At 36.7% G+C, this 67535-nt stretch overlaps 12 protein-coding genes across 17 annotated transcripts in view; 4 read left to right on the top strand and 8 right to left on the bottom strand.

Annotated features, from left to right (window-relative positions):
- The window catches only part of LOC133852087 (solute carrier family 40 member 3, chloroplastic), an 8229-nt gene extending 2330 nt beyond the window's left edge, over positions 1-5899 (bottom strand). Inside the window, exons 1-12 of the mRNA XM_062288759.1 lie at positions 5381-5899; positions 4613-4826; positions 4430-4493; positions 3453-3577; positions 3279-3368; positions 2987-3163; positions 2812-2886; positions 2531-2632; positions 2339-2456; positions 2110-2256; positions 536-642; positions 341-454 (exon numbers count right to left, since the gene is read on the bottom strand). Coding sequence (XP_062144743.1) covers positions 341-454; positions 536-642; positions 2110-2256; positions 2339-2456; positions 2531-2632; positions 2812-2886; positions 2987-3163; positions 3279-3368; positions 3453-3577; positions 4430-4493; positions 4613-4826; positions 5381-5532 — 1485 coding nt within the window. The 5' untranslated portion in view covers positions 5533-5899. The remainder of the gene's footprint in view (positions 1-340; positions 455-535; positions 643-2109; positions 2257-2338; positions 2457-2530; positions 2633-2811; positions 2887-2986; positions 3164-3278; positions 3369-3452; positions 3578-4429; positions 4494-4612; positions 4827-5380) is intronic.
- A 4374-nt stretch (positions 5900-10273) lies between these two features.
- On the bottom strand, positions 10274-10837 carry LOC133852671 (uncharacterized). Its single transcript, XM_062289436.1, has one exon. It carries the CDS (start codon positions 10835-10837, stop codon positions 10274-10276), a length of 564 nt encoding a protein of 187 aa, XP_062145420.1.
- Positions 10838-12487: 1650 nt separating this feature from the next.
- LOC133852182 (galactinol synthase 2-like) lies at positions 12488-14113 on the bottom strand. Of its 2 annotated transcripts, none has more exons than XM_062288881.1 (4): positions 13661-14113; positions 13253-13573; positions 13055-13162; positions 12488-12922 (listed from the first exon to the last, which is right to left on the bottom strand). In XM_062288881.1, the coding sequence occupies exons 1-4, from the start codon at positions 13988-13990 to the stop codon at positions 12689-12691; spliced, it is 993 nt and encodes a 330-aa protein (XP_062144865.1). In that variant the 5' UTR covers positions 13991-14113; the 3' UTR covers positions 12488-12688. The 2 variants fall into 2 exon arrangements, with proteins under 2 accessions (XP_062144865.1, XP_062144863.1); XM_062288879.1 differs by having other exon boundaries at positions 13028-13162; positions 13661-14112.
- Positions 14114-19849: 5736 nt separating this feature from the next.
- Positions 19850-21602, bottom strand: LOC133852213 (galactinol synthase 2-like). Its single transcript, XM_062288915.1, has 4 exons — positions 21072-21602; positions 20664-20984; positions 20439-20573; positions 19850-20315 (listed from the first exon to the last, which is right to left on the bottom strand). Exons 1-4 carry the CDS (start codon positions 21405-21407, stop codon positions 20082-20084), a joined length of 1026 nt encoding a protein of 341 aa, XP_062144899.1. The 5' UTR covers positions 21408-21602; the 3' UTR covers positions 19850-20081.
- Positions 21603-26263: 4661 nt separating this feature from the next.
- On the bottom strand, positions 26264-30960 carry LOC133852744 (chloroplast stem-loop binding protein of 41 kDa b, chloroplastic). The gene is made up of 10 exons (XM_062289493.1): positions 30777-30960; positions 30001-30135; positions 29723-29809; positions 29492-29582; positions 29300-29354; positions 28769-28829; positions 27405-27626; positions 26991-27107; positions 26762-26851; positions 26264-26601 (listed from the first exon to the last, which is right to left on the bottom strand). Exons 1-10 carry the CDS (start codon positions 30876-30878, stop codon positions 26425-26427), a joined length of 1137 nt encoding a protein of 378 aa, XP_062145477.1. The 5' UTR covers positions 30879-30960; the 3' UTR covers positions 26264-26424.
- Positions 30961-34007: 3047 nt separating this feature from the next.
- On the top strand, positions 34008-38101 carry LOC133852672 (uncharacterized). Its single transcript, XM_062289437.1, has 2 exons — positions 34008-37361; positions 37448-38101. Exons 1-2 carry the CDS (start codon positions 34008-34010, stop codon positions 38099-38101), a joined length of 4008 nt encoding a protein of 1335 aa, XP_062145421.1.
- Positions 38102-38321: 220 nt separating this feature from the next.
- Positions 38322-42361, top strand: LOC133850978 (Golgi apparatus membrane protein-like protein ECHIDNA). Its single transcript, XM_062287258.1, has 6 exons — positions 38322-38472; positions 39377-39433; positions 39550-39753; positions 39911-39970; positions 40290-40416; positions 41898-42361. The coding sequence occupies exons 1-6, from the start codon at positions 38458-38460 to the stop codon at positions 41984-41986; spliced, it is 552 nt and encodes a 183-aa protein (XP_062143242.1). The 5' UTR covers positions 38322-38457; the 3' UTR covers positions 41987-42361.
- A 582-nt stretch (positions 42362-42943) lies between these two features.
- Positions 42944-47826, top strand: LOC133883075 (AP-3 complex subunit mu). Of its 2 annotated transcripts, none has more exons than XM_062322273.1 (9): positions 42944-43025; positions 43165-43315; positions 43560-43659; positions 44349-44459; positions 44557-44646; positions 45298-45545; positions 46267-46476; positions 46712-46919; positions 47239-47826. In XM_062322273.1, exons 2-9 carry the CDS (start codon positions 43281-43283, stop codon positions 47482-47484), a joined length of 1248 nt encoding a protein of 415 aa, XP_062178257.1. In that variant the 5' UTR covers positions 42944-43025; positions 43165-43280; the 3' UTR covers positions 47485-47826. The 2 variants fall into 2 exon arrangements, with proteins under 2 accessions (XP_062178257.1, XP_062178258.1); XM_062322274.1 differs by having other exon boundaries at positions 42953-43062.
- A 1951-nt stretch (positions 47827-49777) lies between these two features.
- On the bottom strand, positions 49778-56130 carry LOC133851398 (psbP domain-containing protein 1, chloroplastic). 4 transcript variants are annotated; one of them, XM_062287806.1, is made up of 3 exons: positions 55912-56130; positions 50558-50976; positions 49778-50120 (listed from the first exon to the last, which is right to left on the bottom strand). In XM_062287806.1, the coding sequence occupies exons 1-3, from the start codon at positions 56030-56032 to the stop codon at positions 49899-49901; spliced, it is 762 nt and encodes a 253-aa protein (XP_062143790.1). In that variant the 5' UTR covers positions 56033-56130; the 3' UTR covers positions 49778-49898. The 4 variants fall into 4 exon arrangements, with proteins under 4 accessions (XP_062143790.1, XP_062143789.1, XP_062143788.1 ...); XM_062287805.1 differs by lacking the exon at positions 55912-56130 and adding an exon at positions 55484-55754; XM_062287804.1 differs by lacking the exon at positions 55912-56130 and adding an exon at positions 55484-55754 and having other exon boundaries at positions 50558-50985.
- LOC133851395 (pentatricopeptide repeat-containing protein At1g08070, chloroplastic-like) lies at positions 53034-56177 on the top strand. The gene has a single exon (XM_062287801.1). It carries the CDS (start codon positions 53049-53051, stop codon positions 55440-55442), a length of 2394 nt encoding a protein of 797 aa, XP_062143785.1. The 5' UTR covers positions 53034-53048; the 3' UTR covers positions 55443-56177.
- On the bottom strand, positions 56166-59080 carry LOC133851396 (putative pentatricopeptide repeat-containing protein At1g56570). Its single transcript, XM_062287802.1, has 2 exons — positions 58281-59080; positions 56166-57900 (listed from the first exon to the last, which is right to left on the bottom strand). Exons 1-2 carry the CDS (start codon positions 58890-58892, stop codon positions 56689-56691), a joined length of 1824 nt encoding a protein of 607 aa, XP_062143786.1. The 5' UTR covers positions 58893-59080; the 3' UTR covers positions 56166-56688.
- Positions 59081-61033: 1953 nt separating this feature from the next.
- On the bottom strand, positions 61034-65548 carry LOC133851403 (alkaline/neutral invertase A, mitochondrial). Its single transcript, XM_062287816.1, has 6 exons — positions 64667-65548; positions 63951-64110; positions 63562-63773; positions 62409-62902; positions 62262-62310; positions 61034-61740 (listed from the first exon to the last, which is right to left on the bottom strand). Exons 1-6 carry the CDS (start codon positions 65396-65398, stop codon positions 61414-61416), a joined length of 1974 nt encoding a protein of 657 aa, XP_062143800.1. The 5' UTR covers positions 65399-65548; the 3' UTR covers positions 61034-61413.
- Positions 65549-67535: the final 1987 nt, after the last annotated feature.

The following is a 67535-nucleotide window of genomic DNA, read 5'->3' on the forward strand; positions in this document are numbered from 1 at the left end:
TTCAGCAGCTTAAATGACTTCAATGAATTCTGTTCTATTCCAAACCTGCATAGGATCTTATAAGCATTTCTACTATTAAGATTACTATATCTAATAAATTTTCACCGGGTCCTCAGAATCTGATCTACTTCATTTGTCCCATCAGCTACATTTCTAATCTGATTGTATTTACTGCTACTTATATATGTCCTAATTTGATCTACACCTGTATCTAGGATAAACCCTAACCTTGTGCTGCATCAAAAAGTCTTTATCTTTATATGCTTTTGCACTATCATTACCTCTGAACTCAATCATTGAATCTAATGGGAAAACAAAGAAAGTTAAAAATGATTCTTACAATCAAAGATAAAAAGAAAAGAAGGGAACTATTCCGGGCAACAGAACCACTCCAATATGCAGCAAGAGCTATGGTGAGAAGTGAAGCCTGAAATAACAATCCAATTGCTCCAGCCTGGTGAAGGAAATCAAAAGATTTAGACCTAAGCAGGAACCTTTTAGAATATCAGAAACACAAAAAGCAAACAGATGCAACCTTTAAAATGCCAAATCGCCTGACTAAGTCCGCAGATATAAATGTTGCTGCAACACCCATAAAAGCGCATAATCCACTAAACAGCCCTATAATTGATGGATTTAAGCCTGTTAACAAACCCACATCAAAGTTAGACAGGAACTTTGGAGAGAAACCAGAGAAAAAGACATTATAAAGCAAAGGTCAGAGAAATATAGATTACAAAAGGAAAAGGGCAGGTGTAGTGCATGCTATGAATTCCTTCTTCCTAGTATTAGATTACACGGCACATATTCAAGCAATCAAGACAACCCAATCTATCAAATAAAATGTCAAAGAGAGCAAGCAATAAGACAACCAAAAACTGAGAAAGTGATTTATAAGTTATGAAATTCTATGTATGAATTTCTTCAATAATTACTCAAAGGGATTACCCTTGAAGTTTATGTTATTTTTAGTTTAACATCCTAGAATTCTACTCCATGAAAAAGAAAAGAGCTCCACAGAGTTCAAGTAGTGACATTCCATTCCCCTTACTTGGCCTACCATTGCGTAAAATGAAAAATTTCCATCGTATAATTTATGACTCTTTTGACACTGCTATAAAGAGTCATTTCTTCCTTTTTCTGCTTTCTTTCAAGCTAAAACTCTACCACACATTTTTTTTTAAGTCATAAACTCATCCAAACTACAAGCAGAATTAACATTTTACAAAACAATGTTAGATAGAGGCACCTAGATAATAACTAGGAGCTAAGTATCCACATAAGCCATTCAAACAATAGCATCAGGCACACATGATTTTTTCGTAAGCCTTCTCAGTGCAGACTGGCAAAGGTAGGCAAAATGCAACTATTTCAAACTATAGGGTGCTCTTAAAAGCCAAAAGAAAGAAAAAGAAAAAGGTCCATTAACTGGTGATAGCTCCAAGCACCTCTAGTATGTGTTGTATTATTCTACTAAATATGGTCTGACATTCAACATAGATGTGAACATTCCCTTAGGACTTGGTGCTAAATTTTTAACAGTCTAATCTTGTAATGACCCAAGCAAAGCGCTAGCCACATTTATGCTATTACTCCAAAATGACTAGTCAAATTAAAACTTTCTTAGAATCACTTATAAAGCACGGTCTCACCCAGTAAAGAACTAATGTGAGACTTAGTATTCATGAGTGTTTTTATAAGTCACCTACTCTATGTAAACTGCTTATCTTCCCAATGTGGAACTAAGGTATTACAATCCCCCCCCCCACCTTTAAATCCCTGACATCCTCGTCAAGGTCACATCATGTAGTGCTCTAGTGCCATATGGCGTTACTAGGTTCCTCTGATATCATCTGTAACGACCCAAAGAAAGCAATACCCACATCTGCACCATCACTCTAAAATGATTAGTCAATTTGAAGAGGATTACTTATAAAGCTCAGCCGCCCTTAGTAAGAAACCAATGTTGGACTTAGTACCCATGGGTTTTTTTTTTTTTTTTTAAACCACACACTCTATGTGGGCTGCTCATTTTTCCAATGTGGGACTATTGTGTTACAAATCCCTCGGAGAAATTGCAAGTCAATAGACCAAAAAGTTTTGAAGTACCATGCTGTGTTAAGTATGCTGTCATCAAACTGCCTGGAGTGAGAACAACGTTGAAGTAGAGGAGCACATAGGCCAGGCTTGCAGGAAGAACTGGCTGCTGCATATATTCCTTCCACCCATGTTTAATAGCTTCCAGACTTATATCCACTGGTTTTCCAGATGGTAGAATTAGTAGGTATAACATGAAAAAACTACCCTTCTAAACGTTTATATAATCAACGTATTTTACCTATATTGTCATCATCAGGCAAAGGTTCCCCAGTGGATATTTTGCAATAGGTTTGTGAAGTTTTAGTGCGATCAAGAACACCGGTAGAGAGCTTGTTGGTTAACCATGTGAGAACAACCTGAGGAATGGAATCCAAAAATGAAGAAGGCTTCCAACTAAGAATCATAGGCGGACAGGCAGAAAAGAAATTACCACAACGGGCAATGACCATAACATCAAACTGGCAGCAAACTTCAAGCAAGTCACCGGGTCAAACTTTGAGAGAAGAACACCAAATAGGGATGTTCCAACTATCTGCAATTATAGAATAATAATATGTCCCCTAAAGTCAAGTTATATAAATGATATCTATAGGTTTACTGTTTGCACTTTATAATGCCTGCACTCCACAGAAATGGGTAACTATTATACCATAACCATGCATATGTAAGTCAATTGCTAGAAAATTAAATGATAATAAAATTAGCAAATACCTCACATAAGAGATCGATTCTACTTAGAATAGCATTAGCTTTCGCAAGTGCAATTGGCCTATTTATTCCTGCCAACTGTACAAACAAGAAAAATAATTAGGAAATACTCGTCCCAGTTGCAAAGCATAACCGTCAGTACATATGAAGGAACAAGGAAAGTATAGAAAGGCACTACCAGCACGACCCAATCACGCTCCATAGCAACCCCTGTTGCGACTCCAAATAGCCTTTCAACAGCCCCGGCTAATACCAGCACAATGAACCAAGGACGGAGAAGCATGGACGATGCAGAAGAATGAGGAACGGTATGGGCATAAATTATCATTGATGCAGATAATAATTGTGCAGTTGCCTGACAAAACCAGGAGAACAAGAGAACAGATTCTTAAAAGAAAGAAAGAAAGAAATAAGAAAGAGATAGTCCACCACCCTGCTCAAATATATGACAATTGAAAGAAAAAAAATACCTGCACAACATTCAGACAAATATATGCCGGTACTCTGGGAAAGTTATCCAAAAATTTTCCAACCAAAGGGCCCCCACCAATTATTGCAAGCTGTTCAACATGAAGCTCATTAGAAAATACATCCTTCCAAACCCATTGCATATGCTTTATTTATCTTTTCAAAATTACAGCAACCTTAGCGAAGAATCCTATGACGGCCACCGGTAGAAGACTCGGATGTAGCAATGCAATAGCAGAAGGCCAAGCAAAGTTCCAAAGTTGTTCCACTAAATTTCCAGCAACACAACTGGCATAAAGAGCTGAAAAATGAAACCCTTAGGTTAGGAACTGCTTCACACAATCCAACACATGTCTGTATTTTAAATGACACATCAAGGCACCACCTATAACACCCCGGTCCCATATTGGGAAGATGGGTAGCTCACATAGAGGGTGAGTGGTTTATAAGAGATGCTCATGGGTGCTAAGTCCTATATTGCTTACTTATTATGTGAAACTAATCTTTATAAGTAACTCTAGGAAAGCTCCAACTTGACTAGTCCTTTTGGGATAATAGGACAGATGTGATTAACATTTTTCCCTGGGTCGTTAAACCACCAAGCAACAATAATCTTGGCTAATCTATTGCCACTTCATCCGAAATGAATGGAAACCACATATCCATATGAACACACTCCATTTAGTGAAACATATCATCAATATAAGGATATAGTAGTCTGAAAGAGTACAGAAGCAAGGACAATAATGTATGTTACTAGAGGAACAATTGACCCATAGATAATAAGCCAAGGTAAATAAACTAGCTTTCTATACTGCTACTGAGATGTACAGAGGCCAGTGCAGGAATTGGACTAGCTGAAAGTCTTCACAGATCAGAGAAGAGTCCCCACCCATATAGAGAAAAATCTGGCTATCTCAAACACTCATACTTCATGTCTCACATAAGCTAATAAAAAACCATGATTTCACAGATATACTAAATCATCTTTCTACGACTAACAATTATTACATCAAAACTGGTTTCAAGCTTAGAAATCCATAACAGTGGACCCTAATACTTAATGCATATGGAGGGTCTCTAAATCATACAACTTTATAGGAATGTCACACATCTTTCAAGCCATCACATGCTGCAAGGTGGAGGCTCTCACCATATAATCCTGCTGGATGGGCTGGAGTAGCTGCGAGGGCATTTTGCTCGTCCTCTGATAAAACCTACAAATTTAATAATAGACTGATGAGCGAACAATAAGTTGAGACTCGAGAATGACATAAACTTGAAAGATATTAAAATATGGCAACAAAAAAATGTTACAGTCCACAAGGAAACATACAGGCAATTTCGTCAATAGACTGTCTACATAAGTCTCTTCAGTCAGCAAATTCAATGATTCAGTCTCAAGAATTTCGGATTTGAGATGAACAATCGGGACTGAACAGTTAGATTCAACTGCTGAAAAATCTTCTAGGAGCTCATCTTCCGTGGCAACCTGGTTGAACTGTAGGTCCGTGTTTGTTATTGAACACCTTGAAACTAAATTGTCAAACCTGCAACCAAATGAAAAAGAAAAAAGAATTTTGTTTTCCCATTTCGTTATGTTTCTATTTCCTGCAAATTACACAGCTCCCTAAGCTGAATGGTTGTGTTAGACCCACTAAATAAAATGACCTAGAAATCACGAACGTAACAAGATTGACAAATTTTTTCTCGTTTACGACATTTTCAGCAAACAAACCGCGCAGGAAACAAATTTGTAATGTTTCCAATTCCCCTAAATATAATTCAACTCAACTAAGTTAATCAGTGATATTACACGCATTTATGATTTCTGTACAAGTCAAAAAAAAAAATCAAAACTCAAAACTTTCTCCACATTTCCAAAATTTTCTCAGCAACCAAACAGAGCAGAAAAAAAGTCTATATTGTTCTCGTTTACCATACATAATAACTCAGCTCAAGTAAACAAGTTCTATTAGACCCATTAGAGTAAATGTCCCAAAAATACGAAACAATAAGAAAAATCCAAACTTTTTTCTCGTTTCCCACACATTTTTCTCTGAAACCAAAGATAGCAGAAACCAAATAATAGGCTTAGGCTCACCTGCAGGAACTGTGAGGGTGAAAATTCAACCTTCTGGGAGAAGCGAAGCGATGGCGAACTCGAGAAGGCGGCGCCGATAGAGAAACTTGGCGAAGCGAAAATTTGAAGAAACCAAAAGGGGGTGAGTGGGTATTGGTGAACATAGCAGCCATGGTTGCTTCTTCAAGTACTCTGGCTTGAAGGAGGACCAAATGGGTTCCTTCCCCCTCATGCAGACTCAAAAAATAAGAATTTTTGAGCAGTGGGTATCGTCACTCAGCGTCTCATCAGAAATGGGTTCTCAGAATTCACAGGCAACAACCAAAAATAGAAAGATAACAGAATTCTTTTAATTTTTGGGTTTGGTTTCAGAGGTCTATCCGTTTGCTGGTGGTTTAAGAGTGTTTTGGTGTCAGAAGTGAATCCTAGTCTGTGAGTCCGCCCCCAGGCGGAAAGTTCAAGCGTGCGTGGAGGACTTTGTGTGGTTTTAAGTTTAGTTTTGGATGAGCGAGTTACGTTTTCTTTTTTCTTTTCTTGTGATTTTAATCTTTTTTTTGTGTTTTCTTTTTCTTTTTTCTGGTGGCTTTGGGTAGTTTACAAATTTTGTCAGTCAGATTGTGCCAAGTTGCATTGTAGAATAATAGAATTCCAGTAGGAACTGAAGGAAGTTAGTCATGAACAATAGTTCTGTTAGGAACAGGGCCCAACTAAGGATGAATTTGTTCGGAAATAAATAAATGTGGAGGGGAGGGAGTTCGTCCCCCACTTGTACTACCATTTTCTTGCTGGGTAGATAGAGGAGTTCGTCTCCCACTTGTACTTCTATTTAAAGTAATTAATATAGATAAATGATTCCTACATTCATTTCTCACAACAATCCCACAACAAGCTGATGTGGCTTGTAATATTTTATTATTTTTTTTCTTTTCTTTTGTTTTCTTTTTGTAAAAAAATAATAAAATATTACCAGCCACATCAACTTGTTGTGGGGTTGTTGTGAGAAATGAGTGTAGAGATCATTTCTCATTAATATATGTTGGAAATAATTTCATCCGGCCAGACAAGCCCATTTAAAAAATCATGAGCATTCATGCCAATATCAATCCACAGAGAATTGTGGGCTCTAAACCAAGACAGTAACTCTTGGGTAGACTTATTCTGAAAGATAGACATCCAAACGAGTCACCCCTGAACACTATTTTCGAGGTCGACATGATAGGCGGCTCATTCGGATTGAATCACAGGAATGGACACATTTGGAGACCAAAATTCAACTTCTCAAGTCAAAGCTCGGGACAAGCATGTCACGTGAACTTAAGTATCGATCTCATCATAGTAGATGTCAAGGATGTTCATTCATTGATCCACAAAATGAATGATACAATCGAGTCTCAATCCTTGAAATTTCATAACTATGTCTCATCCTATGAAATCCGGATTAAGACCCTACTCCAAGCTAAATTGTGGTAGGAGTCACAATTCGATCAACAGTCATACTCCCAGTTTGATTGGGGTAGGACTCACGGTCCAAATCAAACTCCTAGAACTCCTAGGTCAATTTGAAGTAAAAACCCTAATTCAGGTCTGACTACATCTCTTAGCTTATAAATAGACCCTTATACCAAGTATAAACTCTACACTGAATTATCATACTTTTGGGCATATTTTTATCGCAAAGGCTTATTTATGCACTTTTGTCTCAAAGGCTTACTTATGCATCGAAGTGAGACCCTACTGGCACCCCAACGAGTTGTTCCCACCATATTATGCTCAGTTTTATCCCTCAAACTTATTGTTTGACATAGGTGTAGGAGCCTCCTGATTTGCTACCACTTAATCGTTGATTAGAGAAAATAGGAAAAAAGAGAAAATAGGAAAAAATAGGAAAAAAAAAAAAAAAAAAACTAATATTGCTTCAGGACAATCACAGGGAAACAAGCAACTTTGTTACTGCCAAGGATTTTTTTTTTAAAGAAATTAGGATTAGGATTCCCTAGATTTTCAAATTACACATTGTAGGTGTTTTTAGGCATTGAAATGCTTAAAAATTGTCACATATTGAAAATGTTGCATGTTACAGTTGTGAATTGAGTAGATTTCATCAGGTTTTGCTCTCCATTTTGTAAAAAAAACTTTGAAATAAAAACTATCATTTTGTTTTATGAAGAATAATCATTTATGCAAAAATGAAAAAGAAGTATTTTGGAAGGAAAATTCTTTCTGGTTGCCTCAATAAAATGCCTCATTTTTAAAATGTGTCATTTTTCAAGTGTTTCGATGCCTAAAACATCATAAATTTTTTAATTTGAGAATTTATAATTTAAAAAAGGATCCTAATCTAAGAAAATAATACCAGTTCCTTAAACAAGAAATTTGATTATTGTAGCATTTATCATGTTTCCTTAAAAAAATGTTTCTTATTTTGATCAAAACATTTAAATGGTGAAGGAGAAACTCTGAAATATTAATTATCAAATCTTATTAGTGTTAGAGAATATATTCTCCATATGATTGTGATCATGGCCAGCTGAAAATTTTGAGGCCTAAGACGACAAGTTTAAGTACGGCAATTTTCTTACATTTAAATATTAATTAAATTAAATTTATTTTTATATTTCTATATATTTTTTTTTATTTAATATGTCAATTAGAATACTTTATTCTATTTGTAAAATGTATTCTAATTTTTGTTTAATAACTTATTGGATATAGAATAACTTATCACTTGATTCAAAGACATAAAATAATAAGATTTAAAGAAAAATAAAGAGAAAAATAGAAATAAGTTATATAAAAATTGGTGTGTAATAGAACATAATGTGGAAAAAAATTGTTAGACATTGAAGACTCATCGATGGTGTAATTCTATCTATAATGCATAATGCAAACGATGAGAATTTATGCACTTTGAAGACTTTTCATATTTTTCTAAACATTCAACTCAAATAAACATTGGAGAAAAAATTATGCATTTTGGTTTAATTTCATGAATGTAAAAATGGGGCTTTTAAAAAGAGTAAATAAATGGGACTTTTCAATAATTTACGGATTTTTTATTTTTTTTATTTTTTTTTTATTTTTTTTCCTTCTGAAGTGAATAATTAGACTTTCAATATGTAATTACTTTTACCATGATTGAGAGACTTAGTTAGAAACTATTTATTAAATTTTACCATATTAAAGTCTTAAAATTTGTTTTGGAAATAACCTATATTGTACACTTATTAAGTGAGAGCTTTAATTAAAGAGTATTTTATTAACTTTTTAATTACCACATTAATTAGAGCCTTAAAATGTTTTTTTGAGCCTTATTTTTATATATATATATATTGTATAATTATTAGCTGGAGGCCTTATTCAATTGGAAGCCTTAGGCGATCGCTTAAGGCTCGAGCTGCCCATGACTGTGCTTGGATATGATAGAAGAATATATAAGATTGAACAATTTGATTAAAATATATGAGGTTGTACAATTTGATTATAATCAATTCGTACAATCTCATGTATTCTCTTACCGTATTCAATCACAATTATATGAAGAATATATTTTCTAAAATGTATTCAATTTTAATTTAATTATAATAAATTACAATCAAATAGTACAATCTTATATATTCTCTTACCCTATCCTATCACAATTACATAGAGCATACAAGATAGTAGATATTGTGGCCATTCAGTTTAATGTCTTATTAACCTATTTGGCTTAAAAGATATATCTACTCAAAAAGTTATATATTTTCTGCATTTTGTCAGCTCAGACAGAACTTTTGCAACTATAAAGGGATTTTGATATTTTTGCAATTGAATCATAATTAATGATTACTGCCTTCTAATTGTTCTGAAATCCAAGATAAAGCCTAGATTTGATGATTCAGCAAATGATATAACTATATAAGCCTTAGAAGTTAGAATAATAAAAAATAAAAAAATAAAAAAAATAATTGTTTTAAGTACCACCATTAATTATAGACACAGGTTTGTACTACCGTTGAGAAATTTAACCTGATGAGTTGATCCAACATAAACTTGACTCATGAATACGAATTGTCATTCCCATCCGATCCAATCCGATCCGATGATAGCTTTAGAAAACTTTTGGTACAAGTTAAGCTCATTATTTTTATGAGACATAAAAATAGTTGTGCACACATGCATGTATACCGCCATGTGTATGTATAGTAGAAATAAACAAAGAAAAGAATATGAAAGTGAACTGTATATTTATGTAATGATCAAATTATATGTTAATTTATAATAGAATGAGGCAGGCCAGAATAGGAAATATAATAAGAATGAAATATGAATAATGTATATTACAGAATAATAATAAACTATATATGCAAGAAGAGATTTCGATCATAAGAAAATCAGCTGTTAAAACTAGAAAAGAAAATAATACCAAGGTGTCCAGTATGGATCAAGATCCCCTAATTCTCAAATTAATTATATAATTTAGGTTGTTTTTAGGCATTGAAATATTTGAAAAATGCTGCATATTAAAAATGTGGCATGTTATAGAGGCAGCTAGAAATAATTTCTCTCCCTAAAGATTTCATTTTCACTTTTCTTTTTCATAAAATTAAAAAGATAATTCTCTGCTCAACTTTTTTTATAACGTAAAGAGCAAGAACCGATGAAAATATATTCAATTCACATTTGTAACCTGACACCTTTTGATTATGAAATATTTTCAAACGTTCCAATACTTAAAAACAGTCATAATTATTTAATTTGAGAATTCAAAATTTATTTGAAATAGTGGAGAATCCTAATATGATAATCATGAAAAAAAAAAAGAAGGTGTCCAATAAACTCAAGGAAATCTTATTAATTATATAATTTAATCTGACCAACATGAAAAGCCATGTAGAACAAAAAGTCTGACATTGGAAGAAAGATTTAACACAGCAATCAAACGTCGGCGAAAGTATGTGCGATGACCATGGCCATGTCGACGAGAGTTTTCAGTGGCTTGTTCCTTTCAATCAAATAGAAATAGGGATTCACAGGGCCAGGAGCTGCGGAGTTGAGCCCAGCTTCACAGCTGGATATTGCATTAGGAGCCAAGGATTCAAGATACAGCATGCGAGAGTAATCTCGTTGGTTATAGAACTCGAAAGCCACCTGGAAAGTCTCAACCACAAGACCATAATCATTTTCACACTCACTAAGAACTTTGACAGCTTCTGGATAAGATGTTGAGTTCTTAAGAACTGACTGAGTGAAAGCACGTGTATCTGTTGCGTTTCTAATGGTCAGGTTAATGGTTAGTTCATTCAGATCGGAAATGTTTGCATCTGGGTTTTTCAGGTTGGAGTTGAGAGCTTGTTTGCAAAGATCATAGTCCCCCACTTGGTGGCAGATGCTCTCAATAGTTTGCTGGGTCTGCTCGTTGCTCTGTATGGGATGGAAGAAGAAGAAGAAGAAGAACATGGCTGCTAATGGCAGTAGGGAGTAAGCAACAATGGAAGCCATCCTGTTTCTTGTGGTTATAAATTCAAGTTGGATGTGAGGAAATGAGGAGGAGGAGGGTATATAAGGGACTACATGCATTGTTGATGATCTGTAGCATTTATCATGTTTCCTTAAAACAACAGGTTTCTTATTTATATCAAAATCAGAGTTAAACAAGACTGCCTACTTCTAATGGTTCTGATTTTATGATACCAGCACACCTCCAAAGTGTTAACTAATGGCTAATTAATTTCACAATTAAACCTCACAAACATTAGTTAATTCTCTACTTCACCTTCTCCCGGTATTGGGGACAAGGATCCTCTTTATTTCATGGCTAAAATTTAAGTCGGTGATTTTAAGAGTGCATATGATGAAGTAATGTTGGTACGTCTTTTAAAAAATTTAAATAATTTGCAATCGTGTACATCGTTGGATACATCAACTTTATACACTGATCATAAAATTTGAAACGAATATGATTCTATTCCATACCGACAGGAGTTGATCAACAATAACATAATCAATCACAAATTATGACAAATCCTCTCTCCTTATCAATGTGGGAGTTACTCTTGTTTTTTTTCCCCCAATGAATAAGCTGATTTTTATACCAAACACACAAAAGACCATATACAGATCTCTCCAGTAAAGACTGGAACAAGTTGCTACAACAGCAACACCAAACTACGCTGAACCACCTATATTAGCCATCTGCAGAGTACAAAGCAGAAGCCAAAACACACAGAAAACTAGACCAAAACCTGCACAACAAATTCACAAACAATCCCTATCACAATTCCTCAATTTACAATCACAACAAACTCCAAATACACTAACTCTTGAGGATATTAAACGGCAAATTCCAGCTAGTACATAGATCAATGCTCTCACTGGTCAAGCCATAATTTCTTCTTTTCAAGACCCGAGAAAACTGAATTCTTTCCTCTGTTTTTATTAGATTTCCATGCTTCATATCATTTCTGTGCCTCCAAAAACTATAAGCAACTGCACCAATACAGAGCTTGCAAAGCAAAGATCTTAAGGACCGACCCTTTATAAATCAGACTCACCCCATGCAAAGAGATGACATCCTAGCAACACTTCTTGGCTTAAGGATTTTCCTCCAACACCATGAGCATCCTTGAGGAATTTTAACAAGCCAAAAACTCCTACCCTTAAGGCAATACTCCTTCACCCAAGCAAACCACAATGACCCTGACAAACAAACTCCAAATATGGCGAAGAACAGCTGCCTTGTTCCAGTCAGCTAACCTTTTTAAATCCAAGCCCAGCCTATGGGCTTAGTTCAGTACTTCGACTTGGAAAATAATAATTCGTATTTTCAGAGCAACCTTCTGTTTTTCTTGGGCGGTTAAGATTTTTTCTCTACCCTATTCATTATTTTCTCTCTTCTTGATTACCTTACAAGTTACAACTTCAATCCTCAGTTTCAGATTACTATGTGCCCACGCTGTCGGAACAAATGTTTCATGTTCAAGCACACCCTTAGTCCTGGCATGGCATGGCAATGGCATTGTCATGGCTGGTTTGCCATAGTGGTTAATCAAAGTGGCAAAAAGGAAAAACAATTTCTTCAAGAGAGAGATCACAACGTTTAATACTAAAATCTTTGTTCCCATAAAATTGAAAATGTGAATAAACACAAACTAACAATGTCAATCTGAATACAATAATAGGTTGGTCTTTCAATTCACTTAAAACAAGAAAGACCATAACCAAGCCTATATAGAGAAAACCCTTTACAAAAAACCCTAATATTTGAATAGGAAAGTCTTCCCCTTAAAACAGAAGACTATATATAACTTGGTTTAGTCCTATACACATTTATTTGCATACAACCCACAAGCACTAAGCGGCGGATGGGGCGGTAATGTAGGTAACACCGCCAGCCTCCGAAAGGGCCGCCAACAATAACTCCAGGTTCCTCTGCTCAGCCCCTGCTTCAGCCTCTTCAGAAGCCACAGTGTTCTTGTAGTCCAATGACTCGTCATCATATACCTCCCACCATTTCTTCACCAGCATCTTTATATCTTCCCTCTCCATGTTCTCTTCCTTGCCAGTGTACCTCCATGGCTTAGACCCCTAAAAACCCAATCCAAATTTACTCCTTTTAGATTATATTCCAAGGAAAGAAAGAACTGTCATAAAATTAACAGAGTGGATATATATATATATATATATACTCACAGCAGCACAGTAGTGAACAACGTTGACCTTGTCAAGCTCAATGTTCTCTGGGTGGCGCCACAACAAGGCCAGGACAAGGTTGTAAACTGGTGGGATTGGCTTGTAAATATCCCTAAAGAACATGTTCAAAAAGTCCTGCAAGAATATTCATAAAAAATTTAGAGTCAGATCTTGAAAAATACATTATTATAATGGCCAGAATACCCATGCAAATTTGATAATTACCTGCTCAGCAAAAGGGGTAGGAGGGGTAACTTGAAGGCCCTTGAGGAGGTCATGGTATGTTGAAAGACTAGGCTCATACACAAACATGCCAGCATTGAAGTAGAGGGCAGGCTTGGGGCCAAGCTCAGCAGGCCAGTGGACCTTGTCAGGGCACTGCTGGCAGTAGCCAATCTTGTACTGTGGAGTATGGCTCCATGTTTTCTCACAAAAGCAATCCATCACAGCATAAAAGTAGTTGTCTGGGAGATCAAACAGGTGGTCTATGTTTTCAAAAACTTGAATGTCTCCGTCGAGGTAGATCATCTTACTGTACTCCACAAACTGCAATTTGAATCAGAATTAGCTACAAGTTTAGTCCATTTGAATCAGAAAATACGTGTAAAAACATGCAAACATGGGCTAACATACCTCCCAAATACGAAGCTTGGAGTAGTTGATGACATAGTAGGCCATGGCGAACTGGGTCTGGTTCTCCGGTGGGTACACCGGCTCAATCTCCTTCACAATGCACCCTTGAGACACCAGAATCTTACGGTGGTCCTCCGGCACGTCGGGCAAGATTGCCACCACTAGTGGGTACTTGCTCTCAACCTTTCTCAGGCCCTTGGCCAAGCCAACCACACCTTTCACATAGTCCCCGTTGCCAGCCAAGAACGTAACATATGCCCGGCTAGGCACGCTACCGGCCTTGGCTAGCCCGGATGGCTTGGCGGCAGCAGTGGTGATGTCAGGAGCCATTATTTCAAGTGGGGTTTTGAAGAAAGCAAGAAGCGAAGAGAAAGAATTTGAAGTGTTCGTTTGAGAAGAAAAGATTTGTACTCAAAAGGTTTTGTGTGATCGATGGAGTTGGAAGGGGGGTGGGGGGGGAGTCTTTATATAGAAATTGGGTTGGATTCATTAAAGGTAATAAAAGAAGATTATGGAAATCTCAGCTTCAATGCAGATGGGTAGAATGGTGGACGTCGTTTTCTCATCGGTGATTTTATATTTTTTTAATTATTATCTTTGAACGTGTCGTTTGATTGTAGCTAAGGGCCTCGTATCTTCGAGTGTTTGACCATTGAGATGCGTTATAGAATCCCGGATAAATCGGAAGCAACTTCGTGTGGGTGGGATCTGATCCAACGGTTACAACAACGTTTGTGGAATTGGCCGGTGCACGAAAGGCAGGATAATAAATACCGAGTATAACTTATAAAAATAAATAAACACCACTCGATCTTCTCATAATTACAAGGGTAGACCCATGGCCTCTTCTGCAAATCATACATTTTCTTCTTCTTCTTCTTCTTCTTCTTCTTCTTCTGTTCCACTTTTCCAATTGTTCATCTTTTCTTGTATGTTACGTGGGTATGTGACGTCACTGATAATAACTTAACGAGAAAGATAGATAGGATAAGATTTTTAAAAAAATTTAGACTTGTTTTGAATAATAGATTTTGAAGTCCACTATTTTCATTGACTTATATTAACAAACATAGAAAACAGAATTGTTTACATAATCCTGTTTTCTATGTTATTATAATTAAGAATAGTTAGGAGTCTGTTATTAGAGTAGGTTGAAGGAGTTGGACCGTGAGAAGTGTTTTGCATTAGAGAACTTCCGTTTTACTCATAACTTAACAATCTAACATGCAGGAGTGGAGCTATAACTGGCTAGGCGCCCCCCAAGGCCAGGGAAAAAGAAAAATTCTTAGACCTCGTTTGATTTGCGGAATATCTATTCCATTAGAAAAAGGAATAACTATTCATGGGAATAGATGAAGGTGGAATGGAATAACTATTTCTATTCTTTTGTTTGGTTGTAACGGTGGAATAGAACATTGCATATGTATTCTTTTGTTTGGTACAGTGCAATACATTGGTGAATGGAATCATATTATAATCAAATTTCCTAAAACACCCTTACAATACAAATGTAATTTATATTCTTAAGGACATTTTTTTTCTTTATTTAAGAAACATAAACAATCATACTATGACCTTTTTTTGTTTTTTTTTTTTTAAATTTCATAGAGATCATGGCTTCTTTTTTTTTTTTTTTTTTTTTCATATACAATTACGCTACAAAATGATTTATAAGGGGAAAAAAAAAAAAAAAACACACACACACACACAGACATAATCATCATATCACCATCATAAAAAAATAAAATAAAATAAAATAAAATAAAATAGATCATCTGCAAAGCCCTTTTTTATTTTATTCTTTTTTATTTGTTTTCCAGCAACAAACATTCATTATTTGCTTACAAAGTAAAATGATTTATAAGAAAAAAAAAAAACATAATCATCATAAAAAAAATAAATCATCTACAAAGCCTTTTTTATTTTATTATTTTTTATTTGTTTTTCAGCAACAAACATTTATTCTTTGCTTACAAAGTTTTTCTCAAACCTTCACAAGACAATTAGAGTCCCTCCAATATTAAGAGGTACTCGTTTTGCTACGTCTAAGTGCATTTTGTAGGCTAAATCATAGGAGGAGGAAAAAAAAAAAAGAAAAAAGAAAAAAAAGAAAGACTACCCCACAACAAATTAAGTTGGTTGAAAAACAGAGAGAGGAGGATGAGAATATAATTGCAGAGATGGAGAGAGATACTGATGGTGCATTTGAATGATGAATTTTTGAAATCAGAATTAAATTCTTATTCTGTTTGCGAATTTTGAGATTTGACTTTTTAGAAAAAATTGAATAAAATATGATTTGTTTATAAAAAGTTGAATAAAATATAATTTGTTTTTTTAAAAAGTTAAATAAAATATGATTTATTTTTGAAAAAAGTAGAATCAGAATTATATTTTATTGTCAAAATTTCGTATCCAAACACACCATGAGTTGAGAAACAGAGAGAGAGAGAGGGATAAGAGACTTGGGTGTTGAGAGGGTTGGGGTTTTTGGGCAAAAGACGAATTTTATTTATTCCCACAGGAGAGGAATAGGTATTCCACTCATTTTTGAGTGGAATACCTATTCCTCTTCGTAAGGGAATAGCTATTCCGTGGGAATAACTATTCCCTTAAATAATATACAATCAAACAAAGGAATAGCTATTTTTTTCTATGGGTCTAATCCGCAAACCAAACGAGGCCTTAAAAAGATAACAAAAAAAGATAGGCCTGCCTAACCCTACCCAAATAACCAGTAAAATAATAAAACACTACAGAATTGAAAAACCTAACAAATTAAATAGGCTAATAATTCTTATACATCACCTTAGTGTACATTAAGTGCTGAATATTAAGACACATTGAATATGAGACCTATGCATGTGAGTCTCATATATGTGTAGGGCCCACATGCATGGGTTCATCAACCAATATGTCTTGGTGTACACTTGATGTATACTAAAATAATGTGCAAAATACGTTTTAGACACGTGGACAATTGAACAACCACGTCTCGTTATAGTACACTTCCTTTTTGATGAATTTTTTATTGAATATAAATTTTCTACAACCCACATATAAAAAGGACACGTATCATTTTTATTAATACTTTTAAAAAAGCATGTAAGAAGCATATCATATTTAAATAACGTGTGAATCTTATAAGTAAGTTGTAAAAAATAATTTAAAAACCAATTTTTAAGAAAATTACTGTCATTTCTTATTTTATTTTAGATTTTTGGTGGGGGCCATATCCTATATGTGCCTATTTCTAGGTGTTACCTGAGGGCTCCCATTGTCTCCGGAGATGAGACGTGTCGGCATCTGATTTAGAGGACGGTGTTCTGACACGAGGCACAAGTGTAGGTTCCTATGACCAACGGCAGTGCCGCAGACTGGGGGCCATGGCACACATTTCTAGTTTTGTTAGTTGGTCGAAAGGAGGACTAGTCTTATTAATATAATTAATAGAAAATGTTTTTATGACTAAAACCGACCAATTCATAATATTGGATAATGTTTTGGACTTTGTATTAAAAATGTTAAGATATGGTTGGAATTTTGGGTAAAACCGACTTCATATTTGCATTCATAGCTGTAATGTGACTAGGGGCTTTGTTTTCAGAATATTCCATTGGAGTTGAATCTTCTGTTCCTTAAGATGTGGATGACTTTCTTTTATATATATATATATATATATATATATATATATATTTTTTTTTAAGAAATTGTGGATCAAGATGGTTGAAATTTCTTCCCCCCCCCTCTCTCTCTCTCTCTCCCTGTGTATCCTTATAAGATTTTATTTTTTCTTTTCCATTGAACGAAGAAAAAAACAGGCCACAAAGGAAGATCTTTTTCACTTCTAATCCGAATGAAAAGAATAAAAGATTTTATAGGAGTTCTTTCAAAAAAAAGATTGGAAGCGACCCACTTAATTAAACAATGTGCACTAGGAGATGCTTTTAAAGCATTCTAGTTTTGAAATGAGGATAAAACTAAACTAATATCAGAAATAGGAGTAGTGATTAGGGGGACACTTGACCGGCTCCCTCCTCCTTTTCAATATAAAACCCCATTTTATTGAAAAAGAAGAAATAAAATAATATAAAAAATTAATTTTGAAATAAAATGGGATTTTATATTGAAAAGGGGAGGGACACTTGACCAAAAAGATCATCACCCTCATAAGATTTCCTCAATCTCCCACTAATGCATTTAGATAAACTTAAGCACACTTTCGGTGATTTAGTCCCCTTATTTATTGCCACATCAACACACCCAAATAATTTTTTTTTTTAAAAAAAAAAAAAAAAAAAAGACAAGAAAATTGAGGAAAGTGAGAAGAAGGTATGGAAAAGGGGCATGTAGCTATGAATGCATTGCCACGTGCCTTGGAGACCTCTACATGGTTTGGTTGGTGCAACCAATATTAATTCCCCAAAATGTTGTAATGTCATTCGAGATTTATGTCGTCATAACAACACGTCTTTATTCCTTTGGAAATAAGAAAAATTCAAGACAAAGATAGATTAGGATTAGGTATTACACAATAGACAGGCACAGACAGGAATTTTGAGGTCTTAACATTAATTAAATTATTTATTTTAATTTCTACAACATATTTTTTTTGTTTAAAAATTACTGTAAGGAAAATGTTTCAATGATTGTTTAAACCCTTTGAGGCTGCTATGTTTGTTTTGTTTTGTTTTTTTTTTTTTCCTGATTCTCCTTTGTCACCTAATCATTATGGTAAGTAATCATCATCTAAGATTACTTTGGATGAAGATTTTGTTATTAAAAAAAAAAGACTATAGTTTATCATAGTTTGTAATCATAAAGCTTTATCTATCATATGGATCAGGGAGGAGAAACATCGTTTTGTCAAAAAAAAAAAAAAAAAAAAACAGTAATTTGGAAATCAGAAAGAATTAAAGATCAAACAAATTGGCAACAATGCATCATCTAGTACTCCATGGTAAGATTACTTTTGTCATACTACTAGAGGAAGGGTAAAAAGTGATGCATTTTTGGGTTGGTCAGTGGAGATTGAGCCCCTAAACTCTTGCAGGGTGCAAAGCAGGTGTTAGTTTTTCTTACACCTCTAGAAATATTAGCAATTGTATAGTTATAATTTCGAACTTTAAAAAGTTGTAATGTTAGTATCTCATGTCAGCTCTTTTTAATTTCACAATTTTATTTATTTTTTTTGTTAAAATGCCCCATTTCAGATTTTTTTTTTTAAAAAAAATAATGTTATGGGTCTGATGGCAAATTTTCACTTGTTTTACCTAACACAAGAATATAAATTTCCAAAAAAGTATACACCAAAGTAATATCAAGGAATATTTCTTCAGGGGAGAAATATCATGGCTAGCTCAACAAATTTTTCATACCATGAAGCTGAAAAAGGAAGGGGGAGGGGGAAATGGAAAAAGCTTTTGATAGGATGGAGTGGTGCTAGCTAGCTACCTCTTAAAATTCTCATTTCTTGGCTTTCATTCAAAATTGATAAATTGGATAGAGCAGTGTATTTTAACTGTCTCTTTTTCCATTCATATCAATGGATCCCCCCCTTGGGAAGTTCCATTCAAATAGAGGATCTAATATTGCCTTTTCTTTTATTGATAGGAGTTGAATTTCTCTCAAGGTTGATTCATAAAGAGGAAGCTCTTAATCATCTTCATGGAATCAGAACTAGTAGAAGGGATCCTCCCATATCTCTCATCTTCTTTTCGATGGTGATGTCATGATATATATATAGTCGAGCTAATACTAATTATGAAGCCAAGGCTATTCTGAATTGTCTCAATGTTTATTCTGATTTTTCTGGTTAAAAGGTGAATATGGCTAAATCTGCCATTCACTTTAGTAGAAATTGCAGCCCAATTCAACAAGAAGTGGAAGAAATTCTTCAAGTTCAAAGAATGCACTCTAATGTTAAGTATCTAGGACTGCCATTCTTCATTCATCAAAGCAAAAAAATAAGGCTTTTGAGGAAATAAAAACCAGAGTTCTTTATAGGGTCTCGGGCTGGAAAGCCAAAACCCTATCCCAGGCAGCAAGAAAGGCCCTTTGATGATCAAGTCAGTGGCTTCTTCCATTCCCACATTCACAGATTCACTATATGTCAACATTCTTACTTCCCAAAGCTTTGTGCTCTCAACTTGTTGTCATTTTTAGAAAGTTTTGGTGGGGTTTCAAGGATTATAAAAAATACAATTTCATTTCACTAGCTTGGAGCAAAATCAGTGCCCCTAAAAATCTGGGAGGTTTGGGTCTTTCACATAAAACAAGAAAGACCATAACCAACCATAGACAAATTAAAACCTTCAAAAAAAAAACCCTAAAACAGAAGACTATAACCAGCCATGCTACTAGAACAAACTGTGTACTTAGTAAGTCCTATACACATTTATCTGCTTATAACCCACAAGCACTAAGCGGCAGATGGGGCGGTAATGTAGGGAACACCGACAGCCTTCGCAAGCGCAGCCAAAAATGACTGCAGGCTCCCCTGCCCAGACCCTGCTGCAGCCTCTTCAGAAGCCACAGTGTTCTTGTAGTCCAATGACTCATCATCATATACCTCCCACCATTTCTTCACCAGCATCTTGATATCTTCCCTCTCCATGTTTTCTTCCTTGCCAGTGTACCTCCATGGCTTAGACCCCTAAAAACCCAATCCAAATTTACACCTTTTAGATTACATTCCAAGAAAGAAAGAACTGTCTTAAAATTCTGGGATTGTTATCAGAAATTAACAAAGTGGATATATATATATATATATACTCACAGCAGCACAGTAGTGAACAACGTTGACCTTGTCAAGCTCAATTTTCTCTGGGTGGCGCCACAACAAGGCCAGGACAAGGTTGTAAACTGGTGGGATTGGCTTGTAAATATCCCTAAAGAACATGTTCAAAAAGTCCTGCAAGAATATTCATAAAAAATTTATAGTCAGATCTTGAAAAATACATTATTACAATGACCAGAATACCCATAAAAATTTGACAATTACCTGCTCAGCAAAAGGGGTAGGAGGGGTAACTTGAAGGCCCTTGAGGAGGTCATGGTATGTTGAAAGATTAGGCTCATACACAAACATGCCAGCATTGAAGTAGAGGGCAGGCTTGGGGCCAAGCTCAGCAGGCCAGTGGACCTTGTCAGGGCACTGCTGGCAGTAGCCAATCTTGTATTGTGGAGTGTGGCTCCATGTTTTCTCACAAAAGCAATCCATCACAGCATAAAAGTAGTTGTCTGGGAGATCAAACAGGTGGTCTATGTTTTCAAAAACTTGAATGTCTCCGTCGAGGTAGATCATCTTACTGTACTCCACAAACTGCAATTTGAATCAGAATTAGCTACAAGTTTAGTCCATTTGAATCGGAAAATACGTGTAAAAACATGCAAACGTGGGCTAGCATACCTCCCAAATACGAAGCTTGGAGTAGTTGATGACATAGTAGGCCATGGCGAACTGGGTCTGGTTCTCCGGTGGGTACACCGGCTCAATCTCCTTCACAATGCACCCTTGAGACACCAGAATCTTACGGTGGTCCTCCGGCACGTCGGGCAAGATTGCCACCAATAGTGGGTACTTGCTCTTAACCTTTCTCAGGCCCTTGGCCAAGCCAACCACACCTTTCACATAGTCCCCGTTGCCAGCCAAGAACGTAACATATGCCCGGCTAGGCACGCTACCGTCCTTGGCTAGCCCGGATGGCTTGGCAGTGGCGGCGGCAGTGGTGATGTCAGGAGCCATTATTTCAAGTGGGTTTTTGAAGAAAGCAAGAAGTGAACAAGTGGGTTGTTGAGGTTGAGGTTAAGGTCGAGAGAGACGGGATTGAAGGTTTCAGAAATGGTATAAACAAAAGCGATTTCAGTGAAAATATTTTAAGTGTTTGTTTGAGAAGAAAAAATTTTGTAGTCAGAAGGTTTTGTGTGATCGATGGAGTTGGAGTGATGGGGTGGGAGTGTTTATATAGGATTTGGGTTGGATTTGTTTAAGGTAAGATATCGAAGATTATGGTAATTATTAATTAAATATAAAATAATTCCTTGTCGGTATGGTATGGAAATCTTAGCTAGAATCCTGGGGATGGGTCCGAAAGGTGGATGTCGTTTTCTTATTGGTTCTTTTTTTTTTAAAAAAAAAAAAATAATAAAAAAAATCTTTGTACGTGTCGTTTTATTGTGATTAGGGGTCAGGGCCTCTCATCTTTGAGACTTTGACCATTGAGATCTGATCCAACGGTTCCAAGGACGTTTCTGGAATTGGCCGGTGCACGAAAGGCTGGTAATAAAAACACCATTCGATCTTCTCATAATTACAAGGGTAGACTCGTGGGCTCTTCTGCCCCACTTTCCAGTAGTTCATCCTCTTCATGTATTGGGAAATCATAAGATTTTTTTTTTTTTTTTTTTTATTTAAGTTAGAATCAAAGATTACGCGAATGTAATCTTTGGTGAAAATAGCGGATAATTTATAAGATCATGATATATATTTTCAATTAATTTTAAAAGTTGAACCGTAATTTTATCAAATATTTAATTGTATTCTGATTAACTACATTTTGAAACTGCTAATTTTTTAAAGCATGTGTTTTAAAACCGCTAAATCGAACTAATTAAGTTGATGTTTCACTATAAGGCATTTTGGTCGTCTTGCGTTAGCCGTTAGTTCTGACTTTCCTGTTACGAATTAAGAAAGCAAACATTGAAGAATGGTCTCCATTCCCCAATAGTCAGCAGGAAGCTTCCTTTATATTTTTATTTTAAGAAAGGAAAAAGTGTATTTTATATATATATATATATATATATATATACATGCACACACGTGGTATACAATGCGGGAAGTTATTTGCTATCCACATATACAGCTACGGTTTGAAAAGATTATTATTCGTATATACAGATATAAATAATAATTTTAAGGTGTGCAGATATAATAAATTTACCAAAACGACGTTATTTATATCAAACAAATGTCGTTTTAATTTTTATTAAGTATATGTTATGTTTACATTGGTTTAGTTGATTGTGTTGCTTTCTCGTATAACATTAGGAAAAAATACATAAGTAATATGAAATTAATATATTATCAAAAGATTAGTGCTTAAAAAAATTAAAACAAGCTTAACATAGGGTCCATTTGGGTTTGTGAGTTTAAAATGTGTAATTTGGAAAAAGTAATTTTTAAAAACACAGTTAAACGTTTTGCAAAATTGCAGGTTTGCTTTTAAAATTATACGTTTTTTTTTAAAAAAAAAATCATATTACCAGCGATTTAAATAAGCAGTTTTCTACATTTTCAAATCGTAATTTTTTAAGAATGCAATCCCCAAACGATTCATTTTTTTGTGATTTAGTTTAAAATAATACTTTTTGTCTACAAAATCGTAATCCCGAACGTACCCATAATAAAAATGGGCATAAATGGTTTTTAAAATCGTTTAAAAGTATCTTAATAGAAACCTAGAGAAGGCTCCAAAGACTAAAATGGGCCCAAAATAGTCATTTCAAATAGTGTATAATAACCGCAATAATTGCGCAGAGGCAAATATCTAAAAATGATATCTGAATTTTATAAATGCAGATACGAAGAAATATGATGTGTTTACAACTTTTATACAACTCTTGTACGATTCTAAACTTTTTTTTTTTTTTAAGATCAATCAATGGATATTAATTAGGATCAATGTGTAGGAAAACAGATCCAATAATTAATTTTTAAAAAAATTATTAAAATTATATCAAGAATTATACAATAATTATTTATCTAACTATAAATATTACAAATAACCCTATCGCTATTCACTTATTTTATACTCGGTTTTTAACCATCACCACAGTAACCTCTAACTACCGCACAAGAAAGTCATCGGAAGTTGAGGCACGTAGACCAATTATTTTGACACGTGGCAGTCATAGAATTTGCCATTTTCTACTAGCTGACGTGGGGTGTAAGCTAAGGGGCTTGTTACTTACCCATCAGGAGCACAACATGGACACAACAGTCCCTCATATGGGGTGGGGGTTTGATTCCTACACTTCATCGGTACAACAATTGCACAACACCCCCTCACATGGGGTGAACCCCACATACTGGACCCCACTCCATATAAAGAGGTGTTGTGCAATTGTTATAATTGTGTTGTAAATCTATCATTTTCCTATGGGGTGGATCCCAGTGCATCTGTTGTGCCAATTGTCTGCAGTTCCTGGCAGGTGGTCACTACGCTCGGAAGGTTCGACTACCACTCTCGGGTGGGCCAGTCGTTCAGCGAACGAGGTACATCATAGCTAAAGGTACTGTGGGATACCCTGATCATAAAAATAAAAAAAAATAAAAAAAAAAAAAAAAAAAAAAAAAAAAATGAAGAGGAGGGAATAAAGTTGCGGTGAAGTCCACCGATGGATTTTCGCCACCTGAAAAGTTCAACAGCCACGTTGCGCTATTTTGTGGGGCCACATGTGTCTATTTCTAGGTGTTTACCTGAGGGCTCCTTTTTCTCTGCGGATAGGAACATGTCGGCATCTGATTTAGGAGGACGGCGTTCTGCCACGTGGCACAAGTGAAGCTTCCTATGAGGTCGATGACCAACGGGCACTACCACAGATTGGGGGTCATATTTAGTTTTGTTAGTTGGTCCGAAGGAGGGCCAGTCTTATTAATATAATTAATAGATAATGTTTTTAAGACTAAAACCGACCAATTCACATCGGATAATGTTTTTGGACTTAGCGTTAAAACGTTAAGATATGGTCGGACTTTGGACTAAAACCGACTTCATATTTTGCATTAATAGGAATAATAGCTGTAATGTGACTAGGTGCTTTGTTCTCAGAATATTCCTTTTGGACTTCTTTATGCTATTGAAGAATCTTCCATTCCTTAAAAATGTGGATGAGTTTCTTTTATTTATTTATTTATTTTTTTTAGGAAATTGTGGATCCAGATTATCGTAATTTCTTCCCCCCCTCTCTCTCTCTCCTTCCTTAAGTTTAGCCACTAATTTATGCCTACAATTCATATGGTTGACACCATAAGATTTCCTTAATCTCCTAATAATGCAATTAGGGTCTGTTTGGATTTACAATCTAAAAATAATGACTTTAAAATATGCGATTTGAAAAAAATAATTTTTAAAAACGCAGCTAATCATTCGGCAAATTTGCAGTTTGACTTTCAAAATTGTAGATTAGCTTTTAAAATTATGTGTTTTTTTTTTTTTTTCTAAAAAAAACTTCATTGCCTGCGGTTTGAAAAATCAGTTTTCTGCGTTTTCAAATCGCAATTTTTTAAAAATGCAATTTTCAAACGATTCATTTTTCTGCTATTTGGTTAAAAATCGTATTTTTTTTCTTACGAAATTACAATCTTAAATTAATTTAAGCACACTTTCGGTGATTTAGTCCCATTATTTATTGCCACATCAGCACCCTCCAACGAAAAAAAAAATTAAAAAAAGAAAAGAAAATAAAAAAGCAAGAAAATTGAGGAAAGTGAGAGGAAGGTATGGAAAAGGGGCATGTGTAGCTATCAATGCATTGCCACTTGCCTTGGAGGCTTACCACAGTCTACATGGTTTGGTTGGTGCAACCAATATTAATTCTCCAAAATGTTGTAATGTCATTCGAGATTCATGTGGTCATAACAACACGTCTTTATTCCTTTCGAAATAAGAAAAATTCAAGACAAAGATAGATTAGGGTTAGGTAGTGTAGATGTTTCGAGAGAAGAAAATTCAAGACAAAGATGCATTAGGATTAGGTAGTAATTAGTCCGTTTTCTTCTAATTTGGATTGAATTAATATTCGTTTGCATTATGAGAATCGTGTGCTTTAAAAGTAGATATTAGTTTAACAGAATAGGTTGAAAAAATTTATTCTAATCTAGTTTAGAAGAAAATTTTGTTCGTAGATGAGATAGGGGGCAACCAACATTTTTGTTGGGGAAATTATTATTTCCAGAGCCCAAATGAGCCCACGACTGGGCCAATGGGCCTTATTAGTCTAAACCGATCCGAAGAAAGGCCCATGAAGATCCAGCCGGTCATAACTATCTCTGATACTCCTTAAAGAATCTTATGAATATGCCTCAATTGTCGGAATTGGGGATAAATACAGTCGATGGGTCTCAAGACATCGCTGTCACGGGAGCACGAGAAGAATACACACTAAATGCCCATATCTAGAATGTCCCGGGAACAGATTTCTCGGTACTACCACGAGGTGATATAGATGGAATATACCGGAACCTTATCCTGAAATTATTGTAGAGAATTAAGGGAAGATCTAATCATGATCCCTAAAAAGGCGTAAAAGGTCTTTATCCCGAGTTTTCCGGAATAACCTCTTATCCCATGTGATATGGGATATGAGAATTGTTTGAATTCATTTGAAGACTAGTCCTACCCGTGCAGGACTTCCCAAAAGATAAGATCTAATCCCACACTGTCTGGAATTAGAATCCTAATTGAACCCTAAAAGGGCCATTTGCCTTGAAAGGCTTGAATTAATCTTTTGGGCTTTCGCACAGGGCCTGAAATCAACTTCAACAAACTCATGAAGCTAGCCTGTTGTGAATCAATAGCTGGGAAAATAACAGGACCCATATGCAAATAAAATTTGTGTAACTTCAATTTTCTTTCTCCTAATGACAGCATTGTACCATTACAAAACCTGGCATTTGGTTACTTATTCCTGCTGAACTTGAGTGGAAAGTTGGACCAAAGGAGGAAACACTAAAAAATTAGGGAATCAAAGAGAAGAATGGTCTATGTCAGAACAAGACTCTTGCCAAGAATCAAGTCATCTGTTGAGAAATCAGCCTCTTTCCTGAATGTTCCCCTGCCAAAGTCTAGGTTGTAGGAGTCAGCAAGACCTTCCACTAGGTTGAATTCAGGTTCCCACCCAAGCACACTCTTTGATTTCTCAATTGATGTGAAGAAATGCTGCATTGCATTAACAAAGTGATGATAAGATCAGTAACTAAGTGTTAAAGAAGGAACCTCATTCATAGGGTACATACATTAACTTCTTTGATTTATATCACATGTTATTTATCTATATTCTTCATGTTTTCAGCTATGCAATTTATATGTCAGCATGCACCTGATCACGGAATGGAAACGCCTTCTTTTTGCCAAAATCAAACTCCTTAGGATTATAATGAATGATCTCAGGCTCAGGAAATCCGGCAGCCTGATGGAAGTAAAAAACAAATAAACAATAAATGATTATAATAGTCAAATTAGTTAAAATGAAATTTCCCCCATATCAGATGAATCATAGGGTTCTTTTTTGTCTTTTTCCCATTTAGATATACATTGGCAAGCATTACCTTTGCACATGCTTTTGCTAATCCATCAAAGGTGACATATTTTTCTCCAGAAATGTTGAATACTTGCTTGATGGCCTTCTCATTACCAAGAACCTGAACAAAAGCTCTCGCCAAGTCCTGGGATTGCAAACCAATATCATATTAAAATCTCACCTTCACATTCAAATATTAGAAAACTCTGGCTGTATATATCATTACTACAGATTCTTAGCTCAGGAGTATTATGTGCAATTTGCTAGGGGTGTGATATAAACGTTGTTAGAATTGGTTTGGCATGCTTGAAGCAATTGCACAGACTACTGAATATTCAACTAGAATAATTTTAATTGAGTACAAGAGTAAAAAGTCATTGCTTAGGAATTAAGTTGCTTCCAGAATTGCCTCGATACATATTAAGATTGCGATTTCTCTAACCTTGACATGGCCAAGTTGTGTTATTTGTATTCCTGAGCTGGGAATTGGAATCGGGCGACCAGCTTTCAATCGGTGGAAGAACCACTCTTCGACAGGGTTGTAGTTCAACGGTCCATAGATGTAGACTGGCCTTAGAGAAGTCCAATTGACACCCTTTGATTCCAGCAAGCTCTCCGTCTCAAGCTTTCCCTTGTGCCTGCTCTTTGGATCAACTGCATCGGTCTATCATCAAGCACCGACAAGTTAGAAATTTTCAGGCAAAATACACCAACCTCCCTCAAGTTTTAACCCTTTGAGGCAGCTATGTTTGTTTACTTTTTCCTGATTTTCCTTTGTCACCAAACCATTTTGGTAAGTAATCATTATCTAAGATTACTTTGTATGAAAATTTTATTACAAAAAAGTATAGTTTGTTATAGTTCGTAACAACATGTGAGTAGTCATAAAGGTGTATCTATCATATGGATCAGGGAGTGGAATGCTGTTTCTAAAAATTCGAGGTAAATGCTTGATATTTCCATAACCCTTGAGAGAGGTTGGAGTAGTTTACCCATTTTTTTTTTGGTTAGAAAAAAGAAGAAGAGTAATTTAGAAACTAGAAGAAATTAAAGATCAAACAACTTGGCAACAGCGTGTCATCTAGTACAAGTAATGAAGGCTTAACTGTTGCACTCCATGGTAAGATTACTTTTGTCACTACTAGAGGAAGGGTAGAAAGTGATGCATTTGGGTTGAGTGGAGATTGAGTTCCTAAACTTGCAGTCCACAGAACAGATGTTATTTTTTCCTAAGTTCAATCCAGGTCAAAGGTTTAGTTAGCTTTAACAGTTTATAGACCTGAAGAAGAAACCTTTATTTCTGAAGAACACCATCACTATGGGAATGAAAAACTGGTGGAAACTTATGCCTTTCCATTGATACATGCTATGCTTCTCATCAGTTCACATTAAGTACATCGAAAATCTTGATAGCATCGGAAGTATGCAAACAATTTTTGAAGAGAAGTTTCAGTTCACTATTAGCAGGAGATCAATGTATCATTAAAAGGCCAACTGAATTTTGCAAAGACCAAAAAGGACAATCAGGGAGTGATAAAGAAAGAGAAGACGTTGGAAAGAGGTGGTGATGTAAACTTCCATCGGTTTAAAATAAGGTTAAAAATTTTAAAATGTCCATTGTTAATTTCAACTTACTTCGACAATGCCTTTCTTAAATTTCTCTATCATTTCAAAAACCTCATGCGTAAAATTTGCTTAGATCTAAAAGGCGTGTTCGCTTTGGTAACTTTATAATTGCTTATTTACCTTCATTCCGTTTATGGAAACAGGTGAACAGTAAGCTGTGCAAAACAATCTCTAACTAACCTCAAAGTGGGGCGGTAAATCAGTTTTGAGATAAACACCCGCTGAAGAGCAGTAAATGTACCTGAGAATCAGTTAAATCATAGATATTACACAATTCAACTGTAACAGAAAAGGAAAAGCACTGTCATGGCTTTACTCAATAGTGTTTTACCTAACACATGAATATAAATTTCCAAAAATGTAAACATCAAAGTTATATCAAGTAATATTTTATTTTTCTCAATGTTTTGCTCATACGACAATATTTTTACCTAAGACTGCATGGTTTAATTGAAAGACAATCGTCTTTCTACAAATGATTTGCTATATCCAGTAATTTGAATATAAGAGATGAATGTGATTTAAGATGGAACACATAACAAATTTCCAAATTTAAATAGAAAATTTCCCTCAAGTCCAAACTAGACTTTAAATCAAATCCAAGACTAGGTGACTAAATACCGATGGACCATCCAGAGCTCACGGTGAAAAGCTTACATATAAAATTGATTAGACAATTTGAAATATCATCAAAAGCTGGTCAGAGCTTACTGTTCGAGCTTTGGTAGTGCATCCAATATGGGTTCAACTTCATCTGCCTCTCGTCCTGAAAATATGCCCAAATTTACCAATTATTTGAAGCTGAAGAGTAAGACATTGTGCTTCTGGTGATGAAAAAGTTGTATCGTAGTGGAAGGGGGCAAATTGTCAAGTACAGGAGTGCAGAAATGAGATTGTGCTGACCATTTATGTCGTAAACAACATCAAAGCCTTCAGCTGAAAGGCTGGATTTCACAAATTCAAAGTCCTTCCTGTCTCCTTTCAAATGCAAGATCTAGAATTACAGACAGATTTAGTACCTATGCAGCACAGCTATATATTTATCCAAAATGAAACTGCTGAAACCAGAACAAGAAATTCAGACAGCATTTCATATTGGTTAATAGAACTTCCAATCCTAAGTGATAGTGATACCTTGGAAGAAAAATCAGCAAAGTCCTGGTCAGATTCACCTGGCAATTGTGTAGCGATGGGTGTTTTTCCTCTGGTAAACAAAGTCACCTGCCAAAAGTTGTATGTACCCTTAAACTTATCAAAATGTTCAAGATGTCATTGAGCATGAAAATGGGAAGTGTCCTATGGTTTGTTAATATGCCAGAAGAGGTGGACACCTATCAAAAACAGAGACATTGAAAGGGATGGGAAAAAAAAGAAAAAGGAAAAAAAAAAAAAAAACCAGAGGGGGAAACTACCTGATGACCCTCTTTGACAAGGAGTCTTGACAAAAACACACCAATAAATCTGGTGCCTCCCATTACGAGAATTTTCTTGGTGCTTGATGCTGAGACATGTAATGCTCCTTTCGGCTTCCATACCTTTCTTTTCAACTGTCACCAGAATTAAAAGATTGGGAGAGGGATAAATTAGTATGAAACATAAGGAAGACAGGTTGAGATTTCCCAACAATACTAATGTTTTTAAGTTAAGCCGCATCTATAGATGTAGCTGTTGACAGGCCTGTGCCTCCCTCATAATCAGTCTCATGTGCATTGTACAGTTATATCTTTTCCTACCTTTTTGTTAATTTTTGGATGAATATATCTTTTCCTACTCATGAAGGTCGATGTGAACTAGGAAATCATACAATCGGTTCAATCGAATTGTGGTGAAGCAAGTGACATGTTTTGCATGTGTTGCTGGTTTTTGGGCTATTTATGGGATGTTTATAGATAGTAAGCCCAAAAATATAGTTGCTTGCAAAGTTTCTGGTTCACATACTGAGTTCCAACGATACCCGGCCAAACTCAAAATTAAAAACAACTCAATATGCCATCCATTTCTCTCCACACTTTGGACAAAAACTTTTTGAGAAACTGAAATTTTATCAAGCACCCACCTAGAAAAAAAAATATATGTAATCAAACTATGCATAATTATCCGATTTTGCAATACAGAAAGATACCCCATCTGGGCCATCTCATATTATTCACACACATGGAAACAGGGGAGGTATAGGGAGAGGGAGGACCTGAATTGGAGTGTGGAGTCTGGCGCCATTAAAGTCAGAAAGAGAGGCAGGGAGGAGAGAGAAAGAGGGTTGTTTTTGTTGCAGCACCACCAACTTTGCCATGCCACTCTCTATCCGCCTTCTGTTTTTCTTGGGTCTGAAATTTGAAGATTGTTTCTTTACCCATCACCTCTTTTCTTCTTTGGCTGTCTCTCATTCTAGCAGTTAGGATAAGACAATGACCCACCTCACTCACTAGCCACTTCGGTTATATCCTCAACCTCTCGTTTAAATAAACGGCCATTGCCTCCTCTTCTTCTGGTGACCTCTCTTTTTACTAGAGAAGAGCCAAACTAGAACCAGCCAACTTGAGACAGCTGGTGGCTGGTGAGTACATATCGTATGATTCAAACATTATGGAATGGACACTGGAAGTCTTAGGCCCGAGAGCTTGGACCTAAGATCAACCCAATGACGAGATGGCTCAGCCCACAGGAAATCATTTGGCACTACTAAATGATAACAACTAGGGGATCTCCTTCTAATTGGATGACTTTGAAATCTGGGACTCTTCATACCTTGCAAGTGAAGATCCCTTCCACCAATCCATAGAAAGGCCCACCTATTCAAACATGGCTCTCCACAGACAACACAGTTTTAAACACAAAATAAAAAACACTAATAAGCCTATCATATTGGGATAAAGTTAAATGTTTTACAGCAATTCTATTTTTTATTTTTATTTTTGTTCAATATGAAAAAAAGGGGGAGAGGAATAAAGGGAGAGTCTTTCTCGCTCTTAATCCTTAAAGAAAAAAGAAATGGAGAATTTTCGAGAATGTTTCCAAACATAATGTGAAAAACAACCTATTTAGCAACTAAGTGTACCCGGGAGTTGACATATTTTAAAATCTTCAAAGCGGTCCATTTCTTGAGAAGGAGTTACTAATGGGGAGTCAGCAATCAAGGAAGCACACGGTCGATCCGAAAACAGATGGCCAAAATAGTGAACAAAGAGTCTCATTTAAGAAAGAGAGAGGAGCAATCATGGAAAAGAACCAGACGGATTGCAAGAAGGATTGTTGTAGCCTTCCCCTCCAAAGCTTTTGAAGAGGATAATTCCTTAGTACAGGCAGCAACAATCCAACCATTATGTTCATTGATAACTGCATAGGCCACACTAAATAGGGGCCGGACCGCAATATATATATATATATATAAAAGAACAAAAATCAAGCTCAAGTTTTAAATTCAATTACTTATTTTGCACAATTGATGTATTTTTAATTTAAAAGAGTAAATATTCAAAAGATCACATTTTATTTCCTATATATGTTATAAATAATTATAAACATAAATTAAATTTTTAAACCACACATTGATTATTGAATATTGATAATTAATGGTGTTTGGCAATATTAAGGGTGCTTTGCTGGTTATTAAATCATGGCCTCAGGAACTATCTATTGAGGAAGTTGATCTCTCCACATGCGATTTTTGGGTGCAGGTGCATGGTCTTCCGTTGCAAAATATGACTGTTGTAAATGCTATTAAGATCGGCAAAAAATTCATTGGAGAGGTTCTAAATGTTGAAAATGGAGATAAAAAAGGAATTATTGCTCATCATCATCTCCGCATCCGGATTGCAGTCAATGTTTTACTTCCTCTTCATCCAGGGTTTTCTCTTCCTCGGCAAGGGCTCTCTTCAATTTGGATTAAATTTCTGTATGAACGTCTAGCTGATTATTGTGTTTTCTGCGGCTTGATTGGTCATCGGAAAAATTATTGCCCTGGTCCTCTACATCCAAACCAGCCAGAATTGTATGTTCATTCTCTCCGGGGTTATGTTTACCCGGGTTCTAGAGTACCACCTCCTCGTCCTGCTCGTGTTCCTTCGGCTGGCTCTTCTTCTTCTTTGCACTGCTCTGAAGAAACGGTTCCTGGCCTGCACTCTCCCATGGAGGTTTCCCATACTAGCAAACGTCGGTCGCTGTTCAGTGACTCACCACCAGTGCACCATGGACGTGATTTTTTTGGTTTGCCTGGCTATCCTTTTGCCACGTCTCCCCACTCGGCTGCTGACAAGTGTTCCAAAGGTAAAGGCAAATTCATTTACAAGCAGGCACCTTCACAGTCGGCGCTCAATGATACAAGATATTTGCCTCATCCAGAATATCCTCCGGGGTTTCGGCATCTTAAAGAATCTTCTCTGCATTTGGGCCCTTCCATTACTGGTCCGATTATTCAAGGCCCTACGGATCAACACAGTTCTTCAGGCCATTTACAGCTGGCCCAACAACTGACGGGTGTCATGGGCCACTCATCCTCTGGTCTCACTTTGTTCGGACCCTCTGCGCTTCATTTTTATCATGGCCCAAGCTCTGCTAACTCGGATGTCCCTCCTCGTGCCTATGATATGCTGATGCCTGCTCCATCTTCCCTGCCTCATGATCTGCATGTAAGCCTTCCGTTAACTTCTCCTTTCTTCACTGATACTATCGGTTCCCTTGGTATCTCTCAACATGCTTATCAACCTGATTCCCAGCACATCCCCATGTCTAGTCAACCTCAAGTTTACACAAATCCCATTATTTCTATCCCACCATCCACTGTCCAGCTCTCCCCTCGTTCAACACCAAACCCTAGCACCTATGCTGTTCCAAATATCCTAAAGTCTTCTCATGATAGGCCCTCTAGGTCTTCTTCCCGTTTTCATCCTTATCAAAGGCCTCAATCCGTTTCAAGTGACCATGGGAAAAAAACAGTTTCTGTGGATAAAGCTTCTGATGGGGCTGCTGTTTATCCTTCACCGCTTTCGGAGTTGAGCAAGGTGTCTGGGCATAAGCGGGTGGCAGTTTCTGATATCTCTGACTTATTTCCAACTCCATCAAAGAAGTTAAACACTCCTAATACTACACAGGACCGGATGATACTTGCGGCTCATTCCCTCTCGGCATTGAAGCATCCCCCTGCAGCTCCAACGACGCCGTTTTTATTAAGAGTTTCTGGTCCTGCAGACTTAGCCCCCTTCACTCTGGCTAACTCATCTGTTGCTGAGTCCTCTCCTTCTTCTCGGATGGATTCTGTGGGCTTGCAAAATACTACTGTACCCTTGTCTAGGAAGGTGTACAAGGCTGCCAAAAAATCTAGGAGTGTCACACAGTTACTATTGTTGGATGCTGATTCGATTGCAGATGCTAACAACTCTGCACCCCTTGAGGCGGCTGGCTTGGCCAAGCCCCCTCCTGCAATATGATCACTCTATCATGGAATTGTAGAGGTTTATCACAACCCTCTACAATTCGTAGTCTTAGGGTTCTTGTCAGGAAGCATAATCCTGATATTATATTTTTGTCAGAAACTAAGGCTGCTCCTTTTGTTACTACCCCGATTTTGCGTCAACTGGGGTATACTTTAATGGTTCATGCTCCTCCCTCTGGCTCGCAGGGAGGACTTTTGCTTGCTTGGAAACCGGATGTAAATATTGTAACTTTCTATGTCACTTGTAATATTATATGTGTTTGGTATTATTCGGATGCTCTTCTTATTAAATGCTTGCTTACTTTTGTTTATGGTCCTCCCTACAAGAATCTTTGCCCAGCTTTTTGGACAGCTATGACTAAACTGGGGATCTCTTACACTGATCCGTGGGTTTGCATTGGGGATTTTAATTCCATTAATTCTCCTGAAGATAAATTTGGGGGTCGTGATTTTGATTCTTTCTCTCCAAACCTACTTACAGACTTTATGGATAGTTTTGGAATGATTGACTTGGGATTTAGTGGTAATCCGTTCACGTGGTCTAACCATAGACAAGGCTCTAGTTTAATCAAGGAGAGACTTGATCGGGGTATTGCAAATTGTAACTGGGTTCACTACTTTCCATCGTACTCGGTAGTTCATCTTCCAGCTCATAGCTCTGATCACTGTCCGCTTCTTTTGACTACTAGTCCTCGTGCTCCTTCTCTCCCTCGACCATTTCGATTTGAAGAATTTTGGACTAAGGATCCAACTTGTGGTGTCGTTATTGAAGAAGCTTGGTCTCCTTTTATTGTTGGCTCCCCTTCTTACTGTCTGACAAAAAAGCTCAAGCTTACTAAGGAGGCTATAAAATTTTGGAATCAGCATTACTTTGGAAATATTAAATCCAAGTTGGATCGTACTCTTTTTTTACTTGATGAGGTTCAACAGGCTCCACCCTCGGATGCTAATTTAGCAAAGGAGCTCCATCTTCAATCTTTGTTGGATGATTATCTTCTTCAGGAAGAGTCTCTTTGGAAGACTAAATCTCGGGAGTTATGGCTTACGACAGCCGATTTGAACACCAGATTTTTCCACACTAGTACGCTTATCCGTCGTCGGCGTAACTCTATTTCTCTACTACAAACCCCGGGTGGGGGATGGATTTCTGATCGGACTGATATTGGTCTCGCTTTCGTCGCTCATTTCAAGAATTTGTTTACATCAACAAATCCGGTTTTCTCCCCTGAATTAGTGGACCTGTTCCATCCAGTTATTTCTGAGTGTGACAATAATCTTTTGTGTGCTCTTCCCATTGAAAATGAGATTTTTGATTCGTTGCTTAGTTTGGGAAAGGAGAAAGCTCCTGGTCCTGATGGCTTTACTGCTTTATTTTATGTCAAATATTGGGACTGTATTAAGACTACGGTGTTGTTGGCAGTTGGTAATTTTTTTGCTTCTAACTCTTTGCTAAGATCACAAAATCATACCTTTATTGCTTTAATTCCGAAGAAATTAGGAGCCTCTGCTGTTAATCATTTTCGGCCTATTAGTCTTTGTAATATTATTTATAAGATTATCTCTAAGTTATTGGCTAACAGGCTCAAGCCCTTGCTATCGAAGATTATCTCTCCCTTTCAAACTGCTTTTGTGCCTGGTCGTCATATACAAGATAATTCTATTCTATCTCATGAGATGCTGCACTCTCTCAAGAATAAACGGGGCAGGGGTGGTTTAATGGCTGTCAATATTGATATGGAAAAAGCCTTTAATAAAATGGAGTGGGGCTTCCTCATGCTTATTATGGAGAAATTGGGTTTTCACCCAATTTGGATCAATTGGATTCGTATTTGTATCTCCACTTCTTCATTCTCAATCCTGCTAAATGGCTCCCCTTTTGGTCATTTCAGGCCCACTCGTGGTTTACGACAAGGTGACCCGCTTTCACCTTTTCTATTTATTTTGGGTACTGAGGTAATTTCCAGACTCCTTAACCAAAGTTTGCAAGGTTTTAAGATATCTCGGAGATGTTTTCCTTTAACTCATCTTCTGTTTGCGGATGATCTGATGATCTTCACTCATGCCACCTCGTCGGAAGCTGGTATTATTAAGGAGTGTTTGACTAAATATAACCTTTGGTCGGGTCAGACGGTTAATACGGACAAATCTATTATTCTTTTTAGTGCAAATACTTGTGTGTCTACCAGGGACAGTATTCTGGAGATTATCCCTTACGCTGTGACTCCTATTTCCGCCAAGCATTTAGGTCTGCCTATGTTTTTTGGACGTTCTAAACAATCTTCCTTCTTGAATTTCCTCCATAAGGTCAAAGGAAAAATAGAGGGTTGGAGATCTAAAACTCTTTCACAGGCTGGCAAAACGGTGTTGATTAAAGTGGTAGCCTCCTCTATTCCTTCTTATGCTATGAGTTCTTTCCTATTTCCTGACATTCTTTGCCATCGCCTAGATTATGCTTTCAGGAACTTCTGGTGGGGTTTTCCTCTCAATAAAGCTCATAATCTTTCACTGAAATCATGGTCTTCGATCTGTCTGCAAAAAGATCAGGGTGGTTTGGGTTTCTGTCTAATGAAAGATATTAATGTCTCTCTTATTGCCAAACTTGGTTGGAAGCTTCTGGTAAATCATGATGCTCTTTGGATCCCCCTCTTCAAGGAGAAATATATTAAATATGGAACTCTGCTCTCTTGCCCGTTAAGCACTGGTTCTTATATATGGAATGGTATTATTTCTGTTGTTCCTTTGCTTAAGTTGGGTTCTTGCTATATACCTCATTCCACAAGTTCTTTGGATATTTGGTTTTCGCCATGGATTCCTACTTTGCCCAATTTCCAACCAGTGCCTCGAATTCCGCGACTTTGTATGGATTACCCTTTGATGATTTCGGATCTTATTCATCCACAATATTTGACTTGGAATTTACATCTTCTTACTTTTCTCTTTGACCAAGCTACAGTTTCAGAGATTCTTAAGGTCTCTATTCGAGGTATGAATGATTCTCTTTTCTGGACAGCATCGGCCTCAGGGGTTTTTTCTACAAAGACAGCTCTTCACTTATATTCTTCCTCTCGACCGCCACAAAGCTCGCCTGTTTCCTCTATCAGTTGGAAAGGTCTATGGAAATTACAGCTGAATTATAGACTCAAACTTTTCCTATGGAAAATGGTCTGGAATATTATCCCAACTAAGGATCGTATTGGGCAATCTATTGTTACTTCTCAGAGGGACTCTTCCTGTTCTCTATGTTCTGTTTCAAATGATTCACAGCTTCACCTTTTTTTTTCTCCTGCCCTATTGCGAAGGTTGTTTGGAGAAATTCTTTTTGGCCACTGGACATTACTGCCCTATGTATCTCTGATATTTCTGATTGGCTACAAATTATTCTTCATCCGGAGTTACTAGGTATACCTCCTGTGGATTTTCATCTTTTCCAGATTTTTGCAATGGTCGCCTGTGATCGCATCTGGTACTCTCGAAACAAGGCCCATCATGATGGCTGGATTCCAAATGCCTTATCAATCTCAGCTGATGTTAATCGTTCTTCTCGGACTCACTTTCGGGCTTGGTCTAATAAACTATCTCCGGTACCCCAAGTTTGGACTAAACATGCTCCTTCCTGCTTTAAAATAAATTATGATACTGCAATCCGTCGAACTTTCTCAGCGCAAGCAGCCGTTTGTCGTGACTCTTCAGGTGCTATTATTCATGTTTTGACGAGAATTAGTCCACCTTGCACTCCTTTATATGGAGAAGCATCTGCATCTCTTCTTGCAGCAAAACTATGCTCATCATTGGGATTATCCCATGTTATTTTTGAAGGTGACTCCCTGACAGTCAACCTGGCTATCAATAATCCTTTGATTACTCAAGACTGGCGTATTGCGTCACTTATCTCGGATTTCATTTCTACTATTTCCCCCACTACTAGCTGGACAGCTAGAAAAATCAACCGAAGTGCTAACTTCTGTGCCCATTATGTGGCTGATTGGGCCGCGACTAGATTTATTTCTAGCTGCATTCCCACCTCTTGTTTGTCCATTCCTCCCTGTTTTGGAATGGATTTTTCTTTCTCTTTTAGAGTTCCTTGATTGTATTGTCAATATTTGTACTTACAAAAAAAAAAAAAAAAAAAAAAATCTTAAGTTGGAATTAGGATCCTATCATAAATCGGGCCAAACCAAAGGCCGGCCCGGTTGGTCCGGATGCGATCCACCATGCACACGTCGGACTTGGGAAAATTAGTAATTTCTACATGTTATGGGCTTTTTCTACAAATCTAATACAACATCGGATCTCAAAAAAAAAAAAAAAAAAACAAAAACAAAACAAAACAAAACAAACAACATCGGATCTACGAAGTACGAACGGGGAGACCTTTAAAAAGTTCTCCGAAGAAACAAAAAAAGCCCCAAATCTTTCTCATAAATTCTTAAACCTCCCCAGCATGGATCTCAACCCGGTGAGTTGGCCTTCTTCAATTTCTTTTGTGTATGTGTGTTTGTATATGTATATGTACGTGTTGTAACTGTAAATTTTGGGTTATGTGTGGTGATAATTATGGTTTTAGAAGGTGGTTAGATCTGGGTTTTAGAATTGGATTTGGGTTGGTGTTGTTGTTGTTTGATGATTTTAGGCTTACCCTTTTGTTTGGTTGGGAAGAAAATTGAGGAAAAGAGAAGGAAAATTGGTGGCACATTTGTTTCTGATAAGATTGACAAAGAAAAGAATAGATATAGATATAACTATACTCCACACATATGGATTTATTGTATTGTTGTTGCTGTAATGTAAAACTAAGAAGTATCAAATTCATTTAATTTAGTCAAATGTCTGAATTGGATTAGTTTAGTGGAAGTCTAGTTGTGTTGGGTTGAACGTATTGATAAATGTTGATATTCTAATTGGGTTCTTTTGGTTGCTGAGAGAATGAAGGAAAAGAAGTTGTAATTATTAATATGAAAGGCTTCAATATTAAGAAAGAAAAAAAGGGTAAAAGATGATGAAGAAGAAAGTTTTCATTGTTGATTTATAAAAAGAAAAAAAGAACCACAACAATCAGCATTAATCATGAAAAACTTGAAAGTTGCATTCTAAGAGTGGATAGTGTCAAGTTAACTTTTGGAATAAGAAGAAGAACTGTCTGGCATCTCTTTCTCATTGATATGAAAAGCAGTTCCAACTGTTGGGAATTTGACATGGACTATAGGGTATCTTCCATTGCTGATTGTTTTTAAAATTTATAGGATTGTTAACCGAGAGTTCGTAAAGTCAGAGGGAAATTTCTAAATGGGGCTCTTTTTTTTAATGCTTGTTCCAAAGATATTTGTTCCTTCCATATAATATAACTTTACCCTCATGTGCAGCCTGCTGGAGAAAATTACGCCAACCCGAAGACATGTCTCTTTCATGTTGTTTTCAAGGTCTAGTATACCTGGTTTTTTAAAAGAATGATTCTCTGTAAGCCAGTTTCAGTACATACTTATAGAAGAGGGAAAAATGTTTCACTGAATCAAGTCGTTATTTTTTGATTTGGCAGGCTGCAGCATTGGCATTTTACATCCTTTCTGCCCTTTTCGTTAATAACTTTGTCATCATTTTTGTGGTGACTGTTCTTCTTGCTGCTCTTGATTTTTGGGTAGTCAAGAATGTGAGTGGGCGTATTTTAGTTGGTTTACGGTGGTGGAATGAGATAAATGATCTTGGTGAGAGTATATGGAAATTTGAATCGCTTGACCAAGAGGTTAGTATTACATTATATGCATTTCTAGAGTCAACTTATTTTCAATTGATCTCATCACCATCTTTTAGTAGTGATGCGCTCATGTTTCTAAGAATATATATGATTTGCGCTATTAGTGCTTGAGTCTCATATATGTTGGTGCTTGTTTTTGCTTTAGTCATTGGCCCGCATGAACAAGAAAGACTCTTGGCTGTTCTGGTGGACCCTATACCTAGCGGTGAGCAAATATGCTTTACTATATCATGTCACTATCTGCATACTTCCTTCTAGCACATATATGGAGTATTAACCCCCTCCCCCCACCAAAAACAAAAAAAAGTGCATTGTCTATACAGATTGAGAAAATGCAAGAGATTTTACAGCTAAGTGTTATTAATAAATTTAATTTTCTAAACCTTTGTTATTGGAGTTGAAGGTTAGAATTTAAAGCTGACAAGAATTTCAGAAGTTGTTACTACTGGGACCTTTCATTTTGTAGTTTGGCTTTATTATGTAGTTTGTTTCAGTCTTTAAATTTGCTGTTCTTTAATTTGTAGGCAGCTGCATGGATCTTGCTTGCAATATTCTCTCTCATAAGGCTTCAAGCTGATTATCTCCTCGTTGTAGGAGTTTGTTTAACCCTCAGTATTGCAAATATTGTTGGCTTCACCAGATGTCGCAAAGGTGTGCACTCAGTTTATTTGATTGTCTAGAATATTATAGCCTTCTAATATTAGTTGCTGAGTGTGACCTATGAAATGTCTCTTTCCTGAAAATGAAGTAGTTCCAATATTAAACTATCATATCTAATAATAATCATGTCGTGTTATGTATCATTATTTTTGTGGAAGATAATTATCATTAGGAGGATATTTTTTTTGGTGGGTGGGGTTGGGGTTTGGTGGTTCAGATGAGACTTGGCATTTGGGAACATAAAATTTCACTCGTTCTTCTATATGATAGTTGTGGCCTGAGAAGAGTATGTCTAGGTTTTGAAAAACGGTCTTGTGGTTTATGAATACATGACGATTTGAGCCTAAATGTATTCTAGTCAGAAAGCGAAGGTGTCTTCTGGTCCACCTCTAAATTACCTTGGATCCTTGGCTATTCCTCTAAGCATTTTTTAATTGAAAATGTTACAGTTATAATAGCAATTTTGATGTTGCAACTGTGCCAACTCATCTATCATCACCCATTTAGCAAAAAAAAAGCTCCCGTATTTGTTAAATTCTGCTTAACAACTAACTTACTGTCATGAAGGGATAATTTTATAAAAGGACAATAATATGTGTTAGAGAGTACACACAGATTAAAATGGCAAAGTAGGATTTGTGTAACCAAATTTTAGTTGGGACAACGCTGTGGTACTGCATCAATGTAGTTTAATGGTATGTACAATGACGTTTAGTTGTAATTGATATGAAATGCAGACTTAGAATCTAGGTTTGTTATTGAAACAAATCAATGGATACTCTGCAAATTGGGTGCTGGTTGATGTAGGTTACACTCTACTGTTCAATGATTCCAGTTTAGCTGATCACCGAGTGTGTTTTGAGTGAGTGTTCATGATAGCATGTCCTTTATGCACGTCAAAAAAAAAAAAAAAAGGAAAAATAATTAATTGTTCTGAAGTTTAATTTGGCACAAGCCAAATAACTGTTTAAGCGGCTTTTTTAACGAATTGATATCACCGCCTTATATTTATGCCAATTGAGCCTTGTACTGTTAGTAGGAAAACTTCAGGAGCAGCTCATCATAGTAACTGTTGCCATGGGATTCTGAATTCTGCTGGAGCTTTGTGTTTGTGTTTCCTGATTTTTTTTTTCTCAATTGATTTTATAGTACAAGTTTGGAACATTTATGATGCCATGGTTCAAAATATCCCAAATTAAGCTAGAAAAATTCAAATTGTCAAAATTATTGGAGGTGCTTGAATTTGAAATGATGTTTGGATGCAATCATCTAGATATACCAGTTCACATATATGAGAAACACAAAGGAGCGATTTCATGTTCATTTAACATTCCCTTAGTGAGTACACAAATTACAGCTTCTTTGCACCATTTGTGCAGATACTCATCTATCTTATGATCCAATGATTCTCATTTCGTTTTTAAAATTTGACATTCATGATGATAAACACATACACATGGTGTTCCTTTCAGATGCTAAACAGAAGATTCAACAATTTGCTTCCCAGACCATCGCATCTCGGGTCTCATCCACCATACAATCAGCATTCAGTGTTGTCTGAGTCACTCCTTGGGGAAGATGGAAATAAAATGGAAATACAGCTGGGAAAGAGTGAAAAAGACTTAGAGAATTGGAAGAGGCAGCATGTACATGCTCACTATATTGGCCATTAGTTGGGATCTTATTTAACTTGTGTACTGTACAAGGCAGCAGCTTGGAAATTTTGTTTACTTGTATTTTTATATTTTTTGTCCAGAATCTGTAATGGTTTGCACGAAGAACATATGAAATGCAATAGTAGAAAACCCATAACGCTATTTTGCCTGTAAATCATTCACTTAATTTTAGTTTTGGGTTTTCAGTGGACTAAGGGCCTGAAATTCAAGGATTTGGCTTAGGTGCGGTGAAAAAAATTACAAGAGATTTTTTTGTTGTTTTTTCAATGGTTTATATTTAATTCTAGGGATAAAAATACTTTGGCCCCTTGAACTAGCAATTATTTTTTATTTAGCCTCATGAACTGACATGTATGACATTTAGGTACATCAAACTGTCACTTGTTGCAATTTAGCTTCATCCCTCAGTCTTGAGCGTTATGTTGGATAGAAAATCAAATTTGACCAAAATCTTTTAAAAATACTCTTATTTTGACTGTTGAAAAATTAAAATTACCCTTTGTAATTATTAATTAATAAAAAAAGATTTGTATTTTTTTTTAAAGAAAAAATACTTTGTTTTTTTTTTGTTGTAAAATATTTTTCGTATTTTCTGGTATTTGGTGAGATTAAAAATAATAGTCAAACCGAAATATTTTCGGTTTGAGTAAAAAACTTTTTTAGTTTCGTAAAATGATTTCATTTTTAAAATATAAAAAATATTTTTATGTTGTGAATAAAAATTAATTTTTATTAATTAATATAATTGAATAAAAATATTTGTAATTCTTTATACGCGGCTAAATATTAGAAAATATTTTAATCAAGAAAAATATTTTAACCCGGAAACAAACGAAACTAAGGAAAAACATGTGTTGTCTCACGTTCACTGTAATTCCAGCAGATATGCTATTTTCCTAGTCCCTATTTGATCTGATTGAGAAGGTCATTGATGTTCTCTAAAACACATGCTTTTGATTGGGTCACGCTCATTCCCTTAGATTCATGTTCTAATTTATTTTAAGCAAATTCGGCTCCATTTGTTAATGCGTTGATGAATGTTTTTTTTTTTCCCTACCCGCAGGTTGAGAGCCAACCGAATTGTTCTCAGCTGAAGACGCGCCAATCTCTACTGGGTCATTTCTTTTGGTCGATCCGAGAACGACGGAGTGTGGTTGATAGAGAGAGAGAGAGAGAGAGATGTTGCAGTGTATATTTCTTCTATCAGATTCCGGGTAAGACCCATCTTCCTTTTCTTTGCTTTTTTTTTGTTATATGCAATTTCAATTGCGACTGTTTAGATTTGTCGGCTACGAATACTTGCAAATCATATAAACCACAAACAGCTTCGACCCTCAATTCCAATACCACGCTGTGATTTGGGTTCATTATTTATTTATTTTGTTACTGTGCGTTTTCTTTATTTAATTGATGGGTCTAAGTTGAAAAGCTGATTTTGGTGAATTTTGGGTTGGATAGCGAGGTAATGCTAGAGAAACAGCTAACTGGACATCGAGTGGAACGGTCCATATGTGCGTGGTTTTGGGAGCAGGTCATTGCTCAAGGTGATTCCTTCAAGGTACCTGTAACTTGCTTCTTCTTCTTTTTTTTTTTTCTTTTTTTTTTTCAGAAATAGAATCTCAGAGCTTTGTTTTCTCTCTTTTAGTTTCTGGGTATTTTCTTTATCTTTTTAAAATTTCAGTTCTGTGGATAATTCGAGCAAAAAAAATATAGTTATTTCCGTGTTTGGTTTTCTACTTTTCTTATTTTTTTAAATTGTGTAATTTTAATTCGAGTTTTCTGATTTGCTTCATTTTTATATTTTAGTCCCGGGTGTCAATGTCAATCACTTTCTGTTTTATTTTGTAAATTTAGCTAACATACTTGTTTTATTTTTTTATTTTTGTGTTTCTTCGTTTCATCTTATGTATTGTGTTTGGAGTTTGATATCAGAATTTATGTTTGTTTTTTGAATCTTAGCTTTATATATAAATTTTAATTTCTGGAGCCCAATTTATTTCACTTTTGCATATATTCTAATGGACATAGTTAGTTGCTTTCGTGTGTGTCAGTCTTGTCTTTTACATTGTGTATGATTTTTGACAACTTTTGTGTATTTCATGAATAGTAAACCTGATGCTTTATTTGAGATATTTAAGTTCTGGTTCTTATTTCCTTTCATTTTTGTATGTAATTCAAGTTGATATAACGGTTTTGTGTATTTGTAGACCCACTTTTTTTTTACAATTTGTTCGCTCTTTGTTGTAGCTACAACCAGTAATTGCATCCCCAACACATTACCTTTTCCAAGTTGTACGTGAAGGGATCACTTTTTTAGCTTGCACCCAAGTTGACATGCCACCTTTGATGGGCATTGAGGTAGATGTTGTAGCCATATAAAGTTTTCAATTAAGGGCGTGCTTATATGCACATTGGATGAAATAGAATTCCTTGACCTTCAACCATTTACTTTTAGTTTCTTTGCAGAGTAGCTGATGTCCTCTCAGATTATCTTGGGGGGTTGAATGAAGATGTCATAAAGGATAACTTTGTAATTGTATATGAGGTACTTTTTACATTACTTTCCTGGCTGATTGTTATTTTGGGCGATATTATTGGAGTTAATCTTCAGTATAATTTTTTCTTCTTGTATATCTGTAGCATAGATGAGATTTATTTTCATAAGTGTGATCTATATTTGGGGTTTTCAAACATAAATTGTATCATGTATTTAGAGTTCCCAAAACATTCAGAAAAGTTACCAACAATAGGGTAGTGGATTTGTCTTTCTCTACATGTCCTGGTTTTGATTAGGAACTGGACTACTAGAGGTTAACTTCTTCAGTAGCCTCTTTGCTGAGGAAATAGATTGTCAACTTGATATTGCATATTTTCATTTGATGGTGCAAAAGAAAGGCATAGAAAATGCCTTAAGTCTCCACTTTGTAATTGATTAAGAGCATTCTCTTTCCAAAGACCACATATCCAGTCAGTAGGAACTGTACTGCTGATTTGGGTTAACTTCTCTGCATTCTGGATGATCAAAATGAAATGATATTCATATGCCTACTAATAAATGAAGCTTCTTTATGATTGGATATTCTTTCATAAACTTCAACGTTCCCTATTTCTTCATGTTGTTAATTTTCATCATTTAGGTTTTTCCTTGTTTAGGTTTTGTAGACTTAATACACATTATGTTTGTTTCTATTTGCAGCTTCTGGATGAGATGATAGACAATGGCTTCCCTCTCAGTACAGAACCTAACATATTGAGAGAGATGATAGCTCCACCAAACATTGTTAGCAAAATGTTGAGCGTTGTGACTGGTAATAGTTCCAATGTCACTGAAACACTTCCAGGTGCAACAGCATCCCTTGTTCCATGGAGAATGACAGACCCAAAATATGCTAATAATGAAGTTTACGTTGATCTTGTTGAAGAAATGGATGCAACTATTAACAGGCATGGGATCAAGTTGCCATAAAAATTGTTTCTTCATGTGATACTTTATGTGATGATATGGATTTAGCATTGTAGGTTCTTACTATTAGAATGCTGGAAATATGAGACTTGGTGAAATTCTATCTGCATGAGATTTCAATTCTAGAACAAATGTGAATGACATCTATCATTTGCTGTGTACTTCTTTATGTTTCACTACACACCCTTGCCCCCCACTGCGGCTTGGGGGGGGGGGGGGGGGGGGGGGTGTTGTTGTTTGTAAAAGAGAGCAGATGGTGGAAATTTATAATATTCAAGTCTAGTGATGTACATTAATCAGTGAAAAACATGGATTCAGCTTGAGAAATATCGTTAGTGTCAGAGAGAGCAATGCCTTTTCTTGGTAATTGATGACTCTCTACGTGAACCAAAAAACAAAAAGATACGGAACAGTGATGTTTATTTCTTTTTAAAGTGTATCATTTGCTATCACATGCCTTTGTTTTGAACATTCTTATATTTTGCTTCTCCATATTGCTTCTGCAAGTTTTTTTGAATGGGATAAAAACTGACCTTTTCAAATTTGAATATTGGCATTTGGTGGTTGTATTTCCCATGGGAGTCCCAAATGTCTCATAGAATATTTCATATTTAGTAGATAAACAGTATGCTCGTCATATTTATGCTTTATTGTTTTGTACTTGAGGTGCTAACCAATTTTCTCTTGGCGAATTCTACTTAGGGATGGAGTCCTGGTGAAATGTGAGATTTATGGTGAAGTTCAAGTGAACTCCCACCTATCAGGTCTTCCTGATTTGACTCTTTCATTTGCAAATCCTTCCATCTTGGATGATGTGAGATTCCATCCGTGCGTTCGGTTTCGACCTTGGGAGTCCCATCAAATTCTGTCATTTGTGCCTCCTGATGGACAGTTTAAGCTCATGAGTTACAGGTGTGTGTAGTTGAGGATATATAAATGCGTTTTTTCTTAATTTTTTGAGTGGAGATCTGCTGTACTTTTTAGCTATCTGTGAGAGGTATGTTACTGGTGTACTAAGGAACAGAATCTGTATATGGGCGACATATGTGTATTTGGAGAAACACGGACAACTACACTTTATAATCTGCCAATTAGTTCCCATGGTATGTGTATTTATAATGTAAACAACCTTTTCACCTTCATACAGGGTTAAAAAGTTGAAGAGTACTCCTATATACGTAAAACCGCAGCTGACGTCAGGTGCTGGGACATGTAATATCAGTGTGCTGGTTGGAATACGTAATGATCCCGGAAAGATAATCGACTCAATAACTGTGCAATTTCAACTGCCTCCTTGTATTCTATCAGCTGATCTGACTTCAAATCATGGAACAGTAGATATTCTCACTAATAAGGTACCCATATGTTTTCATTGTGACACTTGCAAGTATTTGGTGTAAAGCTTGCCCCTCCATCTATTATTTATGGAGGGAAGAGATGATACGGCATCTCTTCTCATGGTTTGTTCATTGTAGAAATAGGAAGCTCACTCTTTTGGATTTGGAATATCAAAGAATGCATCTCCATTGCTGCTTAGACTACTAGTTAGATATCTGATAAATGATATGGGCTATTTGCAGTCATTAAAATTCCAAGGTCAAGAACTTAAAAATGCAGAAAATATGCTTTTACTCTTGTTGCAATTGATTGTACATTGTTGACATGTTTCTGCAGACCTGCTTGTGGTCAATTGGACGGATCCCTAAAGACAAAGCCCCATCGATGACTGGAACCTTGGTGCTTGAGACGGGGTTAGAGCGCCTTCATGTATTTCCCACATTTCAAGTGGCTTTTAGAATTATGGGTGTTGCCCTCTCTGGCCTGCAAATTGACAAACTGGATCTGAAGAATCTACCTAATCGTCCCTACAAAGGTTTTCGAGCTCTCACACGAGCAGGGGAATTTGAAGTAAGGTCATGAGTTCAATTTGATCCATCAAGATCAATTGGAGATTGTGGCGTGTTTTTGGAGTAAGATAGTTGTTGTCATGTATTACAATGTTTTGGTGTCATTTGAATTTCAAGCAATAACTTCATTTATATAACTTGATAAGATAGCATTTGGTGGTTAGGAGAGTGAATTTAAACTTGAGTTTAGTCTTTTATACTACAAATATACCTTTTCATGAGGATATAATGAGAGAAGAGTGTTATTAAAGTCCAAAGGAGCAGAATCTGTTTGAAATTTGGAAATAAGATTTCTTTTTTACTTTGTAACCAGGAGTGATAGTGTAGCCAAAGTGAATTGTCAGATTTTGCCTCATTTTGTCCTCCATTATTTGGTTCCTGATAATGCAGAAGCACCAGAAGAAGAATTCAGAATTGACTTCTTACAATTTTGTTCTATTTTCCAATTTTTTAGGCAAATGAAGTAGAGTTGGCTTTAAAGTTGGTACCGGTATGTTCTTACAACAATTGCCCCTCCCACTCTCAAAAAAAAAAAAAAAAAATAGAAGAAAGGAAATGAGAATAGTAACCATCCTACAAATGGGAAGACGACCATGTAAACCCAAGTGGAAAAAGAACAGCCGTCATCTCCACCCTAGGTTCCAAGGATAGCAACCATCATCTCCACAAACCTGACTGAGATCCCAATTATTAGGCAGGAGGTTGTGAGAGGGAGCCTCTTGTGTGAGCAAAGGACTTACCTGTTCGAACAAGTTATGAGAGGAGGCTTCCTGCATTAGTAGAGAGTTCATATGTTTGAGCGAGGATGTGACAGGGGGCCTCTTATTTGAGCAAATGGCTCGCCTGCCCAAACAAGTTATGAGAGGGGACTTCCTGTCTGAGCAGAGGGCTCACCTATCCGAGCAACTTGCTCTTGGACAAGTGAGCCATCTGTTCAAGCAGGAGGAATTGCTTAGACATGAGAGTCTTTGCTTGAGATTTGTTATTGAGTAGGAGATTGTAAGAGGGGGCTTCTTGTCCGAGCAAGGGGTTCACCAACCTGAGCAAGTTGCTCGGACATGGGAGCCCCTGCTCAGATAGGGGGCTCCCTCTTACAGTCTCCTATAATTTTTCTTATGCTCGTTTTCTTTAGATGGTAATCCAAATTCACATTATTAGTTGGAAGAATAAATTGCAAACTCTTCAGCTAGGTAATACTATTATAGCTTGAGGACACAAACTATTGATTCTTAAGTTCTATTTACAAAAGCTTACCTACTCACCTACACATTAGGTTATTTTCATGGGGAAATTCGTCCCTGGTTTTAGACATTGGGACGTTAAACAAGCATGCACAATTCCTTTGTTTGGTTGAATATCATTCCTTATTCCCCATAGAAATAGCTATTCCTAGAGGAATATAATGGAGTATCCAAAAATATGTGTTTTCACCAAACAAAAGAATAGGAAGCATTCCAAGTTCTTATATTTTTAATAATACCTATTCCTATCATTCTTAAAGGAATGACCATTCATTTCTTTTACTTGTATTGTTTCTGTTGGTAGTTTGAAACTCTCTTCCTTTCATGGTTAGTCTGCTATGAAAGTTTCTCAGTGTGCCAATAAAGCACATTCTTTAGCTAAGTAAGTCGCTTTCAATATTGTTTTTTGAGGCATTTCCATAGGATCTCCCATTATCTCTTCTATTCGGATCAAGAGTGAGAAAGATTCTTCCTTGTAACCATTTCCCGCATTTAATTAGGAAAAAAAAATGATCTTTCCGTGTACCAAACGTGTCTTTAATTTGAGTCATTGTATATTTGTAAGAGAGAAGAGCATTAACATTGAATATTTCACACTTCATCTTTTAGTAGATGCTATTATTGACGATAAACCAGGAAAAAATCATCTAAACTACTCTTGGATAATGCTTACTTGCCCTGAGTTTGTATGAACCAATGATGATAAGATGTGAAGTATGATTATTTCATTGGAATAGTCATTTCATTCCATAGGTCTATTCAACATACCAACCAAAGAGTTTGGCGGAGAGTCAAAATTGATCGCTCTCCCCCATGACAATTTCAGTTCCTGCGCCAACCTACTTATATTTGAAGAAACCCAAATTGCTCATGGTGAATTACTCTCTCAGCTTCCGCTCAATTAAATTCATGAGACAGAAGCTTGCCTGTATGATTAGCTTTTCAGACAAGAGTTTGAATGTCTTTCCCTTTATCATCATTGCTTGATACAAACTCACCCCAAGTAAACCATTATCCAAAAGGCGTTCACAAGAACAAATTAATAGCCTTAAAAGGAGTAACAAATGAAAGATAGACAAGAACCAGAAGAATCAAGATGCTCTGTTATCTCTTTTTAACAAAATTGGATGATACAAAAAAAAATGAGGAGAATAAGAAAAAACATTAAACAAAAGGCTAGCACCGGTCAACCAAGCACCTTGTCTACTCTGAAGGAATCCATGACTTGGCGAAGATCATTTTCCTCTTCCAAGAATACATTTTCAGGTGTTTGCAGCCTCAGCTCGTACAGCCGATTGTTTTCGACTCCAAGAACTGAAAGGTAGCGCCGGTCCCATTCCAAACGAACCACACGTTCTTGTGGCATAACAGCCAGCTCATTGTTGCTTGCATATGACTTTATGTTTACCTAATAGCAACACAATCCAATACACATTATTAAGAAATCAAACAACTGTAGTTAAATTCGTGACCCAAAAAAAAAAAAAGAGAAGGGAAAATCCTACATTGATATTCTTGCAGAACAATCTAGAAGAAAATGATCAAAAAACACATGTTAGAAAGTTTTTGCGACATGGACAATGTACAACTCATTTCATGTTGCGCATTGGTTCAATAATATAAGTGCATACAAATGGCACATCCCTCATCCAGTACCCCTTCATATGCACTCTTCTTCTACTGCCTTACTTTCTATAACAAAAGATTTCAACACCTGATTCTGTCAAATATGACACAACACAGCTAATCCTGAAAAGTGATAATCAACACAAGCCGATCCAATCCGACCAGACAATCTTAATCACTACTAAGCAATTAACATTTGCAACACTTGAAATACCTTACCTCGACTTGATAGTATGTCCTCCCATCATCAGCAACATTCGAAGATGTGGAAAGAATATTCGATTCACGCCTGACACCAAGTCTCGTAGACATGAACTCTGTCAAATACTGCTTAAGTACTTTCTGTCCGGCTTCTTGAGGCGGACCCAAGTCTTCAACACTCTTGTACTTGGAGGATGAGGGAGAGGACATCTCCACAGAGATATTTTCATCAAGAATATAAGGGTCCCTGAAGAATATGTCAGCCCCAGCACCTCGGACTTGAATCCAGTTCTGAGGGTACTTAAATGAATAGCCGTCAAAAGTATCTATGTATTCTCTGAGCCCAACGGATGGTTCAGCAAATGCAGCATCAGGCAAACTAACTCCTGAGAAGAAATAACTTGACAAGATTAAGGCCACCGCATTCCTCCTGGGAACTGCAAAAGCTTTAGTCTGATTATATATTAGAAAACGCATAATCAAGCGACATTGCAGATTACTCCATATTGTGGAACGTAGAAACCTAAGCAAATGCATGTAGAATACTACTTCATAAAACATGCAGCTGCAAATTGTACACACAACAGCCATTTATCACCACACAGGATGCTCAACATGAAAAGACCTCATAAGTCATAATCAGACTGTTAGAATATTTTCTTTATTGGGCTTACATTGATTGTGGGTTTTGATGTGCTAAAACGGTTGGACAGACAACCTAGAATGATGGGCCCAAATATTATTGAGTGATCATTTAGTTGTTGGGCTTTATACACCTTAATCGTGTAGGAACAGGATTCCTACGGGACATGGTAAACATACTAACAATATGTACTCTGTACCCTGAGTTTGTGATGGTTGACTCTATTTGGATTTGGTTTTACATATATAAGCTAGGTCTTCTCCTCTCCAGATACACAAAACCCTATTCTCATTAGTGGAAAATTTTGGCATGCCACATTGACGGCCACCTTAAGAGAGGAGTAAGGAGGGGAAGACTTGATTGCTAATATTTGTAATGACTTAGGAAAAAGCGCTAACTATATCTGTGTTATCATTTCAAAAGGACTAATTAATTTTGGAGCTTTTCTAGAATTCTTTATAAAGTCTAGTTTCACATAGTAACTAGACAATGTGAGACTTAGCACTCATAACTATCCTTATAAATCACCTACTTTATGTGGGCTACTCCTCATCTTCCCAATATGGGACTGGAGTGTCACAAAAAAAAAAAAACTAATCATATATGTGCTATTACTTTAAAATGACTAGTTAATTTTAGAACTTCCCTAGAATCCCTTCTAAAGTCTAGTTTCACTAGTAACCAGGCAATGTGAGACTTAACACTCATAACTATCCTTATAGACCATCCACTTTATGAGCTACTTCTCATCTTCCTAATATAAGAACAAGGTGTTACAATATTATTTTTGCAGTATACCTTATTCAACAATAATACAATATCATGGAGATGGCGTCTCCAGGTATTCCTGAGCTCTGCAATTTATTTATTTTTTATCTATGTTTTAATATTTTTTTTCTATAACGAGGAACTCCTCCAATACAGAACCACTCCGTGTACCTACCAATGTCAGGAAAACCTATCTATGTTCTAATATTCTGGCATGATTGTTTTAGAATTAACACAAACGTCTCTCACGACAATACATAGGCTAACCCTCCTTATGGCTGTCAACAAGTACGAGGGGAAGTAACAATTGCTAAAATGATTAAGAAACAAAGCCTGTCTTTAGCAATTCAATTCTTTCTTCCTTTTACTTAAAAAATAATAATAATAAAATCTTATCTTTTGTTTTCATTTCCCCATACTTTCCTACAAACTCTCCCCCCACCCTTTCTTAACTAGAAGAAATTCTAAATTGTGAGATTTCGGAACTCGAGCTTGGCTAATCGACAATGTCTTATTGCTATGCAGACTCTTGGTGTCACTAATCCAACTTAATCACCGCACCCACCAGTCTGAAATAGAACTACTGTCGCTTTGGTAGTCCAGAAAAATAAGGAAATAGAAGCAAAATAAATAAATAAAGTTATCTACCTTTTTTTTTTTTTTTTTTTTTTTTTTTTTTAATTTCTTTTAGCATTGAAGTAAATTTGGGAGATTTACCGCCTGGGCTTGGCAAGAGATTGAGCGGCAGCGGGTGGAGTCGGAGGAACGGTTGATGAGGCAGCGCGTGAAGTGGCGGGGAGGAAATGGGGTCGTAAAGCGAGTTGAACCGGCGGTTGGGTGAGTCGGAGGAGGAGGAGCGAAGGAGTCCACGATGGTCGCCATTTCAGAGAGGAACAGAGGAAGGAGAGGGAGAGTCCACTCCTTGAAAATCCAAAAGAGAAAGGATCGGATAAGGAGGGTCAGGATAAGATGGGGTGGGGTTCAGTGAGCTTGTTATACATGTGTCTCTCTATGATTGGCTCTGTCAATGAAGGACTTCTTTAAAACGGAAAATGGGTAAATTAGGTGGCAATTAAGCGGATAGACGGCTATGAACCTATGAATTTTATGAAAGTGAACTCTGTTTCCTCTACAGCTATAAAATCAGCTTTGAATCGCCAACCCACCTTCAGACCAAGCACAAATCTCTCAATCCTAGATACCCAGTTGGTCAAATGCCAAAATCTCAAGCATTTGAACCAAATCCTGTCCCAGATGATCCTCACCGGCTTCATCAGAGACACCTTTGCCGCCAGCAGAGTCCTCAAATTCTCTGCTTACTCACCCTTCATTCACATCGATCACTCCCGCCGAATCTTCGACCACATTGAGGACACAAATGAGTTCATTTGGAACACCATGATGAGAGCATATGTACAGAGAAATTCACCTGGAAAGGCTATATCTTTGTACAAATTGATGTTGGATGAGACTGTGGGTGGCGATAATTACACATACCCAATTCTAGTTCAAGCCTGCGCTATCCGGTTATCGGAATTTGAAGGGAAACAGATGCATGATCATGTTTTGAAAGTGGGTTTTGATTCGGATGTTTATGTACAGAACACGTTGATTAATATGTATGCGGTTTGTGGGAAGATGGGTGATGCGCGTCGCTTGTTTGATGAAAGTCCTATATTGGATTCAGTTTCATGGAATTCGATTTTGGCAGGGTATGTTCAGATAGGGGATGTTGAGAATGCTAGGTATGTATATGATAGGATGCCGGAGAGGAACACAATTGCTTCAAATTCTATGATTGTGTTGTTAGGTAGGACAGGTCACCTGATTGAGGCTTGTCAGTTCTTTAATGAGATGCCAGAGAAAGACATGGTATCTTGGAGTGCGCTGATTTCTTGCTATGAGCAAAATGAGATGTATGAGGAGGCTTTGGTTTTGTTTGTGAAGATGATGGCTAATGGAATTATGGTGGATGAGGTTGTGGTGGTTAGTGTTCTTTCTGCGTGTGCGCATTTATTAGTTATCAAGACAGGAAAAATTGTCCATGGCTTGGTTGTGAAAATTGGAACTGAATCTTATGTTAACCTTCAAAATGCTTTTATTCACATGTATTTAACTTGTGGAGACATAGTGGCAGCCCAAAAACTGTTCAATGCAGGCTGCCACTTGGACCAGATATCTTGGAACTCTATGATCTCTGGGCACTTGAAATGCGGATCAGTTGAAATTGCCAAGGAGTTATTTGATTCCATGCCCAATAAGGATATTGTGTCTTGGAGTGCAATGATATCAGGGTATGCTCAACATGACCGTTTCTCGGAGACTTTGGCATTGTTCCAGGAGATGCAGCTTGAGGGAATCAGCCCTGACAACGCCTCTTTGGTTAGTGTGATATCAGCTTGCACTCGGCTTGCTGCCCTCGACTTAGGCAAATGGATTCATGCTTATATAAGGAAGAATGCTCTAAAGGTTAATATCATTTTGGGTACAACCCTTATAGACATGTACATGAAATGTGGGTGTGTAGAAAATGCAATGGAAGTTTTCTATGGCATGGAGGAAAGGGGGGTTTCTACTTGGAATGCTCTCATTCTTGGTTTGGCAATAAATGGTTTGGTAAATAAGTCACTTGGCATGTTCTCTGAGATGAAGAAATGTGGTGTAGTGCCCAATGAAATAACATTTTTGGGAGTTCTTGGGGCTTGTAGACACATGGGTTTAGTTGATGAGGGGCGTCGGCATTTCAATTCCATGATTCAAGAACACAAGATAGAACCCAATGTTAAGCACTATGGATGCATGGTTGATCTTTTAGGGCGCGCAGGTATGCTCAAAGAAGCAGAGAAACTCATTGAAAGTATGCCCATGGCACCAGACGTTGCTACCTGGGGTGCCTTGCTTGGGGCTTGCAAGAAACATGGTGACAATGAAATGGGGGAGAGAGTCGGAAGAAAGCTCATTGGGTTTCAACCTGACCATGATGGGTTCCATGTGTTACTGTCCAATATATATGCTTCAAAAGGTAATTGGGATGATGTTCTTGAAGTTAGGGGGATGATGATGCAACATGGGATGATGAAGATCCCAGGTTGTAGCATGATTGAAGCAAATGGAGTAGTTCATGAATTTCTAGCAGGAGATAAGACACACCCTTGGATAAATGAGATTGAGGATAAGTTGGATGAAATGGCTAAGAAACTGAAAATGGAAGGTTATGCACCGGACACAAATGAGGTTTCCCTTGACATTGATCAAGAAGAGAAGGAAACATCTCTGTTTAGGCATAGTGAGAAGCTTGCAATCGCCTTTGGGCTTATTGCTACCAGTCCACCAACACCAATAAGGATCATGAAGAATTTGCGAATATGTAATGATTGCCATACAGCAGCTAAGTTCATCTCTAGAGCTTTTAATCGCGAAATTGTGGTGAGAGATCGGCATCGCTTTCACCACTTTAAGCAGGGTGGTTGTTCATGCACGGACTATTGGTAGCAATGTTACACTCGAAGCAAATTAATTTCAAAGTTACTCACCTGTTGCTGTGATTATTCCCCGAGAGCTTGGCCAGTTCTGAATTCTGATTGTACCAAACATCTGCTTCACCTGTGCTTGATGCTTTACAGTTCCAAGTTGCACGCCAGTGAAGCACCATGGCAGCAGTTTATGGCTTGGTGACAATGATTGATGTACCACCTCCCTCATGAGATTTGAAGGCAGTGCCCTTAATTGTGCCAGATAAAAAGGACACTTTTTTTGGGAGGAGGTTGGGGGTTAAAACCTATAAATGGTGGAGTTTTCTGATAAGAAAATTCTCCATTTGTGGTCCTAATGCTACAAATAGACCAATGGTGGATTGATTCATTACTGCATCCAACTATATGATACTGATTGAGGCCAAGTCACATTGGCATTCAGAAATACTATCGAATTACTCCAGAGAACTAACTTTAGGAAAGATTACCTTTAGACTTGAAACTTGAAAGCATTGGGAAGGAGCTTTGGAGGAATCTATTTCTTCGGTGAGGTTGGACACTGGTCTGTTTGGGGTGAAATGTGTACTCTGTAGGAGGAAAGTTCTTCATGGCAATTGTTTTTGTAGGATCCTGTCCAGCACAAGAGAGGCTGTTGAATTGATCTTTCACTGCCTAATGGCTTATATTACCTGCTTGCTCCTCAAACATTTATTAATGCCATAAGTTTTAAAATGCTTAGACCAAATTTATAGAAGACAGATTTCTCAATTTTTGGTTATGCTCTTCATTTTCACTCCATCTTGCATTAACCAGAGGCAGATGAGAAATGGTTTGAAGAAAGTAGAAAAGTGAATGACAGCCACAATTAACAAGAAAAGTTTTACCAGTGAACCAATTTATGTGTTTTGCTGCCAAACAACACGCGAGTACATTGACAATAATATCTGTCATCTTTAATTTAGTTGCAGCATATAATGAGAGGATGCGAGTTAATTTCCTGAATCTTCAGTGATGCCCTCCTTTTGAAGGCTTTGATGTAGCAAAGTGTGAAATTCGTCATTAACACTTCTTGATTTACGTTTTCCCCTCTTTCACTGGATTTAGATGTACCAAAATTTTACTTCTCAAGAGACCCTCACAAAGAATTCCTTCCTCTTTCCTTTCTTGTACCCAACGTAAGGTTGTATAGGATAACCTAATAGTGTTCCAGAACCATAACATCTTTATCAATATGGCTTTCAAACCCCTTTAACTTCAGATTTCGTTTAAGTCCCATCTTCTAGGTCATGGATTAAGCAATCCAAATCAGGTACATATCCTGATTCCCTCATATGACAAATCAACAAATCCAAAACTCTATACACCCACTTTATGTGTGAACCCATTTTATCTCCAACAACAAAACTATGAACCTCGTCTTTTACCTCGATCCAGCTCCTCCCAGCCTCTTTCTTACTCCTCATCCCTCTCATCAACTTCCTGATATCTGCAAACTCCCCCCACTTACCTTCAGCTGCATATAGATTTGACAGCATCACGTAAGTACCCACCATATTTGGCCTCAAATCTAATACCTTTCGAGCTGCCAATTTGCTCAAATTCGTAAGCTTATGTGCTTTACAAGCTCCAAGAAGTGCCCCCCAAACAGACTCATCAGGTTTAAATGGCATGCTCTCTATTAGTTGGTAAGCCTCCTTAACTCGCCCTGCACGCCCCAGCAGATCCACAACACAACCATAAATCTCCTGATTTGGGGTGATTTTATAATCACCCTTCATTGATTCGAAGTACCTCAAACCTTCATCTACAAGTCCAGCATGGCTGCAAGCACTCAGAACCGCCATAAACACAATCCTATCAGGTCTAATACCTGATCTAATCATCGCATCATACAAGTCAACAGCCTCTCTTCCATATCCATGAGCCCCATATCCGATCATCATTGTAGTCCAAGAGACCAAATCTCTGCAGCTCATTTGACTAAAAACTTTGCATGAATCAGTTATGCTTCCAGACTTGGCATACATGTCAATAAGGGCATTAGCCAATGCCAAGTTACCATCAAGGCCTCGACGAACAATTCCTCCATGAACCTGTTGTCCGCAATTCAAAACTGCTAGATTAGCACAGGCGGCTGTAACGCTGGTAAACGTGAAGCAATTTGGACTAAAATCTTCTGACTCCATCTGTGAAAAGATACGCAAGGACTCGCTGGAATCCAATTTTTCATGTCCAGCAATCAAAGTATTCCATGTGATCAAGTCTTTTTCATTCATTTCATGGAAGCACTGATTTGCCTTAGATAAAAACCCACACCTGCAATACATGTCTAGTATAGAATTCATGACAGGAAGATTGGAATCAAACCCATGAGTAATCGCTGCTCCATGTATTTGCTTGCCCAAAGTGTGAGAGCTAATTGAGGCGCAAGCTCTAACCGCAATAGAAAAGCTAAATGGGTTGAGTTCTGCTTCCTCCTGTTTGCCAACAGAATTCATGAACTTAATGTATGCTGAGATAAATGAAGCTGAATTTTTGTCGAAATCTGAAACTACGAGGTGCAGATGAACAATAACAAGTCTGCTACGTACTGAATATGCAATTCTTTTGAAACCCAAATATTTTCATAAGTTAATTGCAGTGATCCACCCTAAACTATGGGGCCATCTGCAATCTTCCTAAACTATAAACTTTTACAATCAACATCCTAATTCAAGACTAATTTGCAATATCCAAACGAATGTACAAATGACCGTATGTCAAGTTAGGGGACATTGCAAAATGACTTTATAGTTTAATACACTCAGATACAATTAAATTTATTTTCAAGGAATTTGAGGTTCTTTCAGCTACTTACCTGCAACATTTGCTGGAAAACTCGAAGCCCACCATAGCCATCACCTCTATGAGTGTACCCCGTGATCAAAGTAGTCCATGACACGGCATTCTTTGCACGTATATCCCGAAAGACCATGCATGCCTCGTCCATGCTAGCACAACAAGTAGCATACATGTCCATGAGTGCATTATCAACGTACATAGACCCCTCCACTCCCTGCTTGATAGTTAATCCATGAACCAATTCTCCACATGAAAGAGCCTTCATGCCCTTACACGCCTTCAAAGCACTGGACAAAGTAAAAGCATTTGGCTCAATTCCGTTCCCCACCATCTCACCGAACACAGTCCATGCATGGCAGTAGCGGTTGCAAGCGGTGTACCCTGCAACCATGGCTGTCCATGTAACCACGTCTCTCTCAGGCATTTCATCGAACAGTACCCGGGCTTCTTTAATCAAACCCCTTTCAAAGTATGATTTGATGAGATTTGTGGCTAATACGGAGGGCCCCTTTGGTAAAAAAGGCGGCTTTGATTGGGTGTTGCAGTTTTGGGCCCACTGAATGGAATTTCGGATTATGGGTGGGATTGAATGGAAATAAGTGTCGGATAGTAATCTTTTTGTACTCATTTCTGTTGTTACATGCACATGATCATACCCTCATAACCCCAAATGTGAGTTTGAGCTCTAGTTTTTTCATATGTTGTAACAAAGTATAGTTCATGTAAAGGCTTCACTCTCACGTGATTTGGGAGGGAGTGGAAATGAGTTCGAGTCACTGTGACTCTTATGAGTGTGATATTAGGGTATATATATATATATATTTCAAGGAATTGAAAGGCTACAAATTTCTCATAATTAAATTACATAAATACTGTTATCACTGGAAAAGAAAAAGAAAAGAAAAGAAAAGATATTTCCCATTGTACGGTCCATGTATTTCCCAACTTTATAATAAAAAATAAAAATTGAGAAGCCTTAAGAGGTGGCTTAGGACCAATATGTGAGAAACCCATAATTACTTTTTGCCATATCTTTTCATTCTTCCCGCTAAGGGTGGGCAAAATATTTGACTATCGCCTACCGACCGCCACCGAATTGCCATCGATTGTCTACTGACTTATTTCAGTTCAGTAGTCGGTATAGATTTTTATTCCGAAAGTCAGTTCGGATCGGTTCGGTAGTCGATATAGTTGATTTTTAACCTATTAATCGAAACGAACCGACACTTTGAATAGAAACGACGTCGTTTCGTTTGATCGTTTTCTCTCTCTCTCTCTCTCTCTCTCTCCTTAAAAAAAAAATATCAAAACGACGTTTCATTAACCGATTATTAACCAACCGCCTTTTAACTGACTTAACCAATCACTTTTTAACCGATACCTCTTTAACCAAAAATTTTGAAATTATAGGTTGTCAAAATGAAGTCGGCGAATTAACCCTTTGTCGGTTAACCGATCCAAACCGACATCCACCCCTACTTCCCGCACTATTCTCAAGTGATGGACTGAACTGAACATCTGGTGGCATTTCTAGTAGTAGGGTTGTAATTGAGTCAAATCAAGTTGAGTATTGAATGTTTATGTTCTTTTCATTTAATTTTTATTTCGAATACGAACCGAGTTTGAGCTTATCATCGAGCAAGATAATTTGTTTAAGTTTAACTCATTTATTTTTCAAGCGAACTCAAACTTGTTCACGAACTACTCAGTTAACCTATTCATTTATTATATAAAGTAAATACCATGATTGTTTCTTTTTCTTTTTCTTTTTCTTTTTTTGTAAGTACAAACTAATTATTAGTTAATTAGTTATTGTTAAGTTTTTATCATTTGAGTTAATTAAACAAATTAACCTGAATCTTAAATAATCAAATCTTGAGTTTATATGTATGTTTATATATAGTATGTATCAATTCATTATGCAGACACACACACAAACACATATTTATATTAAGACTCACAATAATAATAATTCAAGCCATATCTATTATATTAGGAAAAAATTCATCTTTACTTAAAATGTTCTAATTATGAAATTAAAATAATACAATAAAAAATAATAAAAATGAAGTGATACGAGTTTATACAAGTATAGATCATTTAATAATCGAGCCTAATTTTGTTATGATCGGCTCATTTATTAAATGAATCGATTTGAGTCGAGTTTACACGAACAGATTGTCAGACAACCTTGTTCATTTATAGTCCTATTCAGTACCCTCTAGTTTATGAGTAATGCTAAATACTACACTCCTTTCTATTGGGATACTACTCATTGCTACATCAACCCTTTAATTTATGAGTGGTGAAAAAATCTGTATGTTGAGAAAATATGATGGATCATATGGTCATTGAGAAAATATGACTATTAGAAAAGATAATGTTTGAATATATGAGTACTGGCAGTAACATGAGAAAAAAAAAAATTATACTTCGTTTTTGGATAGCTATTTTAGGCAGCCTTGGTGGAGAAAGTACAGTGAGGGATAAAAGAATTCCTTTCCTTTTGTCTTCTCTTTCAACCTCTCATATGCCATTGGGTAATTGAGTTCCCTTTTCACTGCTGATTTCAGCCATTAATCAGTCACGGAATTACATACAGAAAAGATTACTGAGATCAACATTTTCTTAAAATTCACCATGCCACTAATCTTTATTGAGGAACACCCCATCTGTTTCCTGCAGCCTTTAGCCTTGATTGAGAATCTCGGAAGGTTTTCAAATCAGTTTTTCTCAACCAATATCACGCATAGTATTAACAATAATATATAAACAAAAAAGCAGCTACATATACATGCATCTTTTCAGCCAAAAATAAGTAAGATTAGGTCAAATTACTACAAAGAATCCTGCTTGTATATCTTGCCCACTGCCTTGTCATGGGAGAATAAATATGGAAACATGTTATACCTGTTAAAAATTTACATAAATTATGACCACATCAAGGTGCCATCAAAAAGAGGCACCCTCAACATATAGTCATTTTAACCTCTAAAACCGATCAACTATATCGATTAATCGGATAACAAATGAGGCTAAGTAACTCATAAAACAAATGCTTTATGGTACGGTTTAGAGATCTACCCTTTACTTGTAGCTGTACAGTACAAAGGCATTGTCTTTCACCTTCCAGCAAAACTGAAGTCTCATTACACAAGTATTTGAGACTTCGCAGCAAAGCGGGAGCATTTCTTCCGACCGCTCTTGCTAAGCGCACAAACGCAGATCTCAAGAAGTTCATAATCCTCCTCCCAGAATAACAAAGAGGCCATCTCTGGCTTCTCCAAGAGCATTTTAGATGCAAGGAACCCAGCAATGGTCCACGTTTGGAAAAGTCGAGCTTGCTTTCCAATGAACTTCCCTGTCCGAGTATCATAATATTCAGGCCAACGATCAAGTGGAAGCCTCTTCTCAGCCAAGGCAACAGCTTTTTGGGCAAGTTCTAATCGGCCCATCTTGATGCACGCCAACGTGAACTGAAAACAATACATGAGGCAGTAGTTAGAAACTACAGACAAGTCAAATGACTCGAGGACCCAAAAAACCTGCCAATAACACAAAACAGATGCATCCAATTTGTATATCTTAATACTTCTCTTCCCATAATTGCCACCAATTCCGCCAATATACAAAGAATATCTAATACAGTATCCAAAGCATTTTTTTTCTCTCACCTTTTCCTATCATATTTGTCCACTTTTCATGTCATTAAGCATGTAAATAAATTGGTGAGCTAAACATGACATCATTCAACCTCCATAACGATTCAAAACAGGCTGGGGTGGGGAGGGAGTCCAGTGGAACTCACCACCTGCCCACCAAACATTATCACAGATTCCTTCTAGTGGACCCAGGAAACTATTTGCAATAGTCACAGATCCCCCAATGTGAGCCAAAGGGTAAATCAGGACGGGCATAATGACATTCAATTCTACCAAAAATTCACATTAGTTGTGCATCCCTTTAATAAATATACAGCAACCAAATCCAAGCTTACCTGCCACAGGAGTGTTGGCCAGGATCCGCCATTATGATATGACCATGGGCTGCAAGGATCAAAGAAACAATTCAGTTTTGATGGAAATTTTTTATATAACACTAAACAGCTAGCTATAGAGTAAAAGAAAACATGCTAAAAACTCACGTATTCTTCGGGTCACTGCCAGTGATTATACGCCACTCCTCATTTTCTACGGCAGGGTAACATATCTTCAGAGGCATATGCCCCACAATATCATCCCATTTGGCTTCAATGAGATTTAATATAGCTGCGTTTTGTTTTGGAGTACCCAAAGATGAAACAACAGACCAAAGATTTCCAAGCGTGAAAAACCTAAAATCCATGTGAGCAGGCTGTAGATTGCCAATCATATAGCCACCTTTCTCTGGAATCCAATCCATCAGCCAAGAAGGAATTTGTTCGGGATAGATATTGAACTTGTTGGTGGCATCCATGGAGTACTCCTCTGTTTTATATCGGTAAATCTCATTTATTTTTTTCATATCCACCCAATAATATTCTCTGATGTGGAATGACAGTGCGCTGAGTCTGTTGTTGATGGCTCTCACCAAATTATTGGATCCATCATTTACAGCTAGCATCTCACGTGAGCACCGTAGAGCCGAGTAAAATAGGGCCTGTGAAATCAAACTTGTCAGGGATGAGATACACCAAAGATGGGGACCATGGGGTAACATAAATAAACTTGGCGTAAGATAAAATCAAATTCATAAAAAATGGCCATGATATTATGGGACAATATTAGAAACAAATTGCATCAGACCATGGGGCATGGGCAGACATCAGAAAGCAATTACTTTCAAATACCTTAGTTTCAAAAAATGTTCCGGTTGTTGTCTTATACATCAACAAATGTAATCAGGACTAACAACCTTCGCTAAGCGCCTTACAACATTTTCTAGAGAGCTTAAAAACAATCTAGGTTTTCAGAAAGACTAAATAAAATACAAAAACCCTAGTTAATAGTTCCATGGGACCATTCCATGAATTTTGGCCATTTGGTTGAGATGATCACATTCTACTTGCAAAGGTGACCTCCAACAACTGTTTCTCGACAAGTCACATAACTGTGCATGTCACCAATGTCAAAAGTTACAAAATACAACAATGTGCATTTGAACAATATAACAATAAAAGCAAGACAGTATCCTTCATTTATTTTCTAGACTACGCAGAAATACCATGGCTACAGTAACCAATCCAATTAACAGCTTGAAACACACACAACAAGGACAATAGGAAGCAATTCGAAAATTATCAAAGAAATTGAACTCACTTGGATCTCAAGGGGGTGACCATGAATACCCATCCGCCGGTCTATCATACAGGAGCCATCAGTGACTAACAGAGACGGAAACATATCAAACCCATCAGTTAAACACAAGTTCAGTATCATTTTTAAGCCCGTCTGAACATCCACCCTATCTTGTAATGCATAGTCACCAGTGAGTTTTCCATAAGCCCTCAACAGGATAATCCACCACAACCCTACAGAAAGAAGCCAACAAAACTAAAGTCATACTATGCTATAGATTATAGATAAGCAACTCTTTCAGGCATCACCTGGAGGCCAATAATAGTGGATTCTACAACATTCTTAATTCAAAAGAACCGCAATTTCTTATAGGCATTTTCGATAAAATAAAATCATAGCACCATACTAACCAGAATCCACAGGTGCAACGCGACCAATAGCTGATTCACCAAAATCAGGATCTAGAACTTCTTCATACTTATTTTCATCAAGAGGCACGGTTCTAACTTTAAAACTTGCAGGCATCAAACCCTGCCCTGGGCTGTAGCAGTCCACTGTTTTCTCCCAACTCTAAGCGATAAATAAGAAAAAAAATTATGAATTCGAGAAATCTCAAACATTAATGTCTAACTACAATTTACAGACGTTACTACAGCATATAGTATCAGTACACAAAGTAAGAACAACATATTTCTCCCCAAAACATGACAAACTAATGAAATACGACCCTCAACAACCGCAAACCCCCAAATACCGATCCTAAAATTTCATCATGGACCATCCCTCAATCACCAGTGGGGCGGCATTAAGAGCACTAGAATATGATTTCTACCGCACTTGAAAGCACAAATTCAACGAATTACATTAGCCTCCAAAACCACCCATAATTGACCTTGTCCTATATTAGTCAACAGTTACACCAAAGCTATATTTAAACATTAAGAGGTTACCAATTGTAAATTAAAATTCAATCGTAAAACAAGATTGACTTCCATCATCTATTAGCCACATGCCAAAAGAGGTACACCCATATATGATCTAACAATTAACACAAAACAGTACTGCTAGAAAACGAATCACCAATTGAAATACAAGAATAAGAGCATATAGTTGGTTATATATATACCTGCAATTGCAAGGTATGAAGGAGAAAGTTCCTCACAATCTCTCCCTCTCCCTTCAGCAAGAAGGTGAGAGCGGAGGGGACAAAGTCCCTTATAAACACCTGATCATAATTCAACGGCTGCAGCTTATCCCCCGTGTCATTGGCCGCCACCGTCCCCACCGGACTCCCACAATACATCACTACCGCCTCTCTCAGCAACCTCCACGCCTCCTTCTCGGCCTCACTCTCCTCCCTTGCCACCTTGGACTCACTCAAACCCTCCGAATTCCCTACATTTGCATCACCACCACCAACACAATCACCATTAACCTCTATCCTAGACTCTTCTTCACCGACTATATTCTCATCTTTGTCAATTCTCTCCACCACCAACGGCTTCACATTCACACCAACACCACCTTGAACGTAGATTCTCTCGAAGCTTTTGTCATTCACTCGGGTCTCCACAGACGTCGAATACGACGCGACCTGAGAGAGAACTAAGACGACCCTACTGGATGTCGAGCCAAAGCCATCATTAGGCCTTGCTATGGCCTTGGATTGGCCAAAACCCGAGCCGGGCAATCGAAAGGCTTGGTGGGTATTGTGAATTCCGTGAAGAGAGCCCAAGACTCGAAAAGGGTCGATGTTGGATTGATAGTTGGTATTGAAAAACAACGAGTTTCGATGCGAGAGGAAGATTCTACAGGTGGGTTTCATGGTTGATTTGGTAAGGATTCTGATTGTGCTCATAACAGAGTTATTGGGATTGCAAAAGCAGGTACAGATGCGTGTTAGAATCAATTGCCGAGTTTGACGATGGAGAATTGGGAATTTGCTTTGAGACTTTGCAGCAAAGCATACGGTGTGCGAGAGCCGGAGGACAAAGGAATGGTTGAAAAAAGTGGGACGTGGTTTTTTTATATATATATATATAAGCGGTGAAGAAAAAAAAGGCTGCCTTGGGAAAGAAGAGTTTTAATTGTCTTTTTAAAAAACATTTGGATTTTTATTTTCTTTTTGGGAGTTTTTTTTTTCGTAAAAACAAAATGAAAATACAAATAACCCCCTCATTTAAGTGAAATGAGGATAAGAATCCATTTCATTTTAAGTGAAATGAAAAATATATATTATATTGTTCATATTATACTTTATAAATTTAATAGTGTATATGCCACTAAATAGTGCATATATTATTATATTATTTAAAATTTTAAATGAATAATGTTAGAAACTACATTTTTATTGTACAATTATCTTACAATTCTGATTTTCAGTCTCAACTAATCATTTGATCAATAATTATTAAAATAAATAAACAAATAAATAAAAACTCCAATGTTTGGTTTCAAGAATGGATCAAAGCTTAATAAAAAAATTAAGAGAAATTTTGAAAATAATGGTGGCCATGACTCATTTCGTTCAGAATGTATCTCTGATTGATTGAGATTAACATATTAACATTTTGAAATAAAAATATAATTTATAATATTACTGAATTTTAAATAGCATAACACCACGTACGTCATTATGCAACAAAATAAAATTTTGATAATGAAATGAATGATCCCCCTCCTCCTCCTTCAAACAAGAAATTTGTCTAATGGTACTCACTAGTTTGTGGTCCACGTGGCTGTTGCCTATTGGCCCAAAAAATATATTTAAGCATTATTCAGCGAAAATAAATAAAAATGGATTTTCTGTTACGCTATATTTGGAAAGTTTGGTTATGGCCGTTTTGCCATTATCTACATCACGTGCCTAACGCGTGAGAAAAGTGGGAGATAAGCCTTGGTGACGTGTAAGGGAGATTGCTATCCACTACTTTTCGTATCTTATGTTTACTATTGCAAACATCATGTTCGTTTGCACCACTAATAATTTGCCACGTGCCCCGGGGCCTTTTGGTCATATCCTTGGTCTTTCTATTTTATTTTATTTTTTTTTAAAAAAAAAAAAATACTATATGTTATTTATGTGAGTAATGCTAAAAATTACATCTGTATCCAATCTCAATTTCATTAGGCTGACATGACACTAATCATTAGTATTTGAATCTCTAACACTCTCATCTCATATTGAAAAGATTAGTAACACACGTAAAGTAAATGGTTTATATAAATACATCATACTCATGCGTGTTAAGTATCTTACTTACTTATTATGTGAAACTGAGCTTCATAAGTGATTATAAGAAAGCTCACAATTAACTAGTTTTTTTGAAATGATAGGGTAAATGTAGCTAACGTTTTTCTCTATGTTGTTTTTATAAACTATAAACTCTGTGTGCTACTTATCTTTTCAATATGGAATTAATGTATTATAATCGACTGTGATATGATTTGTAACAACGAATATGTTAAGTTTCACATCCGAAATAAAATAAGGGTGGGACGAGAGTGTATTTTTATCATTTTTGTATTTATGTAGGCAAAAGTCCAAACTTGGCAACTGCCACGTGGTAAAGTGCACAAAAAATTGACAACCAATTATAATAAAGTTCTTATCCACGTTTCCAAGAAATGGAGGTCATGTTGTGAAAATGATAGGGATAGACCATATCCATAAAATTCACAAAACACACGGTTTTTGAAAGGAATAGATGTACATGCTTCATTTGACAATGGAGAGAGTCAAGTTGGATAATGTGATTTAGCCATTAAGCCCTTTTTGTTTTCTTATAGGACTGTTTCATTTGGTGGATCGAGTACAACGATGACAAACAGCGTCCAAGCAAAAACAAAATACAAAAGGGTTGAGATGAACCATGTTGGCCTTCTACCCTCAATTTGAAATTTGATGTAATCTATAGCAGCCGCCACCAAGTGTAGCAATCAAACAATTTTATTTGAATGAATGCCCACTTTGTAAATCAGCGGTGGATTCTCTT

Source organism: Alnus glutinosa, chromosome 12 (assembly GCF_958979055.1).
Source record: "Alnus glutinosa chromosome 12, dhAlnGlut1.1, whole genome shotgun sequence".
Taxonomy (NCBI): Eukaryota; Viridiplantae; Streptophyta; class Magnoliopsida; order Fagales; family Betulaceae; genus Alnus; species Alnus glutinosa.

Excerpts from the sequence above, each read along its gene's own strand:
- LOC133852671 (XM_062289436.1), bottom strand. The coding sequence starts at position 10,837 with ATGGCTTCCATTGTTGCTTACTCCCTACTGCCATTAGCAGCCATGTTC.
- LOC133851398 (XM_062287803.1), bottom strand. The coding sequence starts at position 52,832 with ATGGCGACCATCGTGGACTCCTTCGCTCCTCCTCCTCCGACTCACCCA. Across the intron at positions 50,993-52,667 it reads TCTCTTGCCAAGCCCAGGCG|ACTAAAGCTTTTGCAGTTCC; the intron begins GTAAATCTCCCA and ends ATATATAATCAG. Across the intron at positions 50,121-50,557 it reads GGACATACTATCAAGTCGAG|GTAAACATAAAGTCATATGC; the intron begins GTAAGGTATTTC and ends TGTTGCTATTAG.
- LOC133852744 (XM_062289493.1), bottom strand. The coding sequence starts at position 30,878 with ATGGCAAAGTTGGTGGTGCTGCAACAAAAACAACCCTCTTTCTCTCTC. Across the intron at positions 29,583-29,722 it reads TTGCTGATTTTTCTTCCAAG|ATCTTGCATTTGAAAGGAGA; the intron begins GTATCACTATCA and ends CTGTAATTCTAG. Across the intron at positions 27,108-27,404 it reads CACAACTTGGCCATGTCAAG|GACTTGGCGAGAGCTTTTGT; the intron begins GTTAGAGAAATC and ends TTGCAATCCCAG.
- LOC133851396 (XM_062287802.1), bottom strand. The coding sequence starts at position 58,892 with ATGAGTACAAAAAGATTACTATCCGACACTTATTTCCATTCAATCCCA. Across the intron at positions 57,901-58,280 it reads TTTTCCAGCAAATGTTGCAG|GAGGAAGCAGAACTCAACCC; the intron begins GTAAGTAGCTGA and ends GTTGGCAAACAG.
- LOC133851395 (XM_062287801.1), top strand. The coding sequence starts at position 53,049 with ATGAATTTTATGAAAGTGAACTCTGTTTCCTCTACAGCTATAAAATCA.
- LOC133852213 (XM_062288915.1), bottom strand. The coding sequence starts at position 21,407 with ATGGCTCCTGACATCACCACTGCCGCCGCCACTGCCAAGCCATCCGGG. Across the intron at positions 20,574-20,663 it reads CTACCCCTTTTGCTGAGCAG|GACTTTTTGAACATGTTCTT; the intron begins GTAATTGTCAAA and ends ATATTCTTGCAG. Across the intron at positions 20,316-20,438 it reads TTGTTCACTACTGTGCTGCT|GGGTCTAAGCCATGGAGGTA; the intron begins GTGAGTATATAT and ends TTGGGTTTTTAG.
- LOC133883075 (XM_062322273.1), top strand. The coding sequence starts at position 43,281 with ATGTTGCAGTGTATATTTCTTCTATCAGATTCCGG. Across the intron at positions 43,660-44,348 it reads CTCAAGGTGATTCCTTCAAG|CTACAACCAGTAATTGCATC; the intron begins GTACCTGTAACT and ends TCTTTGTTGTAG. Across the intron at positions 46,477-46,711 it reads TTTAAGCTCATGAGTTACAG|GGTTAAAAAGTTGAAGAGTA; the intron begins GTGTGTGTAGTT and ends ACCTTCATACAG.
- LOC133851403 (XM_062287816.1), bottom strand. The coding sequence starts at position 65,398 with ATGAGCACAATCAGAATCCTTACCAAATCAACCATGAAACCCACCTGT. Across the intron at positions 63,774-63,950 it reads CGTTGCACCTGTGGATTCTG|GGTTGTGGTGGATTATCCTG; the intron begins GTTAGTATGGTG and ends TTCTTTCTGTAG. Across the intron at positions 62,903-63,561 it reads GTCACCCCCTTGAGATCCAA|GCCCTATTTTACTCGGCTCT; the intron begins GTGAGTTCAATT and ends TTGATTTCACAG.
- LOC133852182 (XM_062288879.1), bottom strand. The coding sequence starts at position 13,990 with ATGGCTCCTGACATCACCACTGCTGCCGCCAAGCCATCCGGGCTAGCC. Across the intron at positions 13,574-13,660 it reads CCAAGCTTCGTATTTGGGAG|TTTGTGGAGTACAGTAAGAT; the intron begins GTATGTTAGCCC and ends TTCAAATTGCAG. Across the intron at positions 12,923-13,027 it reads TTGTTCACTACTGTGCTGCT|GGGTCTAAGCCATGGAGGTA; the intron begins GTGAGTATATAT and ends TTGGGTTTTTAG.
- LOC133852672 (XM_062289437.1), top strand. The coding sequence starts at position 34,008 with ATGATCACTCTATCATGGAATTGTAGAGGTTTATCACAACCCTCTACA. Across the intron at positions 37,362-37,447 it reads ACTGGACATTACTGCCCTAT|ATTTTTGCAATGGTCGCCTG; the intron begins GTATCTCTGATA and ends CATCTTTTCCAG.
- LOC133850978 (XM_062287258.1), top strand. Across the intron at positions 39,434-39,549 it reads TCTTTCATGTTGTTTTCAAG|GCTGCAGCATTGGCATTTTA; the intron begins GTCTAGTATACC and ends TTGATTTGGCAG. Across the intron at positions 39,971-40,289 it reads GGTGGACCCTATACCTAGCG|GCAGCTGCATGGATCTTGCT; the intron begins GTGAGCAAATAT and ends TTTAATTTGTAG.